The 72,089-nt window shown below is 46.4% G+C and overlaps 1 protein-coding gene and 1 pseudogene across 2 annotated transcripts; both read left to right on the top strand.

Moving 5' to 3' along the window:
- Positions 1-44,977: 44,977 nt before the first annotated feature.
- Izumo1r (IZUMO1 receptor, JUNO) lies at positions 44,978-48,626 on the top strand. Its single transcript, XM_032910794.1, has 5 exons — positions 44,978-45,106; positions 46,320-46,476; positions 47,031-47,219; positions 47,948-48,086; positions 48,195-48,626. The coding sequence occupies exons 2-5, from the start codon at positions 46,339-46,341 to the stop codon at positions 48,461-48,463; spliced, it is 735 nt and encodes a 244-aa protein (XP_032766685.1). The 5' UTR covers positions 44,978-45,106; positions 46,320-46,338; the 3' UTR covers positions 48,464-48,626.
- Positions 48,627-55,307: 6,681 nt separating this feature from the next.
- On the top strand, positions 55,308-57,513 carry LOC116906850 (annotated as a pseudogene). The gene has a single exon (XR_004388777.1). The product of XR_004388777.1 is annotated as a dipeptidyl peptidase 3-like (transcript).
- The last annotated feature ends 14,576 nt before the right edge of the window (positions 57,514-72,089 follow it).

Genomic DNA, 72,089 nt, shown 5'->3' with positions numbered 1-72,089 from the left:
CTTCCATACTAAAACTTTCCACATTCCTCCCACAAACCAGCTCTAAAGGCTTAAGAGCGTCTTCAGGTTAATCACAGTCACAGCCACACTTCCGAGCACCAAGGTTCTGTCTTAGTCATTTTTCCCATTGCTGTGATTAGACATCCTGACAAAGGTAACTTAAGAGAGGAGGGTTCAGACTTACAGTTCCAGAAGAATACTGTGCATCAATCTGGGGAAGGCATGGTGGTGGGGGCAGAGGCTGGCACCAGGAAGGACAGAGTGAGCAGGGAGCCAAGTTGAACTATTGAGTCTCAAGGCCCACCCCTAAAGCCCCTCCTACAGTGAGTCAACTCCCTCTACTGGTTCCACAACCTTCCCAAACAGCGCCACCAGCTGAAGACCAAGTGTTCAGAGAGTTGAGCCCAGGGTGTGAGGAAGGGCAGGAACTTAAAGGGAAAATCCCACTGTATAATATGTTTGATAAACTGTGGAAGTCAATTGATAAAATTCTATTTAGCATTGCTTCTCCTTCTCCCCCTCCCCTCCCCCCTCCCCCCTCCCCTCCCCCCTCCCCCTCCTCCTCCTCCTCCTCCTCCTCCTCCTCCTCCTCCTCCTCCTTCTTTTTCTAGTTTTCAAGACAAGGTTTCAGGGTTGGGATTTAGCTCATGGTAGAGCACTTGCCTAGCAAGCACAAGGCCCTGGGTTCGGGTCCCCAGCTCCGAAAAAAAAAAAAAAGAAAAGAAAAGAAAAAAAAAAAAAAGATAAGGTTTCTCTGTGGCTGTCCTAGAACTTGCTCCTAGACCAGGCTGGTCTCAAACTCTCAGAGATCTGTCTGTCTCTGCCTCTTGGGTACTGGGATTAAAGACATGTGCCAACACCACCCAGCTTGTTTTAATTTGTTTTTATACAGTAGGAATAATTTTACTCTTAATGCACAGAACTTGATGGAAAAAATACATACAATTTATAACATGTCCTTTGATGACTATTAATACAAATGCAACATAAGATCCCGCAAATGAATACCAGCCTGAGTAGTAGTTTATATACAGCAATAGCTTGAGACAACTCATTAAGTGTGCTTGGACACCATGTCACTTAATAAAGGAGCAACCTTCTTACCTCAGATGCCAGAAATACAAAACATCACTAACATCTCCGAAGAGCAAGAATCCTGTGTATAACAGGCAAGATCTACTTTGGGGGGGAAGTCCCATTCAGGGTTTTCCACAGGGAAATGGTGTGAATTGTTACGGTGTAGCTGTCCCTGAGCCTCCAGGTGACCATAGAACTGTTAATCCTTCAGACACCGAATCTTTGCTTTCATTCATTTGATTAATCAAAGCATGCTGGGCTCTCTTACCCACTGGGAAGCACATTACTGTGAAATTCATGACCACACAATTAATTTAATCTCAGGTGAATTCACAGGAATGAAACACTTTTCTTAAATATCAATTTCTCGCTGACATGAGTTTTGTTTACACACAGTGTGCTCACAGCGGTGTAGCTCACTTCCCATCTGCATTATTTTAACACAAGTGTCGGTGCTGGGATGAACGCTATGTATATACACCCTGCCCCAACGCACTTGGCTTTGCCAATTTTACCTCCCAGATAAAGAATTCCTCCTAAAATATGACCAGGGGAGGTAAAGTGCTGGTCAATATGGCTTCTAGAACAAGAATCTTCCAGAATCAAATGTAGGATGTTTAGCATTAGGGGTGGGGAACGGGTAGAGTTTAGTAATACTTCATCCTCTTTCCATTTTGTTTTTGTTTTGTTTAAAATCTAGCATAGGCTCTTAGGTTCTTTTAAAAGATTCACAGTTTTGCTTTCATATCGCTGTTATTTCTTTTGGGTTTTCCAGAACATCTCCTGTCTTCACCACCTAGAGCAGTCTATGTGCTTCTTCCCTGGCATCTGTCTCCCCACATCGCATGGAGGCAACATCCAATGAGTCACTTCTGGGAGTCAATTCTGGAACTCTCATTCAGTATGCAAAGAAACGATTTAGACAACCACATAGGTGAATGGCTTGACCCTGTCACTCAGGTTTGTTCTTTTTTCTTTCTTTCTTTCTCTCTCTCTTTCTTTCTTTCTTCCTTTCTTTCTTTCTTTCTTTCTTTCTTTCTTTCTTCTTTCTTTCTCTTTTTTTTACAATTGAGAAGTATTCAGTGGTGTGCAAATATCAGTTTGCACATAGCTTCACGTAGGAGTGGTTCTAGGCTTTTGCTATCATAAAGCTACTCTGAGGACCTGTAGCAGATCTTCCTGTGTTCATGACTACTTATTTCTCTGGCTATTAGAATTTCTCATTCGTATCATAAGTGTGTTTAATTTTATAAGAAACATTATATATAATATAATATGTATTTCTTATAATATATGTATGAAAGAAGGTGTATAGAAATTAGCTTTCATCAGTATTGACTTCTGCACATTGACAGGGACTGTAACATTTCGAGGTAAGTGTCCAGGTTGAGAAGAAAAATTCCCAATACAGAATCCTTCAATAGCAGAATTACGTTGTGATTATGTTATTCTTACAACCTAACAGCAAGAAAAGAGCACATAAATATGAACAAAATTATAATTTAGATTATATTTTACATTCTTTTTTAGATTCACATTTTCACTTTCATGTTGATCTTATTTCTCTTGTGTTTTTCCAAAACTCCTCCTGTCTTCACCACCTGGAACAGTCTATGCATTTCTTCTCTTGGCATCTCTGATTATAATTCAGATCATACTATAATTGTGTGTTATAAATAAAATAAATTATATAGAAAAATTTATATTCAAAGTTGTTCTATTATCTTAAATCCTTGCTAGTAATGAGACTTGCAGTTTTTCCACCTCCTGAACAACCCTTAGTGTTGATCATACATTTTTAAGACGGGGTATCATTATAGAGACTATGCTGGTCTCAAACTTGCAGAGATCCTCCTGCCTCTGCCACGCAAGTGCTGAGATTAAAAGCATGTGCCACCACACCAAGCTTGCTCACTGGCTGGCATGATGTGACTTCTCAGTACAGTTTTAATTTCATTTTCTGCTGATTAATCCTGAGCGCTTTCCCACATGGGTATTGGGCATTCATGCGTCTTTTCTTCACAGAAGGCTAAAAGCCCCTGCACTCCTCCATTTGACGACATTTCTATTCAAGTAGCTTGTCCACATTTATGCACCATTTTCTTACTGTTGAGTTGTAAGAATAACATAACCACGATCGAGGTACTTCTTCTATTGAAAGATTCTGTACTAGAATTTTTTTTTCTCAATCTGCTTTGAAATGTTACAGTACCTGTCAATGTGCAGAAAACAATTTTGACGAAGGCTAACTTCTGCCTCCTTTCTTGTTTATGCTACATAGAAAACATTCTCATATACAAGGCAGTACAGGTTTTCTCCTCTATTTTCTTCTGGACGTTTTATAACACAAGCTTTTGGATTTGGAATCATCAGTCATTCCCATGTAACCTTTTAATTTTCAAATTAAATATTTTTTTGAGTTTCATACATGAGTGCTATATTCATATTATTTTCACCCTTTTCCCCTAGCCAACTAGGATCCTTTGATGCCTTTCAAATTCTTTAGTTATTCTTGTAGGGTGTGTGTATGCGTGTCTGTGTGTGTGTGTGTGTGTGTAAGTGTATGTATGCGTGTGTATGTATGTGTGTGTATGTGTGTGTGTTTGTGTATGTATGTGTGTGTATTTGTGTATGTATGTGTGTGTATGTGTATATGTATATGTGTGTGTGGATGTGTGTGTGGATTTTGTGTATTATGTGTGTATGTGTGTATGTATACATATGTGTGGATGTATAACCTGCTGAGTACCTTCAGTTGTTGGTCCCGTGTGTGTGTGTGTGTGTGTGTGTGTGTGTGTGTGTGTGTGTGTGTGTGTGTGTTTAGTGCTGACTACTCCAGGGACTCATCCCTGGAGAAGACTTCCTCTCCCTCTCTTAGCACCATTAACTGCCTGCTGCTTTTCGTCTGGGGGCAGGTAGCCTATGAGGGATCCCCATCTGTGTTGACATGTCATGCATAGATGTCATTATGCACGTCTTCTTTAGGTGACCACATTCTTGAGGTTTCATGGGGGCAACGTCTCTGTCAGATACAGAAGATGCTGTTTCAAAGCAGTCTCTGGCTCCTATAATCTTTCTGCCCACTTCCATGGTAGCCCCCGAGCCTTACACACAGAGAGTGCACTGTAGGTCTACCCACTAGTCGCAGGTGTTCCAGTCTGCCGTTCTCTACATTTTGACAGTAGCTGTCTGCGTCTGCTGCAGAAAGAAGCTCTCTTTGTTTTTTCTCCAAAAATACTTTTCTCCAAAAGTCTAATTTTTCTGTAGCCTAAAAGACATGAGAAATAACAAAACTGGTAAATATAATTCCTGCCCTTGGTAACGCACTGTAGCTGAAGTATTTTAAAAGGGAACACTTAGATGATGAACATCGCCCATAAAAAAAATGTATATTTTAAAATACAAAACTAAGTGGTACCTGCCACCTAGAAGTTAAGGGGGAAATATCAGCCACTTCAGAGACCCAGGCAGACTGAATTAGGGAGGCAAGCAGGCTCCTATGTACAGTTGAGACCTGTGCTTGCTTTATGTAGCTTTTGCGACTCTAAAATGTAGATTTAAAATAAAACACTGCCTCTGTGTTCATCTTTACCTGGCTCTACAGTGCGCTCAGTGGGGCGAGTTCAACTTACTCCCTGTGATGTCAGTGCCCCGTCTCCATGGGGACTAGAGGTTCCAGTTTTAGGGAGTCTTAGATGACTGACAGCAGCTGTCCACACCCAGAACTCTGCTGCCACTGTTGACCAGGGTCCTTACCTCAGACCCCTTTCTGTATAGCCAATGTGGTTAGACTGGGCCTTTCTTTCTTGGAGACCGTATGTTTCTCTGAAGGACCACTGAATTTAGATTTTAGCTAATGGTACCTGAAACACTTCAAAAGAGCCCTGATGGAGCTCCTCACCTCAGCTCAGACATCACTCCCTACACACCACACTGATCTCTCAAGCTCGATGTTCACAAACTCAGCATCTCAGCTCAGAATCTCATCCATTTTTAGGTTTGTCCACCCTGCTTTATAACCTGCTGAAGCCCAACTCCTGTGAGTGCTTCATTCAATCCTTCATAAGCTAAGTACCCACAAGCCCATTTAACCAAATCAAATTTGATCCCCAGACTCCTGGTTCCCACGAATGTCATGTTTGGAAACAGTCTTTGCAGATATGATCAGTTAAAGATAATGTTATAAGTGTGTGCCTTAATATGATATGATTGGCAGCCTTATCAAAGGAGAAGATCTCACAATAAGATCTCTCAAATGCAGAGAGAATACCCATGTGACAACAGGGACGGAGATTCAGTCACACCATTGCAAGCCAAGGACCACTAAGTTCTGATGGCTGCTTCCAAACACCAGGGACGAACAAGGATTCTCTCCTACAGGTTTCAGAGGGAACTAAGACCTGGCAACGCCTTGGCTTTGAACATCAAAGACTGAGAAATTATGGATTTCTGATATTTCTAAGCAATTAGTTTCTGGTACTATTAAGGCAGCTCTAGGAACATGATTAATTTCTATTTGAACTCCAGTGAATCTTCCTTCTGGCCTTCATCCTCCATAAATGCTGCCTTGCCACTTCTAACTTGCTCTTTAACATACCACAATCATTTTTTTAAAAACCTAAACCCAACCTCTTTGTGTCTGATTAATAACATTCACTGTTGCCTCCTGTATGAAGGATGGACTCTGAGTTCCTTGACCTGACCTTTGACACTTCAGAAGCTCTCCAGCTACATCCTGCCTGTGTGAGTTCCTGTGTGGGGCCATCTGCACTCACCCTTTGCAGTCTATGTCCAGCATGAGATGCACGATGTACCTTGTCTCCCTGGTGAGCCACAGCCTTTCCATAGCAACAGTCAGGTGAGAGGTGCAGCCCAGGAAGGATGCCATATTTCTTCCTGCATTGTGTCCACACAGCATCTACCATGTATTGGCTTGGTTGGCAGGAGACTGTGGGATGATGTCACAGGTGAGGCAGGTACAAGATACAATGAGGCCTGTCATTGGACAAGAAGGAAGGATGGGCGTGAGAAAAGTTTGAAGGAAGGGGAAGAGACGGGAATGGAAAGGAAGAAGAAAGGAGGAGAATGTGGGTAGCTGCGGAGAGAACATGGAGGCTGACGTTAAGATTCCATGCTGTACCTTTACAGGTTGTTATGAATGTTCTTAAGGCATGGATGTGTACAAAGCTTTGTGTGTTTAGGTGGGCAATTATATCTTACCAATTGGATCAGAGGTCATTGTGTTGTGTGTTCTTTCATGTGGCAATTTAAGTTTAAGAGAGTAGGTGGCAGCTGGTACACTGAGATGCCACGGAATTAGGATGTATATTTCTGCCATGGTAGCAGCCTGCCTTGGCAGAACTGGATGGGTAGAGAGACTGCTGCCAGGCTCAGAGAGAGGCCTTCGGCAGTGTGATAGGGGATGGAGCAAAGTGGGTGAGAGGCTTTGCTGACTGAGATTAAGATATCTACCAGAGCATATACCCAAAAGATGCCCCAACATATAGCAAAGACACATACTCCACTATGTTCATAGCAGCCTTATTTATAATAGCCAGAAGCTGGAAAGAACCCAGATGCCCTCCAACAGAGGAATGGATACAGAAAATGTGGTACATCTACACAATGGAATATTACTCAGCTATCAAAAACAATGACTTTATGAAATTCATAGGCAAATGGTTGGAACTGGAAAATATCATCCTGAGTGAGCTAACCCAATCACAGAAAGACATACATGGTATGCACTCATTGATAAGTGGCTATTAGCCCAAATGCTTGAATTACCCTAGATGCCTAGAACAAATGAAACTCAAGACGGATGATCAAAATGTGAATGCTTCACTCCTTCTTTAAAAGGGGAACAAGAACACCCTTGGCAGGGAAGAGAGAGGCAAAGATTAAAACAGAGACTGAAGGAACACCCATTCAGAGCCTGCCCCACATGTGGCCCATACATATACAGCCACCCAATTAGACAAGATGGATGAAGCAAAGAAGTGCAGGCAGACAGGAACTGGATGTAGATCTCTCCTGAGAGACACAGCCAGAATACAGCAAATACAGAGGTGAATGCCAGCAGCAAACCACTGAAGTGAGAATAAGACCCCCGTTGAAGGAATCAGAGAAAGAACTGGAAGAGCTTGAAGGGGCTCGAGACCCCATATGTACAACAATGCCAAGCAACCAGAGCTTCCAGGGACTAAGCCACTACCTAAAGACTATACATGGACTGACCGTGGACTCTGACCTCATAGGTAGCAATGAATATCCTAGTAAGAGCACCAGTGGAAGGAAGCCCTGGGTCCTGCTAAGACTGAACCCCAGTGAACTAGACTGTTGGGGGAGGGGGCGGCAATGGGGGGGGGTTGGGAGGGGAACACCCATAAGGAAGGGAGGGGGAGGGGATGTTTGCCCGGAAACCGGAAAGGGAATAACACTCGAAATGTATATAAGAAATACTCAAGTTAATTAAAAAAAAAAAGATATCTACCAGATATCTTGGGGTATTGCAGTGCCAGACCTAGCGGGGTAAAAGAAAGGTATTTGTTATAATTATACAGCAACAGGAGACAGCCAATGAGACAGCAGAGAATGTCACAATCCACATTGAATACTCAAGTGATTTAAAAGCTTTTATCCCACTAAGGTTCTGTAATCCTTTGTACATAGACATGTTGCAAAAAAATAAATAAATCAGTATTTGTCATTGAAATAAGCAAGGTAATAAAAAAAAAAGGCATGGTTTCAACCATAAATCCTGACATTTTAGCCATATGATGAATGATGCCTGCTTACCTGAGATATCCCTGAAACATTCTTACGTTGACACATAATATGTTTGGGAATTTCTAGAACAAAGGGACAGAGACCATCTCTTCATTCAAGCAACACCACCGGGTGAATCAGACTTGACTCTGCCTTCACACAAGGAAGCAGCTTTCTTTGTGTAACATCTAGAAGATGTCTGTGTTAACATGTGGATGGTAAGGTGGTTCTCCAGTACCAAACAGAACAGAATTAATTCCAGACAAACACTAGGGGGTGTTCTGTTGGGTTTCTTTTTAAATTTTGGAAACAGCTCTGAGCCAGCCTTGTGCACGGGGGCACGCACCCTGCTGGAGAAATAGTGGGGGACAAATGTACCAATTATTTCTCAAATAAGCTTCTCCATTCTTTCCTTAGTACACAAGGATCCTAAGCATTTTGAAGGACCACGGTAAGAAAACAGAGAATAAACTGAAGGAGCTGGAGAGGTGGCTGCAGGCATCAGGCCCTGAGGCTGATACTCAGAACCCAGGCCAAAAATAGACAGGCATGGTGACACAGAGACAGGCAGAGCCCTGGGGTTTGCAGGCCAACCTTCACGGTCTACATGAGGGTTGGGTCAGCAAGAGACCTTTTTCAAAGCTAAGGTGGATGAGAAATGACATCTGAAGTTGTCTTCTAATTTCTATGTGTACCCATAGATGGCAAATGCACACATGTACACACACACACACACACACACACACTCACACACAGGCGTGCACACACCAAAACAAAACAACTATTCGAAGTTTGAAACAAAATTTTAAAAAGAAAATCTAGTATCAGAAGAAACAGAGCTAGGATGAGAGGGGAAAACTTAAAACCATTCTTATTAATGACTCAGAAATCTGAAGTGAGATTTTTGTCTCTGGAACGTAAGCAGGCTGCTTTAAAAATAGGATATTCAGAAAGTAATTACTTGGGAATTAGAAGTGTAATTTCTGCTATAAAATTTAATAGCTACACTAGATAATAGCATTAAGGAAAACTGTCAAGAGCATATGTAAAAGAAAGTAGCATAGAGAGAAGACGTAACAGGCCAAATAGGGTCTCAGCCTCTGCCCCAGGAAAGTGCTCTACTTAACAAAAAGAGCCTACAATAAAGGTGACTTTAAAAAAAGAAAGAAAGAAAAAGAAAGAAAGAGAGAAAAGAAAAGAGGATTCATATCTTTGGTGTAAAATATCTTTTTCAGAAGCTAAACAAACGGGGGCTCAGTGAGTACACCGTTTGCTTTACAAGCGTGTGGGCAGGGTGGTGACTCACTGGCAAGCCAATCTAGCCAAAGTGATACAATCCCAGTTCAGTGAGAGGCCACGTGTAAAACATAAGATAAATAGTAATTGAGAGAGACACTCATCAGTAACCTCTGACCTTCCCATGCATATCCATGCACACTTGAGTTTAACTCTCCCACATGTATATAGCACATATGTGCACATACACATCTATAAAATAAATAAAAATACACATACAGATGCAGCTATGTAAAATTTCATTATTCTACTCTTTTCACAAGAAAAAAAATAAGAGATTCCATTTTAGAAAAAGACTCATAGACAATGAACCAATCCCCAAAGAGCATGCTCTAGACTAGTGAGGCACTGTAGAACAGTAACAGAGCCTAGGTACAGACAGCTAAAGCACAGCTACAGACAGCACAGCTACAGACAGCTACAGACAGCTACAAACAGCTAAAGCACAGCTACAGACAGTACAACTACAACACAGCTACAGACAGCACAGCACAGCACAGCACAGCACAGCACAGCACAGCACAGCTACAGACAGCTACAGACAGCACAACACAGCTACAGACAGCACAACACAGCACAGCACAGCACAGCACAGCACAGCACAGCACAGCACAGCACAGCACAGCACAGCACAGCTACAGACAGCTATAGACAGCACAGCACAGCAGTCCCTCGGAAGTGCTGAGAGAAGACTGTCCTGACACGTGCTTACAGATATGAAGGAGACGGCAGAGCATCTAAGCCCCTCCACATAGATGAAAGCTATAACTGACCGAATAATGAAGGTCAAATGGAGCCAAGGAAAGCCTGCATCGCACTCAGGTGGAACACAGATCCCAGATCTTCCTAGTCTCCCAAAGCAACTGTTGTACCTGTTCAGGTGAGCACTCCATTCAAGAGGCTCTTCTGACGGCTTTTTCCTTCCTCCTCTAGCGTCTTTCTCAGAAGCCCACTCAGAACAAAGGAGTGGTTATAAGTACATCATTTTCCAGAATGTTCCCTGAAGAGTTAGGTGAACCTGCGCTTAGGCTCCCATGTGTACTGACTCTTCAACATGTGCATAGCTTCTTCCCTGAAGATCCACAACAAGCCAGTAAGACAGGGGCTTGTTTGAGGACATTGAGGAGTCAGGGCTGAGCTCCCAAAGTCTTCACAAAACAAAACAAAATGAATCAAGGATTTACTCGGAAATTGAAAAACGAATGTAGAAAGGAATCTAAGGAAAAAAATAGAATTGTTCCAGGAAAGCAATGAGAAGGCCAATTGGAAACAGTTGCATAGGAAGCTTTTGAAGAACTGGCCCAAGCTAGAACTGAAATCAGAAGACTCGAGAAATGAGTGGTTTTTATTCAACAAGAAGTACTGGAGCCTTGAACGCATCTAGTCATTTAATAAGGAGGTCAAATGTTTAACTCAACAAGATAAAGACAGAATGTTTAAAAACCAAAGAAAGCAAAGATGAGGAAGACCTATGCCAAGGAGAACAGCATGGTTTTGAGCAGCCAGAACTCCAGAGGGTGCATTTGGCGGGCTTGAGTGGGAAGTCTGTGACCCACACAAGGCTAATGGCATATGATTTCCTAAGTATTTGACCTATAATAAGCTTCACACAACTATAACGTTGTTTCTTGAATCACCCTATAGACAAAACAAGAGAGACTTAGTTCTAAGTGTAGAAAGGGTTAAGGAGATGGCTCAGCAGGTAAAGCGCCTGCTTCCCAAGTTGAGAATCAGAAAGTCAGGGAGGGTGTGGTAGCCTAACCCAGTGGTTGGGGTAGAGACAAGGAATTACCCAGAGCAAGGAAGCTAATCAGACCGCTCAAAGGAAGAGCTGAGTGAGAGACCCTGCCTCAATTCCTAATGTGAAGAATAACAAGGAAATACCCAAGGTCATCCTCAGGGCACACACACGCACACATGCCACATGCACATGCACACACACATGCATGTGCATACACTATACACAGAGATAAAAAACTAGTGATAAAAGCACTTATAAAACAAAAACTCTCATAAGAATGATTAATTATAATTGACAAGAGGAGAGATGGGACACTGGTCAGTCAACCCCTTACCCGGAGACAGTGGTCTGGAGTGAATCAGTGCAGAAGTAAAATCTGCATACACTAGTTCGCTCTGCAGCATGCATTAAGTGCATTCCATACTCTCACCTCTGAGCCAGGACCTGAGAAAATTGTGAGTCAGACAAATAGGCCTCCCACCCTGAGCAACCTCATAGGATCTGGGTGGGAGCAAAAAGAAACGAGAATCCTTACTGTAGCTACAGCAAGAATTAAGACAAGAGGTGGAATGAGAAATGGGGGAGAGTTCTTGCTACCAGGAAGTTCCTCTGATCAAGCAGGATATTTTCAGTCTAGTCCCTCATCTATATCACTCCCCACCCACACCCAAAGGCTCGGGGACCATTGCCAGAGAGGGGACTATGAATTGTAAGAGTCAGAGGTCAGGGAACATCACAACAAGACAGTACCTACTGGACAGAACAGGACCTCTCCACTCACGAGCTGCAGCCAGTTGACGGTCCAGCATGGGCTACGGAGGAGCTCAAGAGCCTCCACTCCATCTGAATAGCTATTGACAGCTGATGGCTTCTGGGAAAGGAAGGCTCAGATTTCTTCATGGGTGTGGCCCCTGATCTCCTTGAGATGGGCCACACTCTAGGGAATGGTCCCATACTCATGAGTATATGCACCAAGCACAAATTGGTTTCGGTGAAATTAAAAAAAATTTTTTTTTACTGATCTTTGTGAAGAATCCCTTCATGAACCCCAATCCCACTCATCTTCCCATCCTTCCATATTCACCCTCCACCTTGCAACCTCTCCCTCAAAAGAAAACAAAACAAAAAATTAATTAATTAATTAATTAAAACAAATAAGACAAACAAAATCTGCAGAAACTGTGGTGTGTCATGGTGTGTACATCCTTCTGCCCAAACAGCTTTACTTGCAAATGTTTATTACAATGAGTCATTGGTCTGGTTCAAGAACTCTGGGTTCTGCTACACTGGACCCTCACTGGGACTCCTCTTGTATATCCTGTGTTGCTCTGTGTCATGGAGATCTTGTAGCCCCTTCACACACTCCAGCAGTTCATGGATGGTGGAGATGTTGGGAGAGGTCAACTCAAGTCCTGGATCTGGGCCTGGGTAGAAGCTAAATTGGTTAGCTCACCAGTTCTCCAGCTCTCGTGCCCTTGGGGCCAGCCTGTACTGTCCAGTCAAGGGGTGGGACCAGCTCACCTGCGGCCTGCAGCTGGTGAGAGCAGGGTGATTCTGCACAGCCTTAGGACATCAACATGGGTCCAGGTAGCGGCGCAGACTAGGGACTGCCACATGGTCTTTGGTAGTAGCATGGGCCACGGACATCAGCACAGATCTCTGCTGCTGCAGGGTCAAGGACCCAGACATGGCTTTGGGCAGCAGCACAGGCCAAAACCTCACCCTGGCCTCAGGTGGCTCTGCAGGCTTCTCCCATCTGGATGCTCCTCACCTCTCTCCCTAGTGCACACTCCTTCGCTTCTCTTTCATCTCTCCACCACAGATTGCTCGTCTCAGTGGTACCCAGACCTCGGGGTGTCTTGCATTCTGCCCTCAGTGCCGTGGTGTCTCGTGGAACCCCTCCCCCGGCCCATGCTCTGCCTAGCCCATGCAGCATAGCAGTGGGCTGGGGTCATCTTGGGTATGCTTCACCCTACCCATGCTGTGTGATGTGGGGAGAGTGGGGAGCCTCTTGGCATCTTGTTGTATTTTTTTAAAAGAGAGGAGAGCTGGAAAGATGGCTCGACTGTTTAGAAGACTGAACCCCTTTCCAGAGACTCAGGTTCAGTTCCAAGCACCCACACAGTGGTTTACGGCCATCTGTAACTACAGCTTCAGGGGATCTGATATCCACTTTTGGGTTCTGTGGGCACCAGGTATTCAGGTGGTTCATATACATACATACAGACAATGGAATATACATAAAATGGAAAAATATTTTAAAGAAGATATGAAGTTGGGAGAGGGTTGGGATGGGTCTGAGAGTTAGGAAGAGTAATAGAAGGTGAATGTGATCAAAATATATTGAATTAAAAAATTTAATTAAAATAAAATATTCTATGAGGATTGAAATCCTCACAGAATAAACTAGTATATTTTAAAAAGAACCTAGTTCTAACTTAGTTCAATTTATACTATTAGGAACTTTTCCATGGGGCCAAGCAGAGAGGAAGGCTTGAAAGAGTCAGTTTTGAGAAGAGTCAGTGCTGAGGGGCCTAGGGGCTCAGAGGTAGGGTTAGCTCTGGGATAGAAAGGGACTCCACAGACAGGACAAGTAAAGTCAGTGAACACTGAGAGTCAGGTGAGTGTAGTGGATCTTGTGATGGTCAATTTCAATCACCAACTGACTGCAATGTAGAATTACCTGGGAAGGGAATTTCAATGAGGGATTCGTTTTAGTTAGATTGGTCCCTGGGCATATCTGTGAGGGGTTTTCTTACTTGGTTCGATTGAGTTAGGGAGGCCCTCTCTGAATACAGTCAGCACCTTTCATGAGCTGGGTCCTGGGAGGAACAAAAAGGAAGCCAGACGAACCCCAGTATACACTCACGAGTGCGCTGTAAAGCCAATAAGGGCCAGCATCCACACATGAATGCATTGTTCTCTGCTCTTGACTATGGATGGAATGTGGCCTGTCTCTCCTGCCATCGTGACTTCCTGCCATGATGGGCTATAGCTGGAATTGCAAGCTAAGAGAAGCCCTTCTCTTCTAGGTTGCTTTGTTCAGGTATTTACTATAGCGATAAGATCCCCAAACAAGAAAGGGAACTGAGAGCCATGGGCTGGATGTTTCAGACAATGAGGCTGCAGTGCAGTAAGGGCAGCTGTTATGGTGGCACCACAGGGAGGTCTGGCAAGCAGAGGCTTGTGGCCAGGGACTGGCTACAGAAGGAAGTGGAGATACAAAGTAATTTGTAGTATGTAGTTTTTGCTACCCTGCTTTAAGCTCCAGGAGGACCACGTTACCAGGCCCACCTAGGTTCCTTTGTATTATGGATAACACACACACACACACACACACACACACACACACACACACACACACACACACTTAATTTCAACCTGCCTCATAGGCTCAATTGCTGGGCGCCTCAACTCTCCCATAGCTAGTGTGCCCTTCCCAATGCTCTTAGCTCAGCACCATAAATCTTCCCTCAATTTTAGTTGCTCAGTTACCTTCTCTTTGTTCTCGTTAAACTGCCTTTACCTTAGTTCCTAATCTCCTGCCTGGGGATGTGGCCTAGGGCTGCTCTGCCTGAGATCTCACATGGCTGGCCACCTTTCCGCCCTCTGAAGCATGGTGACGTCTCCCTCTATCTTCCTGTTTCCCTTAGCCTGCTGTGGTGACCCAGAAGTCCAACCTCTTTCTCTCTACACAGCAATTGACTCTTGGCATCTTTATTGATTGATCAAGAACCAATTGAGGAACAGGACCTTAGCATCAGAACCACCTCCTGCATCTCACCTTTCTGTCCAATTTAACCCTCTTCTTCTAGACATAAATTTAACAAAACCATAACCATCATGTAAATTATAAAATATGATATACAATTAAAATCTAGTCTATCATATTTGTTAATTAGATAAAGTACTCTACCATCATTCCTAATTTAAAGAATTATGACTCTATCCCTAGGTTGTGTTTATAGTTTAGCTTGTAACACTGTCTGAAAACCATGTCTTCCATTCTGTAACCTCTCTCTCAATGTTAAACAATTTAGGTTTGATTATAGACTATAACTAGTCTTCAACCCTGTCAGAAATCTGAAATGAATTAAATATTGCCTGAGTATACAGGAAGCACCAAACATAGCTTCCAAAACTTAAGCAATTATAGAGACAGCTGACTACCTTAACAGCCCCTAATTTCTAATAATGTTGGGTCTTCTATCTTCAGCCTTCTGGCCCAGAATCATCTGGCAAACTTTTCATGAAGTAGGAAATATGAAGGATCAGCTTACCCTGTATTGGCAGAGCTAATAAATGACTATCCTACCTTTTATTTGTCTCTTTTGCATGGTATTTGCCTGTAGATGATAATCATTTTTTTGTCCAGTGGCGACCTTGCCATGATAAGCAACCTCACCTGAACATAAAGATGCTCAGTTTTTCTTTGAAGGAGAGTGGAAAACTGTCCAGAGCAGACATGTCCCATTGTCAACTGATTCTTAATAATGAAATAACATTAAATGTCACATTCTGTGGGTTTCTGACGATCTTGAAAACTAAGTAAAGTATCTTTGAACTAGTAAACCTTAACTAGTGTTAGCCATTCCTATTTGAAACTGAAAATACTTTATAATAATTAAATCATAATCTAACATAACCAGGAGTTTGCTATCTGGCCCTTAATTTGCATTACTTAATCATCCTAAACAGTTTGTAAAGCAGCTGTAGAAGGATGGGGTCTAAGCCTCATATTCTTAAATGAGTTGCATAGGCACAATGCCTATCTAAGAGTAACAATATTAATCTCAAATTTTGTATCAATATAAGAATTTCAGACCCTTAAATCTGTATCAATATCAATTCTGTACCAATGTAAAGTATTATAACCTCAATTTGTATCAATTATAAAGTTTTCTATCAATTAAAATTTTGGCTACACAATGCTTTGTTCAAGAATAAAATTTAGTTATCTACCCTTTTTCCTTAGTGTTCAAAATTATGACCATTTCCATATTATTCCTCAAAATGACAACCTATTTATAATTTGTAAAACAACAATTACCAGACACCCAAGCCCAGGGAATTGGTCTGACAACTCTCCATAGCTACTTCCTGCTGCATAGGGGTGATGAGAAATTCTCTAAAGAGGTTGGGAGGGGTAGAAAAATTAGAAAAACTGGTTAGACTTAAGAAAGCTAGCTTTAGCATCTGTTATCCAGTCTCTGCATATTTGGAAGGTTCAGAGTTTGACTGACGTGCTAGCCAGATCTGCCTGAAAGTTTGGATGAGGTGAGGTGACCTGGAATCAGCAACAATCCTACAGCTGTTCTGGAAGTAAGTCTCTGGCATCTTTATTGATCGATCAAGAACCAAGTGGGGAACATGATCTTAGCGTCAGCACCACCTGCTACAGTAATTGGCATGACCTGGTTAGTCTGGGGAGGCTGTGGTCTATTCTGACACACACACACACACACACACACACACACACACACACACACACACACACACACACACACGGAATCAAAGAGAGAAAGGAGTTCTGCTCGGTGGTTCATGAAGCATACAGACTCTTACCTTTGAGCAAGAAGCCAGAAAGCACTCCACTAAACCTACAACACTAGATTTCTTCTTGGAAATCTCTGTTGTCTGTCATTTTCCCACTGTAACACAGCAGGGCTCAGTTCTGCCCTTAAAGGCAGCTCTGGTTCACAACTCCTGCAAACTGAAGGGAAAGTGTTTTCCAGATGCATCCCTGTAAAGCAGAAACCTTCCTACTACCCCCACCCCAAAAGGGCCTGAGCTATCATGGTGGTCACACCTGCAATCTTGGTTGACCCTTAGGAGGTAGAGGCAGGAGAATTGGGAGTTCAAGAGCTACATAGTTAGTTCAAAGCCATCCTAGACCACATGAGATTGAAGAAAATAAAACACAAAGGAGCCTAGCTGCCTTCTAGGACTGGCGTCTCTCCCCTGCCTCCACTCGGTCGGTAGATTGTTTGCCTGGCATGAATGAAGCCCTAGGTTCATTCCTAGCACCACATGAACCAAGTGTGTTTCCTGTAAAATGGGGAGACAATAATTAACAAGAACGTTAACAAGCGTCTCAGTGTGAGGTAATGAGAAATTATGATGCGTGAAGTGACTGACTCAGTGTCGGGCCCATGTCACAGAAATATATCGCTGGTGGTTCCCAGTAGAGACACAGTTGTAGTTGGATGAAACACAGTCTTGCTTTTGTTTCCCAGTAGAAAAAATGTTCAAACTCCAAAAACTAGCTGTCTCCACAGTCTTTAGTCCAGCCCAGTGTCTCATCACCAGCTGTGTGTGTTTGCTGGGCAATGGCTCGGACAGGCAAGCCTCCTTTCTATTCCATGTTAGTTTGCTGCAAGAACAGAGTCCTTGGGGTTCCTCCTACACCCTCTCCCTGCCCCCAGCTCTGTGCAACCAGAGGTCTACAGGTCACTAGGTCCACTTTATAGTGGTTTCCAGTCAAACTGCAGGCTAGCTCCTCACATTACTCCCCACAAACCCAGCAAAACCTGCACCACCGCCCCAACACACAAACATACATGGCTGCTTTCTGGCCTGTATACCCATCTGCCTCTCCAGGCTTGTGGAGAGGCTTCCCAGGGTGAGAGTAGAGAAGGCCTCACCAGGAGCAGCATCTCAGCCTTTGGACTCCCGAGACGCCTGGAATAGAAGACACTGCAGGAAGCCTGCTTCTTTGTCGCTCTCTATTCTTGTGGCAGTCTATTTTTAGAGATCCCAGGAGTTCAAAGACATGCTTTGGCTAATAATGCTAACAGTTTAAACACTGCATAGTGCTTAAAGCAAGATTTGAATTTAGATAGAACTTGGCGTTAATTTCATTTTACAATTTATCTATTATGTGACCGTGGCTACTTAAATCTGTCTCATCTAATGTTTGTCAATTAAGTTACATCTAAAGATAGGTAGTTAAGGTTGTTGGCATAGGTGTATTAACTATTAAATGTAATAATATTTGTGATGTTTCTAGCAAAATACTAGACTTTAAAATTAGTGTTTAATAAACTATAAGGGTGTCCCTGCATGTGTCCAACAGGAAAGCGAACCCTGAAAGAGATAAGAATGAAAACTCAGTGCAGATTGACTTTGTCAACCCTAATAAGAGGTGGTTTATTCCTAATGTATTTAAAATCAGTACATCCTGGGGCAGGGGGGAGTTCTAGGCACAATACAACCCCTAGTGCACAAGGAAGCATAATTACATTGGAATTCAACTCAGGGCAGTGCCATTTCTTCCAAGTGATAGTTACCAGAGAGACACTACCTGTACTAGCTTAAGCACCTAAGGACTGTCCTGGGTCATACAGATAGCACAGAGTCATTTGGGCTATTAGTCGTCTCTGGTCCTGGTTGTAGAAGCTTGATATGGCCTGGCCCAACAGATAGCACAGACCACCAGGCAGTTAATCATTTCCAGTTCTCAGCTTTCTGAATGGAAGAACAGGTTTTTCATCTTTCCCATTGGAAAGAGAGTCCCGTGTCCATAGCATTTCTGGATTCTCTGGAGCTCTGTGGGCTCACGGAACCTTGTGCCATGCTCCCGATTATTAGCAGTGAAATGTATACATTTCCAAGTTGCTTGTCCGTGTCTAATGTGAAATTACTTCTAATGCAATGCTTTCAAAATTATAAAGTTGATAGAATGCAGCTACTCATATTTTGAGAGCATAGCCCATTTCCACTAGCCCAGGACTTCTATAGCACAAATGTTCTTTTAGTACCAACTTTGTACCAAGGCACAAGAGATAAACCTCTTTCCTGGCCATAGGGGGATCTCAGAACTCAGAAATTCCACTTACGGTCATGTTCATCCTGAAGGATCCCCCCAACCCAACCTTACAGAGCCATAGAAATGTGGGTACGCAGAAGCCAAGAGGATGGTTTATAACTTGCTGAGAATTCAGCAATGAACTATACTGAGGCTACCAGCCTCATTTAGTAGTTTTGAAATCATCCAACTGGGAAGCAAATAAAAAGCTCAGAAGAGCTTCTAGAGAGCTCTGAGCAAAGTTTGCACCTCCTGGGAGGCAGCAAACCAAGAGATGATAGCAGGATGTGGGCGGATGCAGGCTGGCCTGCCCTGCTGACCCAAGGACACCAAGCATTAGAAGTGCCAGGCACAGCTCCATTATGAGCAGCACCACACTGGCCCTGGAGCCAGGCATAGACCTGGATGTGTTCCTATAGAGCTGCGGAGGAGCTTCCTAAAGAAAGCTACACAAAAATTAGCAAGTGAAAGAGACCAGAGGACTGGAAGCCATAGGAGGAAAGCCCTCCATATGAGATCACAGGAGAGGCAGGTACCAGGTACGGGTTCCATTAAGAGCTGTGTTCTCTGCGTGGCTGAATGCTTCTATGCTCTTCCCTCAGCTCTCAATCCCACTCTCACTCTCAGGCATGCTTTCCTATCATTAGTAAACTTTCTCTATTCTTGTTTCCATGTTACAGTCTTTGTCATTTAACACAAGAGTCAAGAATGGGGTGCTCTTGAATGTGGTCTTCAGCTCCACATTAAGCTGGTTTCCCTTTACTTTATCTTTTTTGGATACTGGCTATAAGTCAAAGCATGGTCCCTTAGACACACTGGGCTCCCTCAGTGTCTCTCTGCTTTTCATGCCTAACCTAAAGGCGTTTTCCTCCATCTCCATGCCTCTAGCAGCGTCAGGAACTTTCAGCTTGGCTTTACTACTGTCTTTCTCTCAAACTTCGATAAAATTGCTTTGGGGTTTCCATCTGAGTCTGTTTTTGAATTCTTTTATTAATGAGAAAGAGGTCTGTCTACAGCACCAAGCAAAGCCCAGAAGGGTTATCTGTCAATGGTTGGACACTCAAGGACAAGTCTACAGCTAGAACTTAAACACATAACTTCTGACTCCACATGCTTCCCCCCTGGCTGGCTAGCCCATCACTACCTGGATTCTTTGAGATAATCCAACAGTGATGAGTGTTTTTAGGCACTCTGAACACACATATTATAGAGGAAGAGACCATATAGAGTAAAATTGTCTGCCCAGTCCCTGATGCTTGTAGTTTTTATAACTGCATGGGGAGAAGTCATCAAAGTGCTTCATTCTGACTGCAATTACACATGCATTCCTTTCTCATCCGCACACCAACTCTCATCCTATGACCTATCATTGACATTTTGTGCTGCCTTTTGCCAAGGAAGAGGAAGTCATTACAGATGATGATGAGAGAATGTTACAGAGAATCACCAAATCTGCAGGGCTGACTTCCTCATTCAACTTTCTTCACCAGGACAGATTATAAAAACGCTAAAGATATCAGGAAGAATATTCTGGTGGAGGGGGGAGTAAAGAATGAGAATGGGGTCTGTGTGTGTCTGGGGGGGTGGGTCCCTGCAAGTCATGCAGCCAGCAGTGAAATGATCCATGTGAGGTTCAGCAAGACTTAGCTGGGGCTAGCCCAAAACATCTGGAATCCAATTGACACCAAACTATTTCTTACACATTTAAGCAGTAAAACTTTGGAGATAAGTTTCCTCGTGACAATTATCACAACAAAGCTTCAAGCATGGCTGCATCGAAACTCCCTTGCAAAGCACATTTCTCTAGTAAAACACCCGTGACCTTTTCCACAAGAATGGGTTCTGTTGACTGAGAACAGTGTTTGGGATTTTGGGGGATTCAATGGCTTTACAGAAGAACAAAGATTATCAGGTGTTAATACATCCATTTCCAGGCTTCTAGATGGAAAACAGATGTTAATTTCTTCTGTTGAAGAAAAAAAGCCTGTGTGTCTAACAAATCTGGTTTCTCTGGCACTATCTGCAAGCTCGTGCCCTCTACAGGAAACTGTAACTAACAGTCAGCATCCTAAATCACACACAAAAGGAATCAAGACTAGAACAGATGGCACGTAGATGTGTTTCTCTTCCCCCATTCACCTTTTCAGAGTGATCATGAAACAAGAGTGTCCTCCTCTTTAGACGCCCCCCCACCCAGAGAAGCTGTGAGAAGTTGGAAAAATGACTTATAGGAGGAGGAGGGGGGAATGAAGAAGGGGGAGAAGAAGGGGAGGAAGAGGAGGAGGAGAAGAAGAAGAAGAAGAAGAAGAAGAAGAAGAAGAAGAAGAAGAAAAGAGGGAGGAGGAGGGGGAGGAAGAAGAAGAGGAAGACGAAGTCATTGTTTACTAAAATTCCAGGCCCACAATAAGCATTAATTCATACAAGCCTTAAATGATCTTTTTGAAATTATAAGTGTGTCTGTGTGTGTTTGTGCATGTCTGTGTGTATGTCTGTATGTAAGCCTGTGTCTCGATGTATGTGTCTATGTGTGTGTGAGCCTGTGTGTGTATCTATATCTATGTGTCTGTCTGTCTGCTTGTGTGTCTATATGTCTTTGTCAGTGTGCTTGTGTGAGTCTGTGTGTGTGTGTATGTCTGTGTGCTTGTGTATTTGTGTGTGTCTGTGTCTCTGTGTGTCTCTGTGTCTGTATGTGGGTGTATATCTGTATTTATCTATGTCTATGTCTGAATATGTGTGTATGTGTGTCTGTGGAGGGGGTTCCCATGTTTATGTGTGTGCATAACTATCTATATGCCTGTTTGAGTGTATATCTGTGTGTGCATATGTGTCTTTGAGTGTGCATCTCTGTGTATATCTTTGAGTACATGTCTGTGTGTGTCTATATGCTTATCTGTGTGTGTGTGTGTGTGTGTGTGTGTGTGTGCTTGTGTGTGTGTGAGGACATGCATACTACAGTATGTATGTGGAAGTCCGAGGGTAACCTTCAGACTGTATCTGTTAGCTGATCCCTTCTCCCTCCTCTTCACATGAGCCCTGGGGATCCAACTCAGGTCGTCAAGACTGATGGCAAATGTCTTTGCTTACTAAACCAACTCCTATGCCCTTAAGGTTATTAAGTGAACTTTTAAGGCCTGTGTAATTAACTGATTATTATAGGTGAGGACACTAAGCTCAGAGAGATCTAATAAACTTCCCATTTTCACATGTGTCAGAAGTAGAATTCAAATTCAGTCTGTGGTACCAACACAGCTCAGATTGGCATCTCTCTGAACTGAAATGTGAACTGAAGGTCGGACTTTACACTGGTCCAGTATTGATTTCCTTTAATTAGCGTCAGTGCATCAGACTGGACTTGTCAGTCATGCTGGTAATTCTCCATTCTATATCTTACCATGTGTAGAGTCATTCAAGGGCCATTGAAGTCACACAACAGCAAAGCACTTGGTGGCCAACACCACACATCCATGTTTAGTCCTTGACACTCCCTTTATGGTTGTCCTGGGCAGGTTGTCACTTCCTCCCTGGTAGCTGACAAGTTAATGAGAAAAGACATTGAGTGTAGTGATAACTTGCTATAGCTGTTCCAACTAAAATTCACAGTGTTCTCAGCCCAGTGTACCCGTGCCTTCCTGCTGCAGGCTGTCACATTGGGTCATGGCTTCCTTCCACTGTTGGTCCATCAGAGAGGCAGACTGTGTATCACTGTCACTCTCGATGAGTGTGTCACAACAGACAGAGCTTATGTCAGGGAAAGCCAATAGCAGAACCCAGAGGTCTTCCCACACTCTGTCCTCACTGGAGATGATCTACCACTTGCAACACAATTCCCAGAGTGTCCACCAAAAAATCCAAGCCCTCAATCCATGGACATTCTACTTCACGACAATCCTCCGAGTTTTCTTGGAAGCAGAACCAAGCACTGCTTATTCCTAGGGGAGCGCCAGGGTCTGCTTCTCTATGTTGAGAAGGTGGGATGCCTGCTATGCCTTCCTGGGAATCTGAGGCCAGCTATGGAGCAAGACTTGTGGACATGTGGTTTTAGTGAAAAACCACAGAGCATCCCTGAAAGCACAGTGCAGATGAAGAACCACATTTTGGGTATGTGGGGCAAAGAAGCCCAAAGGTTGGTACAGTGACCAATAGACCTTCGTGGTGCATCTTTGGGTGAAGTAAGACGAAACTGTGGAAAGGGATGTGACTGCTTAGCTTGTCCCGGCACCGTAGTCTGTCTCATTATTCATTCACTCACACATCCCTTCTTTTGTGAGCCCCTCCATCCATCTATCCTCTCCTTGGCTCTACAGTCAGCATTACTGTCTCTAGAGAGAAGCTGGGAAAGGCCCAACGATGTGCCTATAATCTGTTCCTGGTGAGAGCTAAGGGATTCACAAAGGCTGTATCTGTTAGCTGATCCCTTCTCCCGCCTACATAAACCTGACAAGTATTCAGTTTATAATTCCCTGAGCTTCATTCATCCATATTCAGAGTTCCACTAGAAATGATGAAGGTCATTGATAACACTAAGCCTTTTCATGTGTTAAGTGGTGCCTTATTGTACATCATTTTGCTTCCATATTATAAGACTCTGGGCAGACAGGCCCTGTTCATGCATTATTTTTTGGCTAGGAAAGCATAGGCATAGGGGCTTCTGCCTGCTTCCTGACATGCCATGGCTGCTGTGAGTAAGGGCTGAGACTTGGATACAGGTCGGTGGATTCAAAGCCCCCATTCTTAGCCACTGTGCTATCTACATAATGAGGGAGCATTGGCCACAGAGAACATGTAAGTGTGGACAATGCTCTTTGCTGGCTCTAATGACAGGATTCAAACCCCCTAGAGCGGTCTCTAATGGAAACTGTTGAAGTCATTCATTCCTTCCCATACTCATTAGCAGCCATTCTTGAAGTCAGCTATGCCCAGCCTCTGTTGGCAGGGAAGAAACCAATTTTGCCCAGAAGAGATAAAGGTGGAATCCTATGAGAACTATGAGAAATTGGATGTTCTTGGAACAAAATCCTTTTATTTTCTGTCTCTGGGAGTAGCTTTTGTAAGGAGAGGGAGAGTTGAGCCAGTGTTAAGGGAGAAGCTGGAGTTTGCAGAAATGAAGGCGATGCTGACTGAGAGAGCTGAGTAAAGACAGGCAGAGAAACACGAAGAAAGAAAACTGGCAAGAGGTGGGGCAGAGTGGGGGCTGCTGCATGCACAGCCGTGAGAGGAAACGAGAGAAGGTGAACAGCTAAGGCTGACAGGAAATGAGAAGCAAGACTTCAATACATGGGCTTGGAAGAAAAAGACGAGCTCAGAGTTGTCCAAATCCTCCCCCCTACTTTCCTCCTCTTTCTTTTTTTCTCAGCTTCCCGCACTCTCTGACCCCTCCTTTCTGTCCTTCTTCCCCTCTGTGAACTAAACAGGTTTTTAAAATATAGCTCTACTCTAAAGTATGCTGTAGTTTGAAGATTAGCATGAGAAATAAAGGAATAAATGTAGGCCCACTGAAAACCCTCGTGGAGGACCAAGAGCCTCTGGATGCCATAAATACATCCCCTATCATGACCTGGAGGCTTATGAATGTACATATATATATTTATATATATATATATATATATATATATATCCATCCAGGCAGAGCAACTGAACACAGGGTAAAGAGAGGAAAGGAAGAAAAAGGGGGGGGGGTTAAATATCTTAGTCACAGTTCTAGTGCTGTGATGAGACAGCATAACCAAGGCAAATATTATAAGAAAAAGCATTTAATTGAGGCTTCTTAGAGTTAGAGGTTTAGATCATTGTTCTCGTGTCAGGAAGCATGGTGGCATGCAGGCAGGCACTGGAGCAGTACCTGAGAATGACATCTGATCTATAAACAGAGAGGGGGGTGAGGGAGAGAGAGAGAGAGAGAGAGAGAGAGAGAGAGAGAGAGAGAGAGAGAGAGAGAGAGACTGTAGAGGCTTGGCATGGGCTTTTAAACCTCAAACCCCACCCCCAGTGGCATACTTCCTTCCAGGCCACACCACGTAACCTTTCTAATCTTTCAGAACATGGCACCCTTCGGTGACTAACTATTGAAACACACAAGCCACTGGAGGACATTCTTCTTCAAACCATCACAGTAAAGAAGAGGGTCTGGAGGGAAAGGGAATTAAAATGCTACAGATGATAAACCACTGAGGCCAATTTTAAATACAGCAGACAGCACACTCTCCTGAAAAGTATGCATACATAAGTCACTCAGTAAATATAATGAAGCCACCACAAATCAGGCAGGAATGCCTGTATAACCCAAAAGTTCCTGCCACGCCCTGTGTACTATCGATTAAGCCGTGTGCTACTGCGGTGTTGGGTAATGTAAGGGGGGAAGCCACGTTGCTGCCAGGAGGAGTAGAGCCCGGGGATTTCCACCCTGACCCATCCAGAGCAACTCTGTTTATAGTAAGCTTAGGGCTTCTTCTGGGATTTCACGTAAAAATAGAGTCATTCCTAGAGAGTGGCAAGCCCCAATTAAATGCTTTCTCTCCTAACAAGTGCATCCTGCCCTTCTTGTTACTGTGTTGTCCCCTAGGTCTCTGTAACATTTACAGTCCCAGGATCAGTGCACACACCCTAGAAATCTACAGTGCTCTATGTTGGCGAAGGTTGGGGTAATGCAGCAGACTGTGCTCTCACACGTCTCCCTCTTCCACACAGTGTGGGGTTCCACATCCAGTCTGTAAGAATGAGTTCAGTCCTAGATGCACTGTTTTCTTTATCCTGGGCTCTTTGCTCATGTCAGAGTGGCAACCCCAGTTTGCATATGTGAGAATTCCCTGCACTCAACATGTGTGGATTCCCTGCAGTCATCTGGATGACTCAGTGAGGCCCTTATCACTTCCCTTCGCTTCTTATGGGATGTTTGCTGGGTTACTCGGCCAGCTCCTGCTTCATAACCCTGGGGGAGAACAACGCCGGGTCGCTGTCCACGGTCCTGAATCTCCAAAGCTCCACAGAGGGCTTTGATCACAAATGAAACAAAAACTGTCTTAAAATTCAAATATCTGATCATGATATGACCATGGGCCTCTGTGGTCCTTTGCTGATTCTGAGAAAGGTACCCAGGGATCCTCAAAATAGAGAAATTTAGACAAGTCATGACCCTGCCCAACCCATTTGCTTGCTGCATTTGCGTCTCCTCTGTATGTCTCTTCCCCTCCCTCTCTAGCGTGTGTATGCAGGTGCATGTTTCACATGTGTGCACATGCATATAGCTGTCATAAGACAACCTCAGGTGTCATTCCTCAAGAGCCTTCCCATTCTACCTTTTTGTTTGGGGCAGGATTCCTCATTGGCCAGAGGAAGCAGGGGCTAGTTGGCCAGTGAGCTTCAGGGGTGTTTCCGTTTCCAGCTCACACTTTGCCATTGCTGATCACAAGGGCAAGCTGCCACGCAGATTTTAGAGATCCAAACTGGAGTCCTTACACAGGTAACTTACAACTAAGCCATCTCTCCACCCTGTGCATCTCTCTTACCTCTGATTCCCTTACAGTGTTCACAATGACTTCTAATCAGGGATTGTCCTTTGTCTGTCCTGCCAAGCTTTCTGATCTTTAATATGCTGGGTTTTGTACCTAGTAGATCCTGGAATGACATTCTCTTAAATCAACACAGGATTGCACCCTGTTGTTCATTAACTGTAAATGTCTCCTTCCCAGAGATATCTTTTAAGCCCCAGATGGAATTAGCAGCAATATAAGGGAGTTATCGTGACATCAACCATTTAATTCTTTATTTCAGTGCTGGGTGTTGAACTCAGAGCCTGGTGCATGCAAGGCAAACTCTATTCCACTGAGCCACACCCCAGCCTTTCAACTGCTTAACATTCTACTACTACATACCATTATTTTCCCAGGTATCGCCACTCTCTGGCTTACTTGAAACTCTTCCAGCAGAATGCACATGCAGGGGTCATAAAGAAGGTCTGGGGTTCTGAGCTACCCCTCTCACTGGCTCAGCTGGGAAGGTCAGTCTGTAAACTGTGAAGGGGAGTTTCTAAAGAAATCGCGTCCCTGGAAGTGATGGAGCAGGAGCATGCTTCCAATACCTGAGATCAGATGGAGACCTGGACCAGGCAAAGTGGCTGCGATGCCCACAGAGCACAACAATGACTCAGTGGCCTCTCTATCTGCCACACCCGGGAGGGTTGCTTGCCACTGGATCCTATTACTATTCAGATGAGGGAGACAGATGCTGAGAATAACCAAAGAAACTGGACGCGTCTGCTGCCTTTAACTTAGAACTGGCAAAAAAATTATTTTGAAAAGTAAGCAGGGGAGAAAAAAAAGAAATAGAAAACAAAAAATCTACTAGGGTTGTATCTCTTAGTCTTGGGGTCTTCAGAATGGAGAGAAGATTTAAAGAAGCTTCTTACAAAAGGAAGGGGGGCTGGAGGGGAGGGAGAGGAGAGGCCAGCAACTGTTTTCTTAAGCATTTGCTTCACTGAAACATGGAACAAAGCCTTCAGCCATTTTATTTTGCAACGAAGACAGCAGCCTTGCAGAGTTTTGTCTCCTTGAGTGTGATTCCAGAGCTAAAGGAGGCAGTGGATCCTCAGGAATGCTGCGGAGAAGAAAGACTGTGGGCAGAGCTCAGTGTATGGTGATGAGCTCAACAAACACGAAAGAAAATCTTTCTCCAGCTAGAAATCCTGCCTTGGGTTCAGACAAGTGCCATCCCTTTCTCCTCTTCATCCTGATTCTCTCTCTTGATTTCCTTATCTCTACAGAGCAACAGATTCAGCCAACAGCTGTTCTGCCCCTCTGGGTGCAAATGATTTCCTGCTGGGCCACTTAGACAGACACTTAAATGGAGCTCTCAGTCCTCTCACCAGTGGTGTCCTGCACTCCAAATTCCACAGACAACTGTACTGCCAGGGAGAGAAAGAAAATCAAGGAAAGTTTGCCTATTGGTAAGCCTTTGAATACAAATGGCAAAAATCCAACTTGGAATATAGTAGGGAAAGAACCCAACAACATCATCAACAACAAATCAAATCAAATCAAAACAAAACAGCAGCAGCAAAGTCACTTGAAGTAGTGGATGTCTGAGAAAGGGTTGGGAGACCTGAGGTGCTGCTGGGTGTTGAGAAGTGGCACCCAGGAGCCAAATGTTGTCAGACTCACTTTTCCTGTCCGATATCAGAGATGATTTTTCTCGTTGCATTCTCCCTCCTGCATAGTTCCTTTTAATACTTGGCAGACACAAACATAGTTTTACAAAAGATAATGTCAGCCAGGCAGTCATTGTCAGTCAGTGACAGTCAGTCAGTCAGTGTCAGTCAGCATCAGTTAGTGTCACTAGGCAGTTGGTGTTAGTTATTGTCAGTCAGTCAGTGACAGTGTCAGTGAGTGCTAGTCAGCATCATTAGTGTCAGTAGGCAGTCAGTGTTACTGTCAGTCAGTCAGTGACAGTCAGGCAGTCAGTCAGTGTGAGTCAGTCAGTGACAGTCAGTCAGTGTTGTTAGTCAGTTATTGTCAGTCAGACAGGCAGTTGGTGTTAGTCACTGTCAGCCATAGTCAGTCACTGTCAATCAGACAGTTGCTGTTAGTTACTGTCAGTCAGCATCAGTTAGTGTCAGTCATTGTCAGTCTGCATCAGTTGGTCAGTAGGCATACAGTATTATTCAGTTGTTATCAGTCATTGTCAGTCAGTCAGTGTCAGTCAGTCAATGTCAGTCATTGTCAGTCAGTCATCAGTGTTAGTCATAGTCAGTCAGTCAGTGTCAGGGAGTTGGTGTCAGTCATTGTCAGTCATCATCAGTCAGGCAGTCACTGTCAGACAGGTACTTGTTGTTAGTCATGTTGAGTTAGGGTCAATCAGCGTCAGTCAGTGTCAGTCAGACAGTCAGTGTCAGTAAGTCAGTGTCTATAGTCAGTGTCAGGCAGTGCCAGGCAGTGTCAGTCAGGCAGTGTCACTCATTGTCAGTCAGTCAGTACCAGGCAGTACTGGATAATGTCAAACATTGTCAAACAGTGTCATCAGTTTGTGATGCTATATAATGTCAGAGCCTGGCTGTCTGCAGCTAGAGACAACCATTTCTTATAATTTGGAGCAGAAGGACCTGATAAAGATGTGGCATAGTCAGATTCGGGTGAGGACTTCCTAGTTTACCATCTTCTCACTGCATCCGGCAGAACAGAATCAACACTCAACGTTTCTTCTCGGAAGGGCACAGGTTCTGTTCCCGGGGGCTCTGCTTCATGACATGCTCTAAGCTGCATCAGTGGGGACTCAGGCTCAACTGATTGCATTTTAGGTGCACATAAGCAATCTGTCTACAGGAGACTGAATAGAAACAGAGCCAACTTTTCCGATCTCATGTCTGAAGATCCATGGCAGGCTCCCATTGTTCTTCACTCATAGCTCATCCCTATAGTCACACAATCACAGCAAGGGGTAGGATCTGAAAGAATAGATCAGTTCTTCTGGGGCTGGAGAGATGGCTCAATGGTTAAGAGCACTGACTACTCTTTCAGAGGTCCTGAGTTCAAATCCAAGCGACCACATGGTGGCTCACAACCAACTGTAATGGGATCTGATGTGGTGTGTCTTCTGGTGTGTCTGAAGACAGCTACAGTGTATATAATAAATAAATAAGTCTTTTCTTCTTCTTTTTTTTTTTAAAGAGAGATGCTTTTAAAAAAAAAAAAAAGCACTTCTTCTACATGAAGGGCACTGAGGAGAAGCCTCTGAAGAAGGACTTCACTAAGCCTAAAGCAGGGAGCAGGTAGATGGGTAAAGCAACCGGAACTCATCAGAGAAGACAGGAAGACAAAAGAAGGAGGGGACACCTGGCTAGCCTACTTTCCTATATTGCAGTCTGAGAATTAAAGGTCAAAGGAAGTGAAGAGGGCCTTTTTACCAAGGGAACATGTATCTTGATGGACTATTAAAATACTAGATCATTTTTTCAAACACTTAAGAGAGCATCCATTGGGAGGAGGTGGCTAACGGATGCAGATTATAACAATTGGATCAGAGCCTGAGGAGCAGAGCCCGTGAATCTGATTCTTAATAAGGGCTCCCTACAGGCAAGAGAAACTCTGTAGACAAGGTACCCCCTTCTCCTGAGAGCTGGCTTTTATGGTGGCAGAATTTTAAATCAATTTATGTGTCACACAAGCAATTAAAGAATCAAAGGATAGAAAATTGCACAGACTTACAGAGAAGCAGGTAAGGGAAAGTCTAGTTTTGAAGAATAAACAAAATATGTGACTAATTTACAAAGTAGCAACAAAAAGGATTGCATTAAGAGTTAATATATTATCTTAGTCACTGTTCTATTGCTTTGAAGAGACATATGACCACAGCCTCTCGTTTTAAAGGAAGCATTAAATTAGGACTTGTTTAAAGTTTAGTCTTTTATCATCATAGTGGGACACAAGCAAACATGATGCTAGAGTGGTAGCTGAGAGTTTCACATCCAGACACACAAGTAGCAGGAACAGAGAGAGACTCTGGGCTTGGCTTGGAAATTTCAAAGCCCACTTCTAGTGACACACTTCCTCCAACAGGACTTCACCTACCTCAACAAGGCTGCACCTAATCCTTCTCAAGAAATGCCACGCCCTGGTAACTAAGCATATATGGTTTATTTTATGCTTTTTGGAGTAGTTTTCATACACTCAAACATTAAATGGTTCATAAAATCTTTCCATAGACTTCAAGGACCTTTGCACAAACTGAATGTGAAGAATAATGTGAAAAATACAACCATGGACTCCAGACTCTTGAGGCCTGTGAAGAATGGACATCATGGGAAGTGTCAGAGTGGGACACCCCCAGGACCCATTATTGCTGAGAAACAAGCCTTGGGCTCACAAGCATGTTCACAATAAGCCATTTGGAGACATCCAATTTTAAAGACAACAAACAACAAAGGGGATGCTTACTGAGAAGCTGCTAGTGTTGGCCCGAGAGCGCGCAGCCTACGTGTGCTTAGCCTCTTCCATTTCCAGCTCCTCCAGCTTGGTGATGGTTTCTGTTCCTTGGCTTCCTGCTAGCCAGTCACGGCAATATTGTTGTCTGTGAATTAGGCTCATGTGCTTTGAAGCAGGTCCCTGATGATTGTTTGTTTGTTTGTTTGCTTTGTTGTCTGATTTTCCTTTGTTTTATCACACTTTAATTCTTTCTGGGCTGAGGATTCTTGGGAAGTATTTGACAGCAGGAATTATGGTACTGGTAGTCTCCTGGGTAAGGGGTAGAGAGACAGGTGAGCAGCAGACACAACAAAAAAAGCTAAGGGGGAAGCTCCAGGAGGAATAGGAACCCTGAATGATTTCTGGGAATACCAGGAATTGCAAGAGCTCCGTGTCCGTTGAGCTTCAGCCCATTCTCTCAAAGACCAGAGATGGGGCTGGGGGGACAGCTCAGCTGTTAGGCATGCTTGATTTTCTTCTAGAGGACCAAAATCCAGTTTCTAGTATCCCATGCCCTCATCTGAATGATGCAGACACACACACACACACACACACACACTAAATTAAATTAAATTTTAATTAAATAAATATAAAAGAAAGAGCAGGGAAGAGCCAGTGACCGTATTCTGGCTTACCTGTGACTTTTGTATGGAGGTAGGGTAAGGACAAAATTACAGATGGCTAGTCTAAACACCGAATGTTTCAGCTTAGACTGAAGGTCAGCAAAGACTGAAAATTCCACAGAGTCTGTTTTGATTTATTTTCAGTTGGAGGCATTTAAGGAAGTGTCTCTCAGGTTGCTGCACAGCTGACAAGATAATGGGAGGGAGACACGCAGGGTTCCACACAGCAAGGAGTCTGACAAGGGACGCTTGCAATATCGTTTGGAAAAGTCAAAAAGCAAATACAAGCCAGCAGTCTGCAGAGAGCAACAGTGAACCATGAAGGGAGAGGGGGCAGTCGGACAGAGATATGTATGGGAAAATTCTTATGAGCGTGAGAGCATGCTCAGAGAAAAATGTGATTCATTCGAATGACATAAAACAATGAAGCTGCAGAACGTCCCGGGGCAGCACAGACACTGGGCTCTCAGGCAGCAGCTTCAATGATTCTGCTCAAATGTGCTTGAATGACTCAAGTAAACTATAGAAGAGTAAGACAAAGGACACTGACAGTCCTAGGTGAGGATCAGCGAGCACTGGACCATTGAAGGGAGCTAAAGTTAACACGTTCAGCAGGTTTCAGAGGGAAGTCGGTGCCTTGAAAAAAGTTTTATTAAAATTGTTCAGTAGAAAATATAATAATAAATGCAACTGCACAAAGCCTTGGGTATCCACTGGACTTCAACAAGCTTTCTAGAAAGAGAGAGAAAGAGGAAGAGAAATATTTGTGAGGAAATCACAATTCAGATTTCACACATATGGTTGAAAAGAGGAAACCACACATCCAAGTTCAGTTCACTGTAGGATGTCCAATGCCCTCAACATGGAGACGCTCTACAGTCAGTGTCAGAGAACAAAAAGACAGTCTTATAAGTTGCTGCGGAGAGCCACTGGTCATATACAAACTGTACTCAATAAAATTAGCAATAATTTCTCATCGGAAGTTGTGGGTGTCAGACAGTGAACAGTGCACTTAAAGCATTAAAAGATAAGAGAAAGATAAGAACCATAGAGATGACCCTAGCATTGATGGGTGGAGATAGGAGGATCCTGGGGCTGACCTCCAAATACAGTGAGAGACATCAAGCCTTAAAAACTGTAATGGAGAGCAAAAGAGGGAGCTCTCCAAAGTCAATCCCTGGCCTCCACAAATACATGCATCAAACAGTGTACATGTGCATGAACACTAACATGCACACACATAGACACACCCACATGCACACACATAGACACACCCACATGCACACACATAGACACACCCACATGCACACACATAGACACACCCACATGCACGCACATAGACACACACCCACATGCACACACATAAACACACCCACATGTATACAATGCGCAAGCAGCAATTCATTCTTCAAAAAGCATTCTTCAAAACTTAAAGAAAAATTAAGGGACTTCCAGAAAGACAAAACCCCAGAGTTCATCTCTAGTAGATCTGACTTACTAGAGATGCTGAAGAGTGTCTACCAGGATGAACGGAAAGAAAAGTAGAGAATAACATGGATTATGGCAGCTGGGCAGACAAATATGAGAGCTGGGGTTATCGTATCTGGGGTTTGTAGTTTCTCTTTCCTAGATGATTCAAGATGCAAAAGAAAACCTAGAGATGTACGCCACAGGGCATACACCATGTGAAGATGTGATTCATGACAACAGGAAGGCAGAGGCAGTGTTGAACAGGGAGTTTGTTGCTTTTCATTTTGTTCTGAGATGGACTTCATGTGTCCTATGCTGGCCTTGAACTTGCTACATAACGAAGACCACTCTTGAGCTCCTTCTCCGTCTCCCGAATGCTGGGATTTACTATATACTACCACACTCAGTTCACATGCTGCGGGGATGGAACTCAGGGTTCCTGTGTGCCGAATAACTGCTCTACCAGCAGACATCTACCATTCACCAGCACCCAGCTATCGCCTCAACTAAATTATTAGAAATATAAGATATTAACTTGAACCACTAGAATAACTACTAAACTCTACCCTCAAAAAACAGCTTAAAAATCAACGGGACAGGGGATAAGGAGAGGGTAAAAATTTTAATGTTTAATTTTAATTGAAAAATATTCAGATTGATTGAAAGGTTGGCTGTTCTGAAAATCGATCAGGAAACGCTTTCCACTGAAAACTGTCATGGAGCCTACAGACAAAGCAAGGCCCCTCTGAGCAGAATGTCGGCCTGCATATGACTTACATGAAAAATATAATTTTTGGATGAGGAACTGGTTCAGTGATTAAAGAGCTTGTCACGTAAGCATGAGAACCAGAATCCGGATCCCCAGGATCCACAAAAATGCATGTAGGTGCGGGAGCCAAGCTCGCTCTGTCTCAGGAATTTTCTCAGGGATGCTTCAGGCGTACTGTTACAGCCTTTGTCTCCCGGGGAAACCTAGCCAGTTATCTGTTCCTATCACTTTATAGCCTCTGGCTCTGGGAAACCTAGCCAGTTGTCTGTTCTTATCAGTTATACCTGCAGTTTACGGTTTATGGCTACAGGGAGGGTGGTGACAGTGATGAATGATGAAGGCCCTGTGTGGCCTTCCTGCTTGCTTGTCCTTTTAAGCCGCAGCCCTGAAATAAAGTTTGAGAGCTTGATCAGACAGTCGACTTGCTCTCCTTCTTTGAGCCTCTTGTTTCCCATTCTTTCGACTCCTCCTTAGGTCTCCACTAAACTCCCCACAGGTCGGGCATCTAGGTCTGTTTGCAAATCCAGCCTCAGAAGGAGGAGACAGGGGATCTCCAGGGCACTGCCTAGAAAGGCTTGCCCTATCAGTGAGCTCTGGGTTTGATTGAGAGGCCTGGCTTAAGTGGACGAACAATCAAGGATGATTTCCAACATCAGATATCAACCTTCTTTCCCACAGGAACCTTGAGAGTCTGTGAACATCAAGGGTCACACTCTGGATCCTCAGGAGATAGTGAGGGCAGGAGTTTCCTAAACTCTTGAGTCATGGAAAGGAACTAATACTTTGCTGACTTGATCCTCAGTAAATATTCTCCAGTGAGCAGAGCCAGACCACATGCATTTCAAAGCCAAGTTTCCTTTTGACCATATTCAGGTGGTGGCTTCTGGAGCTAGGGTATGACAGCCTATATGACAGCCATAGCCCATAACAGTAATTAGTTCTTGGTAGATTTATAAGACTTTTATAAGCACGAACCCAGGACCTCCTGTATTCTGCCACTGAACTAGGAGATGCTCAACCCAAGGTTTAATAAGCTTTATGAGCTCGCCATCAGAAAATGGCACCCTGGGTCTGGTGCCAGCATTAGCAACCAGTTTCTGAAAGAACATGGCAAGTTATACCTGTCGGAGGGTGGCATAGGGATGGTGTGGGCCTGCGTACGACATACATCAGGTACTTAGTCTCCCACAGTAAAGCAGAACTCTTGCACCACACACCTCAACAGGTATGTACAAGAACTTTCTTCAAACTGACCGTACTCTTAGTAGAAAACAGAAAAGACTATTCAAAGAGAAGAATTATAGGATAGTCAGTGCAGGAAATGCATGATGCAGTAGCAGGGATGAGCCACCCCATTCCACTCCTTGCTGCAAAGTATCAGACACAATATCAAGGAGAGCCAGATATCATAGACGTGATCAGAAACTGGGTTTCCTCTCGGTCAGGAGCCATATGCATCAATAGTAAACTTGGTAAAACTGCGTTTGGGGATCTTGTACCAATGCAAACCCTTTCAATCATTTGGACACTGTTTGGTGGATCATTCCAGGTCTTCCTGGCTATCCGAGAACATCTCTACCTTGGATTTTTAAAGTTTATTTTAAATTCTGCTTACTTGTGAATTCTCAGCTTGCTACATTGCTGTTTGATGAGTTTAGAAAACTGCTAGGTTCTGGTGGTGGTGGAAATAAATACAGAAGAGGGGAAGGGGATGAAATAATTGTAAGGAAATCTGAGAAAGTCCCAAGAAATCATACCATTAACTATCTGCCTAAAATACCTATAATACATGTACATTGGTGTATAAATACACATACATAGAGTAAATAAAACTTTTGCATCTGAACTAACAATGTTTTCTCCAAGAGGTAAGAACCATCCTAAAAAATCCTAACACCAGACATGAGAACATCTCTTTTGAGTTGCTCAGGGTAGTCCAAGGGACTCCACAAACATGGCAGGCTATTGCTGCTGTCCCTAGTGGCTTCCTCGAGGTAGAAGAGAAGTCCCTCTTGATGATGACAATGTATACTTCAGACACAGTGCCAAGAAGCCCTCAGCCAGAAATTACCTGAAAACCTCCTCCCTGAGGGCTAATTTTCAAGGTATCAAAAGTTGCCATGCAAGATTACAAAGGAGGGAAGAAACCAACAGTCCTGTATAGATAGCTATCACACTCGTGAGCCACAACAATGATCACCTGGCGTGATACCCCTAAGGGTGCAGCGGTGGCACACGGACCTTGGCAGTAACCAACAGCTCTCTAATTGGACTTAAGAACCACTCAACAGGAAGGAAGCTTTGTCTGCTACTAGGAAGCTTGCCAACTACCGAGGGCTGGGGAAGTCATGAATCCTAGATGAGAATCTACAATTTCCATTTTCACTAAACCAGTGTAATCCCTAACTACATTAGGGAGAACTACATTAGGAATATTTGTCCTTATAACCACAGGTCAGTGCAATGTCATCCCGCATCAAAGAAACTTCTCTTCACAACGGAGACCATTACAGAAAACCACAACCAATCAAAATGCAGAGTCGTGGAGCCCAGTCACAGTGGCTGAATTTATACTCTAACTGCTACACCTAAGGCTTAGGGATCATTATAGAAGGTGAAGCAGGAACCCAAGGAGTTTGCTGTGAGACTGTGTCTCAGGAAAGAGCATACCAATGGTTATCTAACACCAAATGGTCAACCCTAAAAACATACATACTGGCAACATTATATAGACGGATCGGGTTATACTTATGTATGTAGGAATACCTATAGTTATCTATACATACAGATGTGTATAAATATATATGTATATAACAATTATAATGATAATGAAAAAAGAGACTGAATTTTAAGAGCAAGTAGGTATTATGGAAGGGTTTGGAGGAAGTAAGAAGATGAGAATGATGTAGTTATCTCAAAATAAAAGAATACTCATAAGTTTTAAATGCTAAGGGAGATTTTAATGCACTTTGCCCTGCCTCACTTAATGCAAAATTTGGAGAACATGAATTTTACCAAATCGTCGTTCCATTGTTCATGATTTAACAACACACAAAATGTCTCACTGTAGCTCTACGGTACTGTTTTATTTTAAAATGGAGCAAAACTCTAGACAAATAGAATCATAAATCATCAGAGCATAATTTTCCTTAAGCCAATTTAATCTCCAAATAAAAATAACCACAAAATATTTTCAGTTACCAGGTGCACATCTGGAAAGACACTGACCCCTTCCTGGGAAGGAGATACAGACCTTTGAGTGGTCATCACTGTTTCCTCTGACATCTGATGGATTAAACACTATGATAACACAAAGTTATCTAAAGTTTGATGATAAAGACACAAGACTAATAGACTTGTTTCACTTCTCCAAGGCCACTAACAAAACGGGCTTACAATTCCTGTGCGAGGTTGCTTACACACCCATTCGTCCATCAGTCGTGCTGCTGATCAATACTACATTGTACACATCATACATCTTTCACGTATGACCTTGTCTTTATCTCCAGCAAGTAAATGGGCAAGGACATGAGACACGGCCAAGGTTTGGTATAGAACTGGACAGACACTTGGGACAGCTCAGTCATCTCCCTTTTGGGCCTGACTTGGGTAAGGCAAAGGTCTTTGGACAACCACAGCCCTATTCCTTCTGAAAATGCACTCGCCCATTTATAGAGATGGTTTCATTAGACAAATTCCAGATTAAAAGCCTGGGAATTTGGAGGGTGAACGACTTCCCACATAGCTACAGATATGCGCCATGCTTTGTCTTCAAGAACAGTTTGGCAAGATGACTCAGTGGATCCTCTTATGCCCAGTATCCTTGGTAACCAGACATCCCACTGGCGTGAGCAGAAACATAAAATCCTCAACTCAAATAGAAGGGGCCACTCGGCAAGTGAGAAGTCTAGCTCTGCAAACTGGAGTCATTGAATATTCATTACTGTTCATATCTCATGGCACTGTAAGTCTCATAAAAACAAGAAGCCAGCCAAGAGTTTGGGGGCTTGAAAGAGGCCACTGCAGGACTGAGGATCGCAAGACTCATTGTTCTAGGATGGAAACTACTTAATGATCACACTACAGGGTCATTTACCCACGTCTCTGAGGGAGTTCATCTCCGGCTAGCCATCAGCTCTGCTTCCCTGATGAGCTGAGTCTAATCCCTGGAACCTACATGACGGAAAGCAAGAGCCAGCTCTCGGCAGTTTGCTCTCTGGCCTCCACACTCAGGCAGCAGCACATGTGCATATGCACAACAAACAAACAAACAAACAAACAAACGAGTGCAAAGTTAGCAATTGTTCTTTACCATTTTATTCCTTTAAACTGCAAAATACGTTGTGAAATCTCCCAGTCATTTTCAGTGTATAGCAGAGACGTGAGGAATAAGACAAATCTGGAAGTTTGTATACTTACTCCTTCTTATCCATGGAATATAAATTTCATTCTTTGAAATTAAAATCATGAAGGAGACACAAATTGCATTTGATGAGCTGTCAGGGAGATGAGCCTGAGAGCTCCTTCCAGGGATGCAGAGAGGGCAGGGACAGACGGGAAAGCACTAACTCAAAAAAACATACACAAAAAACAAAAGGCATGGTGTCTGCAGGCTTTTCTCAACACACATCACAAACAAAAAACATTGATTAAATCCTTTTTTCTTAACTCTTTCCTCTCCCTAACAGTCCTCAATCTCTCTTGGATCTCCTGTCTCCATCGCATCCGGAAGTTAGCCCGTACTTGGGGTCCCTGTTCGGGTGCACAAACACTCATACCACTTACCATTGCCGAATGCAAAGATGTGACTTTCTGAGAATTTTCGCTGGATAACTTCTTGGCTAAAAAAAAAAAAAAAAAAGAATCATAGGATCCTTTTGTACAAAAATAATCGTTTGTTCAGTTAACAAATGCCCACTGTGTTACCACATGTGACGCTGACAGGCAACTGTCTAGAAGAGACCATGCTCATCTGTGCCTATACAAGAGCAGCGTGGTTCACGATAAAGACAGCACTGTGCACAGGACCCCGGGAGGGACATCTAACTCAGATGTGGGTCTTCTGATGAGGAATCCACTGAAACGATGGCTGTGGGTATATCCATGACAAGGGTGGAATTTCCCATGTGAAAGGGAATCACACAAGTGAAGAGGGACTGTAAGCAAAGGGGACACCCAAGACAATCCACTTAGCTGGAGTGTGGGATCCTTCATTCTGACAGCAGAAGGACATGGCCGTGGCTTTGGTCCTAAAGCTAACACCAAGAGCAGCTCAGGTCCCTTGGGAGAGTGAGTAGAGAGAGGGTATGGGAGTGCTAAGGGTTAGGCTCTGGAGGCCAGGCCTAAATGGGGCTGCATATGTTGCAAACATCTGGAATCCTCCCAGTCTAACTTTACATGTTTAGGAAAGTTTGAAGGTCTTTGGAGAAAGGCTCAAGGGTGGAACTTGGGAAAATGTTTCAACGGGTTACTGCCTTGTCCAAAGACGCTTCGGTTTTGAGTATACTAGGCTGCCAGAGCAGAACCTTTGCCGAGCATTAACCTCTGAGGAAAGAACACTGGCCACAGACTCAGGCCGAAGCCCTGTGGACTGCCACGCCGAGCACTTCATTAACTCATGTGTTGAAACATTTAAAGGCACCACACACTGTGCTAGAGGCTGGAAACAGGCGGACAGAACAAGTACTCCCGCCCAAGGGACTCAGAGGACAAAGAACAGCACCATAAATATGCTGAAGGCACAGTGTTGTGTAACAAGTACAATGTTAAAACAAAGTTCCAAACGTTCCGGGGTGGCCGTGGAGGAGGTCTGTACCAGGGAAGAACAAAGACAGGTTTTCTGGAGGGAATGGCACCAGAATGGAGCCCTGCAGGGCAAACAGCTGGTGAAGAAGCAGGGTCAGTCTTCCAGACAGACAGCCCTGCAGATGCAAAGGCAGAGAATGGTGGTTCATTCAGAGAGCAGCGTGACAAGTGCATAGGATGAAGATGGGAAGGGAGGGGAGGTTTCCATAGTAACCGGTGGCTGGACCATGAAGAGCCTTGTATGTTATGTTAAAGCACTTGCATACAGTGGGAGAAGGGGAGGAGTCTATAGCAACTATAGACTTCTGACCTGGACACTAGAAGGAAGGGGGTCCCATTAATCAGCATGAGAGAGAACTGAGCAGGGATTGAGGGCAGCGGGCATGAGAAGCTGGGAGAAGAGTGAAGTGTCACGGAGGTCTAGGAACTCGAGGTACCACAGGCCAGGAATGGAGAGTGTTCTTTAGGGACCCACACACAGACAATCAAGGAAACCATGCTGGAGGTCAGAAGGCCCAGAGACAAAGGGAAAGGCCCTGGGGTAGGGCTCAAGGGCAGGTTCATTGTAGAAATAGAGCAACTCAAGGAATGAAAAACACTGAGATTCCGACAGAAGACAAGAAGAACGGACAGTCCATGAGAATCAGATGGAAGCAGGGGCATTACCTTAGTCACAGCTACTGAAAGGCCAAGTGAGCATTCAGGCCTCACCCATTAGCTCTAACACGTGGAGGCGGCTGGCAAATTTGACAGGACTGGGTCACATGGAAGAGTCTGAGAGGCCCTGGTAGAGGAACATGGTGAACAGACACAAGGCTTTAGAAGCATGGCTGTGAGAGAAAACTAGTCCAGGGACAAGTGAGGGATGTAAGGTCAAGGGGTAGTTCCAGAGCAGGACGCAGGGGCAGACTGCACACTGCCACATCGTATAAGCCTTACTGCCATACTCTGTGGAGAACCAGCATGGCTGGCTGTAAATGGGAGGAAGAGAGAGCCCACGTGTCTAATTTTCAGTCCGTCTTTCAATTAGAACTTTGATGTTTTCTATCTGTCGGCCCTGTACTTGGATGCTCTCCAGTACCTGGTAGGCTTCACACTCATTTCCGTTTTGTGATTAGGCCTAAAAAGCAGGCCTTTTTCAAGTGTCGATGAGAGGCCCAGCATTGACACCCAGAAATCTAGCCGCCATCAGAGAATGAGCTTGTGGGGGCGAGGGAGGAAAATTGCCAGAGGGAAATGGGAGGGGAGGAGGAGAGGGAGGAGGGTGGAGAGGGGAGGGGAGGAGGGGGAAGAGAGTGAGTGAGAGGCATCAGTTGTGATGAATTAGAGGGGTGAGGGGGAAGGAAGAGCAGGAGCAGAGAAGAAGGGGGGGAAGAGAGATCGAGAGCAGAGAAGCAAGAGGGAGGACAAAGAAAAGAGGCCAGGGAGCAGCTCAGCGTGGGAGCCCATGCAAGGCTCCCAAATTGATCCTTGGTACTGCAAAACATGTTTGCCTTTAAGTAAATTCGAGGGTCTGAAAATCACTGAAGGAAGACCCAGGCTCAGACAGTACACAAGGACAAAGGACATTTATTCTGCAGAAACGACCAGCATGCGGGGGCCAACCATTTCCTGAAATGGTGACCTCAGACAAAGGCACGAAGGCCTTCTTATAGGGAACCGGGGAGCTAAGGATTGGGTAATCTAAAATCTCATTGGTGGGTGCTAGGGGGTCACAGGTAATCAGTGGTCACATTCCTGTACTCTGGACATTTAACCACAGGATGAGACAGGGCTGCCCAGCATAGCTGACCCAGCCTGGGATATTTTCCCGTCCTTGTGGACGTCCCCAGGTTGTTCTCTGGGAGGGTGTGTGTGTGTGTGTGTGTGTGTGTGTGTGTGTGTGTGTGTGTGTGTGTGTGTGAGTGTGTGTGAGTATGTAGTGTGTGTGTGTGTGTCTGTGTGTGAGTGCGTGTGTGTGTGTGTGTGTCTGTGTGTGTGTGTGTTTGTGTGTGTGTGTGTGTGTGTGAGTGTGTGTGTGTGTGTGAGTGTGTGTGTGTGAGTGTGTGTGTGAGTGTGTGTGTCTGTGTGTGTGTGTCTGTGTGTGAGTGTATGTGTGAGTGTGTGTCTGTGTGTGAGTGTGTCTGTGTGTGAGTGTGTGTGTGTGAGTGTGTGTGTCTGTGTGTGTGTGATCTTATTCTGGATTCTATGGTCTGTTCCTAGAGCTGGTACCTATGGCCTTCTTTTTGAAATCAGGCCTGGTCCTTAAATGGAGACAAATGGGGTTTATGTTGTCCTTTCAAAATAAGTTCTCTCCTGGTTTGAATTAAATAAGAAAAAAGAAAGAGGATGGGAGAAGACAGGAGATAATTTGAAAGGCAGGAGAAGGATGTCTGAGAGGAGGAGGATGGGAAAGAAAGGGAGAGAGTAGAAGACATGGGGCTGGGTCATAGTAAACCAGGGAGCTGTCTGGACCAGTGCTCCTGCTCTCTAAAGGCACGTCACCATGGACTGTCCACTCTTGGTCAGGCTTGTGTCTGTCTGAACCGTGGACAGAGGGAGGCTGGGGGAGGCTGACAGGTGCTCCTTGGGGCAGAAGGCAGCTGTGGGAACAAAGCTATAGCAGGAGACATCAGACCCAAGAGAGCGTCTCCCCAAACCACAGAGACCGCAGAGCGTCTTCCCTGGTGAGCAGAGGCAAGCGGTCCCTTCTGGGAACCAGAACTGTGTAGGAGTCTCTAGACGCTGAGGCTGAGGGTGAGTGGGCTGTGAGAGAGTGAGCCTTGCCAGGGAGACACCCTCTGGGAGCAGGGCAGCATCAGATTTACAAGAGTCAGACAAAAGAAAGGGGCTGAGTTCAGCCTGTGAAACCAAGGGAGGGTGAAGGGAGAGAAGCGATTTCCTAAAGTTGTCCCCTGACCTGGGCACACTCCCTATGGCTCATATGCCTACCCCATCCAGGTCACACACACAGACCAATAATTAACTCAAATAAGGAAAAAAATGGACCTTGGATTAAAATAGAAAAATAAATGGGGACTAGATTAAACAGGGCCCGTGAGGAGGGTCAGTGGTTAAGAGCACTGGCTGTTCTTCCAGAGGACCTGGGTTCAATTGCCGGCATCAACATGACCGCTCACAACCATCTGTAACTCCTGTTCCAGGAGATCTGACACCCTCATACAGACATGCAAAACAGCAACGTACATGAAATTTTAAAAATATAAATATTAAAAAGGGAGCCCACGAACCACGAACACTTACCCTAATGGATACACAGATTTTAAATGCGAGTGTTTGGCAACCATCTTTATGTTTTTAAAGGGTCATTCTAGCATTTTTTTGTTTAGAAAAAAAAGTGACAAATATTGGAATCTGGCTGAGGATGTGCTTGAATGGCTTGGAGGTACCTCAGTTCCTGCTTCCAGGTGCTCGTGGGACAGATCCCTCAAGAAGGAGATGGATGGTTGGCTCAAACGAACGCCCTCCCTCTTAAAGAGGAAAACAGAGCGTATAAAATCACACTGGAGATGAGTATCCACTGTGAAATTCTCTCAACTTTCCCCCAGTTTGGAAGAGTTTACAGTAACGCCCTGGGGGCGGGGGTTATCATCCTGACGGTTGCGTGGATATTGCGGTGGAGGGAACCTGTTTGCAGTATCTGAGCATGGCCCCAGCTGCAAAAAGAAACAAGCGGGTTAAGTCAACAACACCTCACGTTTCCTGGAACCACCCAAGAGCGCTGCCCCTCTGCAGGAGCTACAAACTTGCAAAGAAGCTTTAATTATGTAGGGTAAAGAGGAGGCTTCAGAATTAGAGCCGCTAGGGGGCCTCCTCACTGGCATCCGACTTCAGAGGCCCTGGGGAGCTATTTTGTCTTCAGAGGCACTGCTTTGGATGGCCTGGTAACCCGAATGGTGGGACAGGACAGTCACCATCCTCCAGCATCCCTGTGACTTCAGGTCACTCCACCCCCACCCCCTTCAGACTCCCTTAAACTGGCTGCACCTCTTCCTCCCGTCTTTAATCTGTTGTTGTTTGCAGCTGTTTCGAGTGGCTCCATCTACAGCCAGTCCTGATTTAGCAGCCTTCAGTCAGGAAACAGATTTCTCTGGAACACACTCGGACACAATACGGCAAAATGAGCCCTGCTCAAGGGCCTCAAGCTGCTTCTCCAGGGACAGATGCCTGGCCTGGAGGCTCTCCGAAAGGCAGCCTCTGCGATCGCCCCTCCTCCACTCCACCTGCGTCCATGCTGGCCGCGACTTTGACTCATTTCCTACAATTCTGTCCTGGAGGTGGCTAACGCTGCCATCCTCCTTGTCCCTCTCCCTCCTTGCGAAGGACGTTTTTCCATTCCAGTAATGAGTGTGACTCATTTCTGGATTCTTGCTCTTGCCACATCCACAGTCATTTTAAACTTAATGTTCAATTCCAAATCGCTTACTTGTCAAGACTCGTTGCGCCCTGGGTGTCTCTTCAGAACAAGCGTGAGTCCCCGTCTCTGCTGTCCCTGTGGACACCGATACAAGGAGACCCTTGAGGCAGAAATGCCTTCCCATTTGGCCTCCGATTTCCAGAAGGGAGTCTCAGCTCTGTGGGAGACAGCACATGGAAGTTGGGCTGATAAACATCACCGCTCTGTCTCCAAGCCCCAAAGCCAGCGCATGCCCCCCCTGATCCCAGTCTGACTGTGATGTTTAACTTTTTAAAAAAGACCTGGACAGTTCCTATCCCTCAGTCCTGGAGGTGTACCACCCCCCCACCCCCGTCACCTGGTCCATAAGCATTAAATATGGAGTCAATCAAGCCTGGTCAGATTCCAGCTCTATGGACCTCTATCTGAGCCTCGGTTTCCCCTACATCTGAAAGAGAGTGCTCATTTGGGGGAATTCTTGCAGGCAGTAAGCCAGACCGGGTACCAGTGCCGTAGGCTCCAGCCCCATGACTAGTCCTTGTGGATGTTCAATACTTTGTACCCGCGTGTGGAAACTGCCATTTTCCCTGCGCATAATTAATATGCTTTGTACACTGACTGGCAGCCGAACATCGTGTGCTGTATTTTGTCTTCCTCAGTGGAAAACTCGGGAGTGTTATTTATTTATTTACTATTTTCCTGTATGAAATTTCAGTGATTTTTGGCTACTTCTCCTTTGGAGACAGAACATAAATGACAAGTAAAGTTGCAGGCATCACCTCCTACAGAACCTTGGGAGCAGCGGTCAGACCCCGCCCCGGGTACAAATGCAGACGGTCCCTGCCCGGGCTGAGGGGCGGCTTTTGTTTCAGCTTTGATTGGTGCTTAAATCCTTGGCGCTCCAAGCTGCCTGTCCGTGCACCTGTGCGCTGCTAAGCTGGCTCCGGATGCTGTGGGAGGATGCTGTTACCCAGGGGCCCCAGGGAGCTGAGCAGAGGGCCCCGTGGAACACTGGAGAGGAAGAGCGCGCTTCCGAGAACAGAAGATGAAGGAACTGTTAAGACATCCCTGTGCCGCGACCTTTTCGTGATCTCTTTCCTGACAGTCCCTGCCAACTGCTCTCATTACAGAGCCCTAGACTGACAGAATCTAAGCTATTCCCAAGTTCTCGCAGGTTAGCAGCAGCGCTGAGAGTTGAACTTGTCCACTGCAGGGATCTCTGGTACCGAAACGTCTTGTTTTTCTATCTGGGAGGCATGGAGGATGCTCAGGTCTGGCTACTTGCTGCTCTCCGCACCTGTAGCTCATAGAAGCTGAAGGGCGATAAAAGGCCAGTGGGTGGAGTGCCCTGAGCCTGCTCACCTCTCTGGGCCCAGGAAGAGCAACCAGAGGGCCCTGCCTTGAGGGTAAGTCTGAAGACAACGCTGAGAGGGCTGACATCTTTCCTCTCTCGTCTATCTTACCTTCCTGGTCTTTGAGAAGAGTTGTTCTTTGTGCAAACTTGGAGCTCTGTGGGAGAACAGCCTTAGGTTTCGAGGTCAGGGTGGGTTCTGCAGTAGAATCTGCGTCTCTGTCTAATCCACATCTCAGACGTCCTGAGGTAGACATAGGCTAAACTGCCTATGTGTAGGGCATGCTCCCAGCAGGCCTAGGAGCCATAGGAGCCATGAAGACCTGGCAGTGAGGACTGACTGGATCCCTCCTGGAGCAGGGTGCACCCTTGCTCTAGCCGGGGGTGGGAGGGTGCATCTCTCTGTCCATCCTCTCCACCCCCACCCATTGCCAGTACAAACCAGAAGAGAACTGGAAATGTATCAGCAAACACCAAGGTATAAGCCAGCCTCCATGTTCCCGTGCTAGGGTTAAAGATGGAAGGTTCCTCAGCTCCTCATGCCTGACTGTGCTCCCAGCCCTGAGAGGCCAGCAGGGTTCTTAGCGTTGTCTATTACGGCCTGACACTTGGGGTGTCTCTGAGATAGACCGGGGTGGGTTGAAATGAGCTAAAGAGAGCTCATCGGTTGCAGGGACAGAGTGGGGATGAACTACTCCGAGGAGCTCCATAGCCTGGTGCAGACCCTTTCTAGGGACTAGAATTAGGGTTGGTATGTGACGGATAAAGCTAAGGCCAGCCTCGGTCACCCCATCCCACCATGTCCTTTGGCCATAAGGAGAATCTGCTTACTAGGATTGGTCACTTGGCCAAGAGGCTGTCTGCGGGCTGGGTCCAAAGCTCTAAACTCCCAGTCCATATATTACTGAGCTGGCAAAACCGCATCTAAGTGAACACAGCTTGAAAACATTCCCCACCTGCCCTCCTCTTCAGAGCTGTTTGTTGTTGTTTGTCTGTCTGTTTTTCCTTTTTCTTTTTTCTCTCTTTCCCCTTATTGCTCAGTTTGGTTTCTACATTTCTACCATGGTTTGTACTAGGGTGTCAGATCCAAGTCATACTCTACGTTCTGTGATGCTGCTCTACACAGAAGGGTCTAGGAGCAGCCAGAGTGTTTCAGGTTCCTAAGGGAGCCCTGGAGCCCCTACTCCCTCTCCAATGCCTGAAGGTTGGCAGGAGCAGGGTGGGTCTTACCTTCTTGGTCTTTGAGAATAATGTTCTCTCTACCTTAGGCTCCCCTCTCAGCAGGTCATGGCACAATGGTGGCCGATCCTCCTGGGCTTGTGGACAGTCCTGCCCACCTTGGCCGGGGGCAAGCTGCTCAATGTCTGCATGAATTCCAAGCACCACAAGCAAGAGCCTGGCCCAGAAGACGAGCTCTACTTTGAGGTACAGAGGAGCTGGCCCGGGGCTGAGGAGGCTTCTTAGAATTATTAGAGAAGGATTACAGGCAAGATGGTCTCTGCACCCCACCACCCCTGATCTCTCAGTTCCTTAGTTTGGGGTTCATCCAGGGCTTTGCTGCTGAGCTGCTCTGGCTGCTTGGGAAACAGGTCATGTGGTGATCCCGGAGGCTATGTTAGCTAACCATGGATCAGATCAAGCCTTCCTGTCACCATGGCGAGTCATAGACCTTGATTTGTGTCCTTTCCAGTCTCCTAAATTCCAACTGTAAGTCCCTCCCACCCATCATACTGACCCAGGTTCCTGAATCTATTTTCTTTCATGGATTTATTACCTCCCTGGAGCTGATAGCAGGAAGCTATATTTGTGGCAGGAAGACAAGGAGGAGGGAGGTCAGTGGTCAGGTGCACCCCATTCTTCAGATGCTAGCGTCCCGCCTCTACAGAGGTACTCTCACGTCCCCTCTCCTGATACCCTTCTGCCCAAGCCACCTAACCCAGCCACTTACCCAGCGTCTGTTGCCTCTGCCCCCGCCTCAGTGCATGCCCTGGAAGGACAATGCCTGCTGCACACGCGCCACAAGCTGGGAAGCCCACCTTGATGAGCCCTTGCTCTTTAACTTCAGCATGACGCACTGTGGACTGCTGACCCCGCTCTGCCATAAGCACTTCATCCAGGCCATCTGCTTCTATGAGTGTTCCCCCAACCTGGGGCCTTGGATCCAGCCGGTGAGGAGACAGGAGGCAGACCCATGCAACACCCTTCCATTAAGTCCTAGGCTGGCATCTACAGGAGGCAAGTAGGACCAGGAGATGCTGTCCCTCTAGGGATAGGAGCAGAGCCAGAGGCCTCTGCTGGAGAAAGGGATGAAGAGGAAGCAAACTGCCTCTGTCCCTGGAGGATAGCATGGCAGACACTACTGAAGAGGGCAAGTAGGACAAGGCAGGGTGGATGAGATGAATCTGATCCATTTGTACTTACTGTGAGGCCTGGGACCGATAGCCATTCTGCCTCACAGTTCTTTTATCTGATGGTGGTGGTGGTGGTGGTGATACCCAGGGCTGAGAGATGGCTCAGTCAGTAAAGTGCTCACCACACAAGTGTGAAGACCTGAGTTCAATCCTCAGAACCCACACAAAAGAGCCAGGGGTAGAGATATGCGGCTGTAATCCCAGCACTGCAGAGGCGGAGAAAGGAGGGTCCCTGGAACTTGCTAGCCGACGAGCCTAGCCTGCTTAGTCAACTCTAGGCCAATGAGAGAATCTAAACCAGTGTAGACGAGGCCTGAAGAACAATAGTTGTTCTCTGGACGCTGCAGACGCACGGGTGCGCGCGCTTGCTGGCACGCATGCGTGCATAGTCACCTGCATTTACAGACTATGAACACACGGACACATAGAAGAAATAATACAGACATTGTAAAGAGTTAAATTCTGCCCCTCTCTTCTGCACCCAGGTGGTGCCAAGCAGGCAGGAAGAGCAGCGGCTTTGGGACGTGCCACTGTGCCTGGAGGATTGTGAGGAATGGTGGAAAGACTGCCGCACATCTCACACTTGTAAAGCCGACTGGCTCCACGGCTGGGTCTGGGATCAGGGTGAGTGGCCTAACTGGGTCCCGTGGGCCCTCAGCCTGGGTAAGGATGCATGGGGCTCAGAAGGGAAGGGACGATGGGAAGTTAGGAGCCCATTCTCGATGCCCACAGGGAAGAACGGGTGCCCAGCACACGCACCCTGTCTCCGGTTCTCGGATTACTTCCCCACGCCCGCGGACCTGTGTGAGAAGATCTGGAACAACACCTTCAAGGCCAGTCCTGAGCGCAGGAATAGTGGGCGGTGTCTGCAGAAGTGGTTTGAGCCCACCCACGGCAACCCTAACGTGGAAGTGGCCCTCCACTTTGCGGGCTCTGCCTCAGCCCCGCAGCTCTCTTACACCATCACAGCCTTCTCTCTGTGCCTGTTGCTCCATGCCTGAGCCCCATTCCCTCGCCTACCCACACTTCCTGATCTCTGGGCCATGGCCATCTCTTCCCTCGGGCTATTCATGTTGGGGGCAGGCTGGTGTCTGACTTTGCCAAGCTGCCCAGGGTCCCCTCCACTGCTTGGCTCCATCTCCACTGGTCTGGATGCCAGCTGGTACCCAGCAGACTACGGTGCCTCATTATTTCTCCTACCTTCAGGAACGGGCACTACTACAGCACTCCGGCACTTCTGTTCACCGCCATCTCTTTCGTGACATAGACAATGTTGACAGCCAATGGACCTGTCCTATCATGGTACCTTCAATAAATGGCCAGGAACTCTCCTCTCTGTGTGTCAGTCTGCTCTAGTCCCATGGGCACCAACCCAAGATGCATCAAAAGACAGCTGTCTGTCCTCATTAAGATATCGATTTCCTTGATTACTAAGGGGTATGAGAATTGTTAATATTTACTGGCCGTTTGGAATGTTTTTCTCTTACACTCTCTGTGTGTGTGTGTGTGTGTGTGTGTGTGTGTGTGTGTGTGTATCTTCCTTCTCTTCTTTTCTCCCCTTCTCTTTTCTTGAGAAAGGCTTTCCTGTATTCCAGGTTGGCCCTGGAACTCAAGGATGGTCTTAAACTTCTCATTTTCTTTTGTGCACCTCCCAGCTGCTGGGGTTATACACATAGGCCACCACCCCTGGGTTCAGTGCCACCACCCCTGGTTTCAAGCTGTGCTAGGGAACTAGCATGCTAGGCCAGCACCCTAACAACTGAACCATATCCCAGGCCCCTCTTCCTCTTCCTCCAAAGGCATGATGTGCTCGTCTTGAATTTTGGACCCTTGACTTCTAAGCTGGTTTTCTACTTCCTGATATGCCCCCCGCCAATCCTCCCCCCGTGTTTTGAGCACTGGACCTAGAGTCTTATGCTTGATAGGCACATGCGTAACCACTGAGCTAAAACCCAAGGCCCTTCCGCTTGCTCTGTGGTTCTTGACAATTCTTTTGATCTTCATGTAAGACTGCTTTGATTTTTCTTTCCCACTGAGAGGAATGAGGTGTTGGACCAGATGATTTAATTTACAAACAAAGAAAGGAGGGAGATCCAGGGGTCCCACTTGCTCAACCCAGAGGGAGTCACAGAATGGGACAGAATGGGACAGAAGCGCAGCATTGGGTGTAGAAGGGCCACTGACTTCAAGGATGTCTTCTGTGCAGACTCACAGCAGTGATCTGTGTGCTGGAACCTTCCAGAACCAGAAGCTGACCCCTCCCAATGCTAGATGGTGACTTCCCTGTCACATTGTTTTTTTTATTTTTATTTATTTATTTATTTATTTTGTCACACAAAAAAGGGACACAGCAGGTACTTTTCTCAAGAATGCCAATTCTGATTCTCGCTGGACACAAATTCTGTTCACCAATGAGCTCAGCATGTATTCCTCTTGTATTTGCTTATTCACAAAACAAACCTATCCCCAGGAGAGCACTAGAATCACAAAACCAAGTGTGGAGCTCAAAATCTGGAGTAAGGCACAGCGGTCAACAATAAGAGGGACAAACTCATGTATAGGATACTTAGAAGAAAAGGGCCAGCCAGATGGGTCCTGAAGGGTCTCACAGAAGCCAGGCTTGAATTTCAGTGGAGAACAGAAAAAGAATGTTCTCAAAGCCCACTGAGATGCAGAGACAACAAAGAACAGAGCCGCCCATGGCATATAAATGAATCAATACATACACCTCCAAAATTACCTCCAGGAAGCCAGACATGCTGTCCCACACCATGGAGTGAGCCTGAGGCAGAAGGCTTGCTGTAAGTTTGAAGCTCGCCAACATGTAATACAAGAACACTCCCACCCCATCTTTCTCTCCAGAGTAGAGGACCCCGGGGGATCTGAGGGTGTGTTGCTCATACGATCAGGAGCCTAATGATTTAAAGTGTCTCTAAAGTATAAAACTCACCAAAGTAGAGTTAGAACGGACATGAAGAAAACAGGACGAGTTCTGTTAAATAGTGCAACCACTGGATGCACAGGAAGGGCGCTAAGGATGCAACATGTCAGGTTTCCCATTTGAAAGCCCTGCTGCTTGGCCTTTATCTTTACTTTTCTGACTAGAACACGACCAAGACATGTTTGAAAACAGCCAAATCTAGCTCCCAGCTCCAGAAGTTCCACCTGGCTCCATCAACCTTGGCCTACACAGTCTTAGGCACCCCCCATCTCCAGCTGAACCCCCATCTCCAGCTGACCCCCCAAACCCCAGCTGACCCCATCTCCAGCTGAACCTCCAGCCCCAGCTGACCCCCATCTCCAGCTGACCCCCATCTCCAGGTGACCCCCATCTCCAGCTGACCCCCATCTCCAGGTGACCCCCATCTCCAGGTGACCCCCATCTCTAGCTGACCCCCCGAGCTCCAGTGTTTGCACTGAACAGCCTGGCCCAGAGTGGAATGAGACAGAACCACGGTCAATAAAGAAGTAAGGGCAGAGGTGAGGCTGTCGAGCTGAGAGAGCTGGTGTGGCCAGAGAGACATCCTGCCCCTTTTCACTTTGGGATAGATAAGTGGGAGGTTTTCTGAAAGAGAAGGGAACTGTTGAGTCTCAGGTGGTTTTGATAAGCACTAACGCACGTGGGCCCAGGGACCTCTGACACATAGCTCAAAGCTCCAGCCAGCACCACCTTCTACTCCAAGACCATGGCTGAAAGGTGCCCACCCCTGTCCGTTTATCCACACAAAGTTAAGTTTTAACCTGGATTCTCTCTTCTGCTATACGGACTATCTTTTTACACTGAGTTCTGATAGTTTCTTGAGTTCGTCTTCCAATCTTTTTAATTTCAGCAATCCATTTTTAATTATTTCCAGGAAATGTTTCCCATTCCCTCCTTTTTTTTCACAGCCTGCTGCTCTGGGTTTTGTGGCTGCAATATCTTCTCAAGTCTCACTGAAGATCTAATTAAAAATTTTTTCAAAAGCTTGTCCCTAGTCTCTGAAAGATGCACGTCCCCCAAGGTTGCTCTGTTCTGTTCTCTGATGTTTTCTGTGCACAGCTGGTTTTTCCAAGTCTGGTGACTTTGGCTACCCATCTACATTTAAGAATGAGGGCTGGATGCATTTTGTATAGCTGGTTTGATCTCGTGAGTGATTGTTTATATGATGCTGGAAGGTTCTGGATGTGGGGCAGGGCTGTCCACTGGAATACTTTGCCTAATGTGTAGAGGTAAACAACAGTCACTCAAATGAGTCCCAGGAAAGGCCGATTACTCAGAACATGCTGTGTACAAAGGCTGCAGCTATTATAACTTGCATTTTGGCAGAGAATCAAAGGCAGAGAAGGAAGGCTTTCAGTCTGCCCTGAAATCTGTGCTATTGGCAGGGCATGCTGGAAAAGAGGTAGTTTGGGTCCTGTATGACTGGGTAGAATAATGTTTGGGTTTTTTGTTGTTGTTGTTGTTTTTTGGTTTGTTTGGTTTTGTTTGTTTGTTTGTTTGGTTGGTTGGTTGGTTTTTACCACTCAGTCCCATTTGGAATCATAGATTTAAAAACTAGGGTAGGGCTGGAGAGATGACCCAATGGTCAAGAACACTCTTTGCACTATCCTGGTGACCAGTGTTCATATTCTATCAGCTACACAGCAAGCCAGGAGCTCTACAAGCACCGTCGGCCCTACTCAGAGGAATCCAAAACCCCTTTCTGGCGTCCCTATTTTCTCACATGTATACATACCCACATACCTGTGTTCATCACCCAGTCCCATCCACACAAATCATTCAAAACTAAGGAGGTTTACAGCTCCTCTTCTAGCTCCTGCTACGTGTGTGTCAGGAATGAAGACATTCTAAAGAAACACTGTGCCTATCTTTGTCTCTCAGACTACTTGATAAGATGAAGTTTCCCTAGGAGTATCAAGCTGGGAGAGGAACAGGCTGGACCTGGGACCAGCCAGAGGAGGAATACGTTGCTTTCTAGAAAGAGAAGTCATACAGTTTTGACACCTTAGCTGACCGCCTTCAGGGAAGACTGCAGCTGAGACAATATGGGGGGACTCCTTGAACGTGACTCTGTGGTATTGCACACTTCTAGCTCTCTGTTAAACTTAGACTTCAAGTCAGGACTCCAAGGGAGGTATTAGTGGACCCTCCGCTCTTCTTCCAACACAGGCACAATTCACTGTGGTTTTCACTACAGCTCGTCTCCTCAAATGGCCTATTGTGGAAGCAGACAGGATTCTTGTCCTTGAAAGTTGATATTTTAATAAAAATAGTGTAACCGTGTAAGGAAACAATAAAAAAAGAAACTTCAAGAACTGTAGACAAGACAGCTGTTAGGAAAGGAAGCACAAGGAACTCTGGGAGGGAGAAGAGGAGCCGCTGTAGAGGAAATAGATATGGTAGAGACACCTGGAGAGACTACTTCGTGTCCCAGCTGTGTTCTTGGGGCAGATGAGGAGTCCTAGAGGAGACGAAGCAAGGGAACAGAGGACGAACAGAAGAGTCAGCACAGGGTAGTGGGGTCATCATGTTTTCTCTATGGAGACAAAGACAGAAGCTATTTAAATGCAGACACGGAACGAACTGCTTCACATATAAACTGCTGGCTCGATTAGCACCAAGCTTTGGCCATCTGCTGAGATTAGATGCTTAAACGGCTGGGACCTCAGGGACTTTCTGGCCACACTGGAGGGTCTGGGCAGCTAGTTTCCCAAGTCCACAGCCCAGACCACTTATCTTTCCTCAGCCATATGGGAGATAATATTCCAGAGGAACGAACTCCACCCAAGGCTGTGGTCGAGAAGCCCAAGAGGATTCTTTTCTGGGTACGAACACGTTATACAGACCCTAAAAGTTGGCACGAACAAAGGGGAAGCGAAGAAGCCTTATTGCCTCTCCTCTGAGCTCTGCGTCTGCTCACAGCAATGAAGGCTGTGTCAGAACATTCTGGAACAGCTGCTGATTGCGAAGCCGATGGGCTCAGGCCCTCTGACTGCTTCATGCAGGAAGCGCTAATACTTAGCAGGCTGTGATTACTTCCATTCAGAGTCGGGCTTTGGGAGGAAGGAGCAATTTCTCCTAAGCTAGAATCCGGTGCTATAGCAAAAAACTGCAGGAAGCCGGGTCTCTGAAGGGGCTCATTGCTCAAATAGCTTAGTTCAGCTAATCCTTTGTGGGCATAAATCATGTGTGGCCCCCTTCCCCCCCCAGCCCCTCAGCATCACAACAGCACAGGAAGTTGTGGGGTGCAGTGGGTTCGCTAACTCATTAGTAAGCGATCGCTAAGTTCGAAACCCATTTCCCAGCTCGGGGAAGCTGAGATTATCTCCCAGCATATCTGTTTTTAGTGTCACAGTTTTAATCAGCGGTCTTTCAGTAGCGAAGAGCATGCAACACGAATTGTTATCAGACACAGCTCTGGACGCTGAAAAGCTGAATCTGATCAAGTCCAAAGAAAATGGAGGCGTCTGGTGGTTGGTTAGATGTCAGCAGGCTCGGGGTACTGGGGTGGGTCACAGCCTTAAGGATTGGAGCAGAAAAATCATAATTGCTAGTCAGAGGAATGGACCTTGAGTTTTTATCTCTGGTCCTAGAAAGAGGTATGACACCCTGAATGGTCCTAAAAGTCACTAATGGAGAACCCTCTAAAGCTGTGGCCAATCACCTACAAAGTTCACGCTCAGGCCGAATGCCCGAGTTTGGTTCCCAGCATCACCTCAGGCAACTTCCAGCAATGCCCTCTTCTGGCTGTCTCAGGTACTGCACTCACATGTAGAAAACCACATAAATATGCACACAGTTAAAAATAAAAACAAAATATTTTCAAAAAGCCACACAACCAAGTTACAAAATTACTAACCAACATAATGTTCTAAGTAGGTTTAAGAGTTTGTGTTGAGCCACATTCATACTGTCTCTGGGTATATGAGGCCCATGAAGTACAGGTTGGACGTGCCTGCTAGCAGGAGACTTTCTTATCAAGAACAAGCAAGATACAGTGTTTCTTTAGATAAGACTCCATCTAGACTGTCAGCCACTGGGACAAAGCCCTTCAGGAGAACTGTGGGAACAGGAAGTCAAGCGGAATACAGAGACGCTGGTGACAGATCATGGGTCCCTACTGCAAAGATGTGGGGACGAAGATGTTCACCGCGCCCCTCTATCTGCTCTCAAAACGCTAGCAGCAAGAGGCATCTTCTACACCACTGAGCTTCACCAACAGTCTCAGAGCCCTGCTAAGGAAACGTAGCCATTTCTTCCCACACTGTCTTGGATTCTGCGTCCTGAGCCTACCACAGTTTGTGGTGAGTCTACTCCATGCTGGGAATTCTCGTGCTTAGCATTTCTGCTGCTTGCTGCACCTTCTACTTAAGAAAATGTCACCCATTCTGTCAAGACTGCAGGAGAGGACGAGCAAACCAGACCATGCACAAGTCAGAGCCACTGGCCCACGGATGACAGGTGATCTTTTTTATCCCACAAATAATGTTGATAGCAGGTCAGGAAGAGGGGCCATCATGCTTCTTCCTCTTTAACTCGACCACTGTTCCAAGAACACACCCTCCTCACCATCTTGCCTGAAGTCAGGTCACTTCATCAGGCAGGTAGATGAAAACTCTGCTACACACCTTGCTCCTGCCTTCTTGCCTCCCCTGGGTGGTGATGGAGAACTAAGTTCATCTTTTCTCCTTGTGATGGTTAATATTGATCATCGACTTGACAGTATCTAGAATCACTCAATAGACACATCCCTCTCTGGGCCCTCCTGTGAGCCACCCTGAATGCCCACGTTATCATCCAAGGAATGGTCCCGAACTAAAGAATCAAAAGGGGAAATGGAAGTGAGTTTGCGAATGGAACAGCTGCAGCAGGGCTCATGGCAGATACCCAGTACATCCTGCCCAATGACATCGGTGTGTCTAGCCTGGACTGCCGGGAGGCATTCCGTCTGCTGGCACCCGCAGAGCGCCTCTAGGCCCATCACCTGTCTAGAGCCGCTTGGTATGGAAGCCTGGCTGTGCTGCTCCAGACATCCCCTGAAGCCCCCTACATCTATGCTCTGCTTAACCGCCTCTTCCGTGCCCAGGATCCTGACCGGCTGAGGGCCTGACGGAAGAAGAGTATCAGGCATTCCTGGTCTACACTGCAGTTGTCTACTTCAACACGGGCAACTATAAGTCCTTCGGTGACACCAAGTTTGTTCCTAACCTGGCCAAGGAAAAGCTGGAGCATGTGATCCTGGGGAGTAAGGCTGTCCAACAGCAGCCAGAAGAAGTCAGGAACCTTTGGCAGACCTGCGGGGAGCTTATGTTCTCCCTGGAACCAAGGCTTCGACATCTTGGGCTGGGGAAGGAGGGAGTCACCACCTATTTCTCTGGGGATTGTACCATGGAAGAGGCCAAGCTGGCCCAGGACTCTGGACTCTCAGAACCTCAGTGCATACAACACCCAGCTCTTCAAGGTGGTCGGCCAGGGAGGGAAGTATCACCATGAGGTGCGACTGGCTTCAGTACTCAACACAGAACCTGCTCTCGACTCTGAATTGACTTCCAAGCTGAACAGCTACGTTCCAGGGGAACTATTTCCGGGTCACCCGTGGGGACTATACCCCCATCCTCCAGTAGGTGGTAGAACACTTGGAGAAAACTAAGGCTTACGCAGTCAATAGCCACCAGGAGCAAATGCTGGCCCAGTGTGTGGAGAGCTTCACCCAGGGCTCCACTGAGGTCCATAAGAGGGGCTCCCGCTTCTGGATTCAGGACAAAGGTCCCATTGTAGAGAGTTACATTGGCTTCATTGAGAGCTACCATGACCCCTTCGGCTCCCGAGGAGAGTTTGAAGGCTTCGTGGCCATGGTAAACAAAGACATGAGTGCAAAGTTCGAGCGGCTGGTTGCAAGTGCTGAGCAGCTGCTGAAGGGGCTGCCCTGGTCTCCTGCCTTGGAGAAGGACAAGTTCCTCACGCCTGACTTCACTTCCCTGGACGTCCTTACCTTTGCCGGCTCTGGCATCCCTGCGGGCATCAAAATCCTCAACTATAATGACCTGAGACAGACAGAGCGCTTTAAGAATGTGTCTCTGGGGAATGTGCTGGCTGTGGCCTATGCTACAAAGCGGGAGAAACTCACCTTCATGGAGGAAAAAGACAAGGACCTGTACATTGGCTGGAAGAGGCCATCTTTTAATGTGCAGGTGGGGTTACATGAGCTGTTGGGCCACGGCAGCGGCAAGCTCTTTGTACAGGATGAGAAAGGTGCTTTCAACTTTGACCAGGGGACAGTGATCAACCCAGAGACTGGGGAGCAGATCCAGAGCTGGTACCGGAGTGGAGAGACATGGGATAGCAAATTTAGCACCGTTGCCTCCAGCTACGAAGAGTGCCGGGCCCGAGAGTGTGGGCCTCTACCTCTGTCTCAACCCCCAAGTGCTGCAGATCTTTGGCTTTGAGGGAACTGATGCAGAAGATGTAGTCCATGTGAACTGGCTCAACATGGTCCGGGCTGGACTGTTGGCTTTGGAGTTCTACACCCCAGAGACGGCCAACTGGCGACAGGCCCACATGCAGGCCCGGTTTGTGATCCTGAGGGTTTTGCTGGAAGCTGGCGAAGGACTCGTTACCGTCACCCTCACCACAGGCTCTGATGGGCGCCCAGATGCCCGTGTCCACCTGGACCGCAGCGAGATCCGGTCAATGGGCCAACCTGCCTTGGAGCGGTTCCTCCGGAGACTCCAGGTGCTGAAGTCCACAGGGGATGTGGTTGCAGGGCGCGCCCTGTACGAGGGCTATGCGGTGGTCACTGACGCACCCCCAGAGTGCTTCCTCTCTCTAAGGGATACAGTACTGCTGCGCAAGGAATCCCGGAAGCTTATTGTCCAGCCCAACACTCGCTTGGAAGGCTCAGAAGTGCAGCTTGTAGAGTATGAGGCCTCAGCCGCTGGTCTCATCCAATCCTTCTGTGAGCGATTTCCAGAGGATGGGCCTGAGTTGGAGGAGATTCGTACCCAGCTGGCCGCAGCAGATGCTCGATTCTGGAGGGACCAGGTCCAGGAAGCCCCATCTGGCCAGGCTTGAGAAGATCTGTGTGGTCTCTCCCCTTTAGTCAAACCGGGGCTGTCTGTGGCCCTGAATTGTGTTTAGGAGTCGGGGGAGGGGCAGGAGCGCGGACTTTGGTGCTACCTCAGCTGAGGGTGGTGACGCTAACCCCTTCCATTTGTCAGCACGTTCCAGTTTACCGTATGTCCCCATTTCCTGGATCTGCACTGCCATCTGTGGCAGGAGCTCAACCAGTGCCTAGTCTGGTTTTCCAAATGGGAAGGTGGCAGTTCTGAGAAGTAACTGTTCTCGATCCAGCAGGTGGCATGTGACAGAGCCAGGACTCAAAGCATTCTCCCCAAACCCAGCGCTCTTCGTGTATTACTTTTATAGCCAGAAAAATAAATATGACAACCACCATCTTTAAAAAAAAGGGGGGGGGCGGGGTTGGGGATTTAGCTCAGTGGTAGAGCGCGTGCCTAGCAATCGCAAGGCCCTGGGTTCAGTCCCCAGCTCCGAAAAAAAAAAAAAAAAAAAAAAAAAAAAAAAAAAAAAAAAAAAAAGGAAAAGAAAAAAAAAGGGGGGAGAATGGAGCCTCAGTCAACTCTCCTCTCCCTGACCGTGGTGTGACGTCACCATGCAGAGGCAAAGGCCCTGGTGTACACAGATAAACACTGAAGCTAGGAAGACGTAAACGTGCTACTTCTCTGTCCAAAGGGAGAAGATATTCGGCTGCTCTGAAATGCTGGGGGGGGTGGGGCTGTGGGAGGTGTGGCTTACAACCTGGAAATTCTTTGCTCCCTGTTGAGCCAGGCTCCACCCATATCCCCCAGAATACTAGGTGTGTTTATCTCGGACCTTTTCCTCCTAAATCTTGAGCATTGCTTCTAGGCGGTAGAACCCAACCCTATGGGTGGTGTCACTTGTGCTTTACAACAGTCTAAGTGACTTCTGTGATATCTTAGGGCCAGGCCCATCCTGACACCCACAGGCATTGTGTTTACCACAGCCATCCTCCCTGGACCTTTATTGTGCGCACTGTTTCTGAGTCAACAGAACCTATCTTTATGAGAGAATCCATACATACGTGGTCTGTAAAGAACTTCAACGGAACCATGTCTTAAGCTTTGCCCTACTCATGGGACTGAGTTATTAGAAAACTTTCTTCCAGAATTGTGCTGCGCTTAAATATGGCTGAAATAAACAGGTATCAGACCCTCAAAGATTTGGCACAGCACTAGTACCTAATTTGGGCTGAACTGAGTTTCATTTTCGTCCCTTCAGAAGCCCTCTGTGAGCAAGCACATCACTCCTACCCCATACTTTCCCCACCAGGATGGATTACACCCTTGAACCACGAGCCAACTTGATTCCTCCCTCCTTAAATTGCTTTTGTCAGATACTTTGTGTCAGCCACAGAAAAGTAACAGATGCATGCCCCGAAGTCACATCAGATGGGAGACAAGAGATGTTTATTAATTAACCAACCACTGATCTGGCTTCTCTGTGGAGTGAAGCTTATTATTTAGGCCTTGAGGTGTATGCCAACCCCTCTTCCTGAGCACTGATGCCCCTGCCTGGTCTCCCTTAGGGTAACCCGTCCCTCATCCCCTGGCTGGGCATTGTGGGGTCACACTTGTCATCTATGGCTTGACAACTGGCTTTACCACCTGTGGCTCTGCTGGGAAACATGATGAGAGCAAGAGCCCTGAGACAGCAGAATGCTGGGAGGAAATGGCAGATGGAGCAGGTTGCCCATGATGTCAGCAGCATCTGCAGTAGAACACACTTTCCCCCTGGAGGAGCTGAATCGTCCATATTTCACTGTGGGCGATCAGAGATGCTAACGTCTTCTCTGGGGTTAGAAAGGTGGTCATAGACAGCACTCTGCTTAGAGCCTACTGTTGTCTGTCACTGCCTGACCCGGGAGAGTGTCCACTTCACTCTGAACCAATGCCTCTCTTTTAAGAATCCAGGGTTCATTGAAAAGGACAGGTTACCTTATTCCACAGCCCTCTTCCCTTCTCCCCATGAAGGCTCACAGGGCTCTGTCCTTCTAAAATGACAGCACGAAGCTATCTCACTCTGTGTAGAAACAAAAGACATCCCCAACCCCGAGACAAATGAGAGCAGGCAGGCCATTCGCTCCCACCTCGTTGCCACGGCAAGGCCACCAGCATTGTGCTTTGCCAATCGGCAGAGGCGCAGAGGCAGGAAGAAGTGGAAAGACCTAAAGAAGCAGAGCTGTGGGGACCACTTCAGCGTGCTCAGATTGGAGCTTGCTGGGGAAGCCGGAGGCAGGGTGACGAACCGTGGGGTGTCTTCTGTGACTGATCTGGCTCACTGGGTGGGGACCTGAATGGGAACAAAGGGTAAAGAAGCCAGCATCACTGACAGAGTCGTCACCAACCTGGGAAGTGCAGAGCTGTGCTGGGCTTCCTGTTATGTTACTGCAGATCCGGGGTGAGAGGACACAGTCAGACCATAGACAACACTGGGTAACAAAGTATCAGCTACGGTTAGTGGCTTAAGGCCTTCATTGTTGTACTTCTTTTCTGGGTCGGAAAGCAGAATGTGGTTTAAATGATCTTTGGACTCAGGGTCTCTGACAAGAATGTAGGGTCACCAGACTCTGTAGTCATCGTAATGATGAAAACGGAGATTGAAATTAGCCAGGCAGGACCCCATGTCTTTGTTCTCCAGCCAGAGATGCTGAAAGGAAGCTCTGATTTCTCTCTTTCTGGATTCTTCTCTGACACTCTAGCCCAGACATCAAGCCCTTCTGGATCTCTAGACTCTCCCAGTTATGGCCCATTTCCTAAATGATTTTAGAGTTACTTCTTTGTTACCATAGCAGTAGAGGCTCACCAAGGAAGCTATGGTGGCCACTCGACTACCGTAACAGTGGAGACTCATCGAGGGAGAACTATGGCGGACTCTCAATGGTGGGGGTGGGCCCTTCCTTCCTTCCATATTGTCTATGATTCCTTGACCATAAAATAACCTCTTTGCTCCTCCAGTAATCCCTGACTCATTGGCACTTACTGTGTTTTAAATTCAACCTGTCGGACAAGGCAAATGGTGTCCTATCTGGAGGTCCATACATTAAGAGACAACAAGGAGAGTAACAAAGCAAGTTAATTACATAAGCAGCATTAAGAGCTGTTTGGCCTTGGGTGGAATGTAACTCACTTGCTCTGCAAAAATTACTCAGTGGAGCGAGAGGTGAGTCGAGAAAGGGTATAACTCGCTTTCCTATTGCAAGGCCAGCTGTGCTCAGAAGCAGATTTATGTAAATTAACCCATCTGCAAAACATCAAGACACATTAGCAAGCATTTTAACCACAGCCCTCAAGGATTGGTATTCCTGTCCCCATTAGCGAATGGAGAGTTACCAATCTAAAGTGATTGGGAAACTAGTTCCCCAACTTCAGAGAGTGTGCACGGTGCTTCTCTTCCCCAGAGGCGGGGGAGGTGTTTAATGGTTAGAATAGTAGACTTGCAGAAAGTACCAGTCAGCCTAGGTTCAGACGAACAGCAGCAAATCACTCAACGGTAGCTCTGAGAGACTGAAGGCTTAGATTCCCAGGTCAGCCCTGCTTCTCTGGGTTTTCTCATTCTCTCAGAACAATTATTATACTACTTAGTAAGCAGTGTTGGCCATTGGCTTCCAGGTCTCAGTTCTTCAGTCTATAGATAAGAAATCACAGTCCAGAATGGTTGAGTGGCCTGACAAAAGTGTCTCAGGTAGGTAGTCATGGAATTGTGAACCAAGAATCCCAATTTACGGCCTTTTCTGCTCCTGACTGACCGTCCTCCAGTCGGCTCTGTGCCAGCGCTGACTGGGTCTGTAATGAGTCTTCACTTAGCCACCTCCTCACTGACTCAATAGGTTCATTTCAACTAGCCTGGGTTTTTAATGGCCTTGATGATAGAAAGACACTGAAAGGAAAATTATACAGATTTAAGGTTTAAAAATATGAAGTTAAAAGAAAATTCAGACTCAGGACTAAACACTGTGAAAAGCAAGTCCAGGCAGCCCCGCCCTGCCGCTAGGACTAACAGACCATAAAGATAAAGAAAAGGAATGCAGGAACCAGCCCGAGTTATCAGGACTGACCCAAACCATCTGGCAGAGGGCACCTCCCCAGCTTACTCAGTCACACCCAACCAGATGTCCTTCAAATAGCTCCTAAAATTGCTCCAGTCATACGTACTCTCCTGCTGTGCTGTAATCTCACTGCCATGTTTAAATGAGCCAATCACCTATAGGCAGAAATTAGCCAATTGTGTGTAACCAAACGCGCCAAACCCCTAACCTCCCTATATAAACCCCGAGTTTGAGGCTCGGGGTGATTCCTCTGTCTCCTGTGTGAGAATTTCAACCGGGATCCCGCTTAAGACCTGGGATCTCGTTAATAAAAGCTACCTCATGCTTTACATCAAGAATGGCTACTCGTGATTCCTGGGGGCACCCCACCCCGCGATCGGAGCGAGAGACACGTCCCCCGTTTTGGGGTACGCTCTTTCAGACACTTCCTGCACTGTACAGAGAAAGAAAAAAAATGGTTCAAATCAGAGTTAACAGAGCCTCCCAAAGTCACATGGAAAGCTGGCGATTGGCATGGATGTCTAACTTCCAAAATGCAGGCTGATATTTTAAGTCAAGATGTGCTGACTGAAATGTTTCCTCCTTAGCCTGGAGCCTGCCATAGAGGTCCTAAAGAATCTTGGCGTTTCCTGATGAATGCTTTCTTCACACTAGTAAAGTGATTATTGGAAGCTCCCAAGCTAGTGTTCCGATGGGGCTTGAGAAGGTCCAGCCAGGGGCTCTAAGGAAGAAGGGGCCTGCAGGAACTCAATGGTGAATCAGTGGTTTAAACCATCGTGCCTACTGAACAGGCAGACTGAAGTCCTAATGGCTGGTTTGCAGACTGCAGCTCAGTGGAGCTTTGCAGCCTGTGAGCAGGTCGATGTGCCAGGAGGGTGACAACCTGACTCCCCAAGGGAAGGACACTGAAGGTATGTGTCTTTCTTCAACCTCGTACTGTGAATGCATGTTATAAGGAAGCCATAGAACAGGCCAGGGAGATAACTCAGTCAGTAAAACGTTTACCTTGCAAGCCTGAGACCCTGAGTTTAACCTCCAGAACCCACATTTTAAAGGCTGGGCACGGTAGTGCACAATGGTAATCCCAACACTGGGGAAGCCAACAGGTGGATCCCTGTGGTGTGATGAGTCTATCCAAGAAAGAAAGTTCCAGGCCAGTAAGACCCTGTCTCAAACAAACAATGAAAAGAGAGAGCAAGGTGGATGACTTCTGAGGAACAATACTGAAGTTGTCCTCTGACCTACACACACACACACACACACACACACACACACACACACACAATCCACTCACATACCAACCACACATATGCAAACACAAGGGAACACATACATGTGGACACAAGTGTGCTCACACACTTGCACATACAAAAGCATATCTAGTAACTGGAGGCCCTTCTTAAGTTCTCTGTGATTTTTTTACTGAGTTGTCTGACCCTGAAACTGTGGACAGGCAGGCATTCATGGGTGCAGGCAGACTAGGGGGTCACTGGAACTGGCATCTAGGGTCTGGAATTAGGGGTGATCCCCTCAAGGCAGTTCAGTTGCAGTAAGCTGACCTGAGGCTTTACAGAAAGGTGCAAGGTGTCAAACCAGGCTACAGGCATCAGAGGTCTTCCACTACCAGGACAGGATAACCCTCTCTCTTCTCTGTGCTACACACACACACACACACACACACACACACACACACACACACACACACACAGAGCAAGCACTCATATCTCTTAACTTCCCAGAACTGAATTATCAGCTCTTTGAGGAAAGCGATTGTACCTTATCAGTTTTACTACCTTTTCCTGCCCCCGTTCTCAGCAGTGTGAGTGCCTGTGTTTAATGAATTAATAGCTGAATGGCTGACTACCACGTGCTCAGCACTCAAACTGCGATTTCTGCCCGGTGCCTTCTGCCTTCCCTATTTCCTGCACAAACAGGGTAATTGCTCCACACAAGCACCACTCTCTCCCAGGTGCACTCTGTGCTCTGCTGAAGAACAGAGGCTGCCCGCTGCACGCAAGGGAGAGTAACTTGTTCACTCCCCTCAACCCTGTTCCTAAGGAGAAACTATGTATCGCACGGGGCTGGGCCAGCTGAATGGCTGAACTTCATAGGCTGGGGCATGTCTCAGGAAGGGACTGTTCCCTGCACGAGTCTTCCTGTGCTTTGTGTCTGCTTTCCAGAAAATGGACCAATGCATCAATGACTTGACTCTCTAGATGCGTCTTTGTGGGTGTTTGCAGATGGAAGACCTATCTCAAATGTGGGCAGCACCGTGTCATATGACATGGGATCTTGGAATGAATAAAAATGAGCAGAAGGCACTGGGTGTGTGGCCCTGCTGCAGCAAGGCACTGTGCCGATGTCCATGGCCCGTATTACCACCGAAGACCACGTGGACATCCCTGGTCCACCCCAGGTGGCACCTGGGGCCATGCTGGCCTCTGAGAGCTGCCCGCACCCCTTGCCAGCTGCAGTTCTCTGGAGAGCCGGCCTGCACCTTACCTGAGCAGGCCTGAGCTGGCCCTGGTGGCAGGGATGCATGTGAACTGGTCCAGAGGGCATGAGTATGGAGGAGTTGGCCCTGACTATCGCCTGGGCAATGTGCAAGAGTAGGCCCTGAGGGTACGGGAGTGGGAGACCTGGCCCAGACGGTGTGAGCACAGGAGAGCCACTTGCCAGCTGCTGCAGACAGAAGAGCTAGCCTCGCCTCTTGCCTCGGTCAAGTGGGAGAGCTGGACCTGGTGGCACAGGCACAGGAAAACTGGCAGGCTGCCCACTCAGCTACCACGCGGGCCAGATTCAGCTGGCCCACCCAGCATCTACCCCATGTATGAACGGCTGGAGCATGTGAAGGGCTGCTCCCACAGAACCAATGCTGCAGGCCCCCTGTGACACAGGACAGCAGCAGATAACAGAGGAATCCTGGTGAGGACCCAGCATTGATGGTGTCATGAAGCCAGAGGCCCCAAACCAGGCCAATGACTTGCAGCTGAAGCTGTTTGGGCAAAAGGTCTACTGTGGGACACACCGTGACACACTGCAGTTTCCACAGTTAGATTTTGTTTGTTTCTATATTTTGTTCTCTTTTGAGGGATAGTTGCAAGGGCAGAGGGTGGTTATGGAGGAGGAGTGGGATTGGGATACACAATGTGAAATTCACAAAGAATCAATACAAGGTTTTTAAAAGTGAGCAGAGAGTGGCATGAGAGACAGGTCGGTGAGTGAAAGCCCCTGACCACACATGCCTGACCAGCTGAGTCCCAGCCTTGGAGCCCACTGGAGAAGGGGAGAACTGACTCCTGAAAGCTGCCCTCTGACTGTAAGGAGCCATATTGGATTTGGGCCTGGCCGTTTTGTGACTATAGCTCAAAGTGGCTACGTGACTCTTGGCCACACATACTCCTCTAAGAGCCTCTCCCATGAATTTACGGCACAGGAAGAAAACATTCACGGGATGCTTCAGCCTAAGCAAAAATCAGTTATCTCCTGAGTCAACACCCGGTGTCTCTACCGCCTGACCTCTTTGCCTCCAGCTATCACTGCCTATATCCTCATCTCCCCCTCCTTCATGTTTCACAAAGGTCACTCCCCCTACCTGAAAGCCTTAAAAGCTGTAACGTTCATCCTAATAAATGAGACCTTGACAACAGAACTTTTGCTTGGTCTCCTTCTTCTCTTCACCCCCCTTTGGCCCACAGGTAGAAAGCCTCTTCGGGACCCTGAATAACTGGGTCCCCGCTGGCGGGGACATCTGACCTCTACACTCCTGCTGTGCATGTGCACAGTAAGAAGATATTTTTTAGCCAGGTTTGGTGCTGCACATCTTTAACCCAGTACCTGGGAGTCAGAGGCAGTCAGATCTCTGTGAGTTTGAAACCAGCCAAGTCTACAGAGTGAGTTCCAGGACAGCCATAGACAGGAGAGCTAGCCTTGCCTCTTGCCTGGGGGAAGTGGGAGAGAGCTGGACCTGGTGGCACAGGCACAAGAGTGTTGGCAGGCTGCCAACTCAGCGGCCACCCAGGCCCAGACCCAGGTGAGACCCTGCTTCAAAAAGCCAAACGCATATAATTAATGAGTGAAGAAGAAATCCAGATGACTCACTCCTCTAGGACTCTTGCCTGAGAAGTAACCCAGACTTGTGGAAAAAAAAACAACCTTGTGTTTTGAGTGTGAAATGGTTGCCTCCCAGCTGGTGCCGCTGTTTTAGAAAATTTATGGAACCTATTGGAGGTGGGGCCAAGTTGGAGAAAGGGTGGGGGGGGGCTTATAGCCACGCCCATTTTTTCCTGTCTGCTCTCTTCCTCCTGACTGTTGATACTATGTAACCAGCCATCTCAACCTTCTGCTGCTGTGGTATGACCATGCCTCCTTCACCAAGATGGACTCTGTTCTCTCAGGTCACGAGCCAAAATAAACCCTTTCTTCATTAAGCTGCTTCCTGTCTGGTGTTTGGTCACAAGAATGAAGCCAAATAACCAGTATCCAGTGGGGGTGGGGGTAGGGTGGAGCGGGGGAGTCTTGTAGCACAGTGCTAGCCACAGCGGACTTCTTTCCTGTTTGCACACTTTGTTTTCGGAACAAAGTCGAGAGTCTTCTATCAATAGGGCTACAGTTTACAGCACTTCATCTGCTCCATTTGATCCTTCAGCAACTCTGGTTGCAGATAATGGCACTGAGGCTCAGAGAACACCATTTGGTTGCAAACAGGCTGGAACAAGCTGAGACAGAGTTGAGCCTCCTATTACCCGGTCCTATCAGAGCCAGGATACCCATCCCTGCACCCTACTGTCTCTCCTGGCTCCTGAGACACAGGAAGAAATCAGCCTTCACCCCTCCACTGAGTCCTCCTTCCTAGAAGAGCATCTCCAAGGACAGAGTGCTCCTCCAAGGACACAGAGTGCCCAGCCTCCCCGAGGAAGCAGTCCCAGCCTTTTCTGGCACTGTTCTAAAAAGATCTCCTTTCTGAAGAACACAATTGCTTCTTGCTGTAATTTCAATTCATTGCTTCCTGTTGAGTTTAGTTGGAAAAAAATTAAAGAAATGAAATAAAGTGTTATTTTAAACATTTACATCTCCATCCTCATCAAAAGCAGCTTCCCCTTTCTCTCAACCCTTTGACAACAGAAATATACAATTGGTATAAATAAAGTATATTTTTGAATAAGAAAATTAAAATTATTCATTGCTCAAAAATCTTTTTTCCTCAGAGAGAATTCATGAAAAGTGGTATGTCATGCTTTCCTGGTGGCTGGCTCCCTGTGTGTATGATTCTTGTATCCCTGCATTTTTTTTCCCATATGCTAAAGTTTGAAGGTGACATCACATTCCATGTCCCTAATAATTTCTACTGCTGGGATGGATCTAGAGCCAACTATTCACAAATGAATTTTCATTATGAATGTTTCATCATTTTACCTTCAAAGGAAAGTAAAACAAATTGCTCTGTCTCTCTGACATGAGACAGTAGATCCTTGACATTTGTGAATGCCACTCCCAAGCCTTTGACAACCTCCACACGGCCTCCTGGTTGCCCTCCAAATCCTACTTCCTTAAAAGGCATATTTCCTGTATGCAACTTAATTTTTTAAATTTCTTTTCGATTATTTTATTTTCCCCTTGAAATGTGCATTGAAGCAGACTGACAATACAGTAGTGGTCCCATCAGATCTCTCATGACTTCTCATTTCTGCCTAGATTGAATGTCTTGTCAACATCACAAGTCAGAGATCTTAGTGGCATTCTCCATTTAAAGTCAGGCTCCTAATAACTGGCCAGCCATACACTGACTTCCTCTTGAAGTCAGCTAGAAGCCATTTGCACTGAACTTCAAAGCAGATGATGAAAATGTGCCGACAGAAGGGAAACATTCAACACATTGTTTATAAGCACATCGCTTTCAGCTGAGCTGTGACACAGCTTCGTTTGTTGGAGTCCTCACTTCCAGGATGACTGTTGGGTGGTGAGGTTTTAGGGACATAGTTATTTTGAATGAAGTCACGAGGTAAGCTGTAAATAGGAAGGGCCAGTGTCCTCATAGGAAGAGATGTCGTCTCAGTGTGCTGGTTAGTTTTGTTTGTCAACTTGACCCAAGCTGAAGTTATCACAGAGAAGGAGCCTCAGTTGTGGAAATGCCTTCATGAGACCCAGCTGTAGGGCATTTTCTCAACCGGTGAACAAGGTGGGAGGACCCAACCTACTATGGGTGGTACCGTCCCTGGGCTGGTGGTCCTGGGTTCTATAAGAGAGCAAGCTGAGCAAGTGAGGGGAAGCAAGCCAGTAAGAAACATCCCTCCAGGGGTTGGTGATTTAGCTCAGTGGTAGAGCGCTTGCCTAGGAAGCACAAGGCCCTGGGTTCGGTCCCCAGCTCCAAAAAAAAGGTGTGCACCATCACCACCTGGCAAAAATATAGGGGTTGAGGATTTAGCTCAATGGTAAGCGCAGTAAAAGGCCCTAGGTTGGTCCCCAGCTCCGGAAAAAAAAAAAAAGAACCAAAAAAAAAAAAAAAAAAAAAAAACATCCCTCCATGACCTCTGCATCAGCTCCTGCTTCCTGACCTGCTTGAGTTCCAGTCCTGACTTCCTTTGGTGAGGAACAGCAACGTGGAAGTGTAAGCTGAATAAACCCTTTCCTCCTCAACTTGCTTCTTGGTCATGATATTTGTGCAGGAATAGAAACCCTGACTAAGACACTCAATCAAGAAAGGTCACGTTAGGACGAAAATACCGAAAGACAGGAAGAGAGGTCTTCTCAGACGTCAGCTCTAACAGCTTCCACTGGGACGTCCGGCCTCCAAAACCATGAAACCAGAAGCCAGCTTGAGCTGTTCGGTGTTGTGTCAGCTGCAGCAGGCTACTCAAACATCACCAAATGACTTACAAAGACTATCCAACCAATGAAAGTGGGAAGTGAAGGAAGTTCGAGAAACAGGTTGAAAAACAAAAACAAAAACAGACAAAACCCCCAGGACATTGAGGTAGATCCATTAGCAAGCTTAGTCTAATAGGTTTTTAGATGTTCTTTTCCAGAGTAATTTTAGATTACAGCAAAATCGGGTGGAAAATATAAAGATCCTTCACGTACCAACTGTACCCACCACACACAGACCCCACACCATCAGCACCCCAGTCTGCACAGTTCTTGTGCTCTAATTGGTGAGCCTGCATAGACGTGTCACTCCCTCCGTAAGACCCCAGTTTTCATCACATTTCAGTCCTGTGTGTTCTGAGGGTTTGGACCAAAGGAGGTAATACATATTTAGTGTGATAATATCATGTGGAATAGTTTCACTGCCCTAAAATCCTGTCTCCTTCATACCTTCCCATCTATTGATGCGTTTAAACCACTGATCTTTTTACAGTCGCCATAGCTAGACCTACTTCAGACTGTCAAGTCACTGAAATCACACTGTTCAACCTTTTCAGGTTTCTTTCTTTCGTACAACGATAAGCTTTAACTTTTCTGCCATGTCTTTTCCTCTTTTAAAAAATCATTATTTTTTTATGTGTGGCCGGGGTGTATTTTTGAGCACTGTGTGTGTGCGTGCCCCATGACGATCACTATTCTCAGGGACTGCAGTTACTGGTTTTGAGCTGCCCCGTGGGTGCCGGAAACTGAACTCCGGTCCTGTGCAAGAGCAGCCAGTGTTCTCCAGCATTTGGGTCACCTCTCCAGCCCCATTTCATGGCTTTTTCTGGCTTAGCAACTCGTTTCTTTTCAGCATTGAGTAATATCCCACCATCACACATGGACGTGCCCCAGGTCTCCACTATTCACCTAGCAAGGGACCTCTTGGTTGCTTCCCATCATTGCCAATTATGAATAAATTTTCATAAACATTCATTTGCATGTTTCTGTAGAAACAAAATGTAAATCCCCTGGATAAATGCCAGGGAGTACAATTGCCGGACCAAGTGGTAAGAGGATGTTTGCTTCTACAGGAAGCTGTTAGAGCATCATGCTGTCCTGACAGCAGAGAGGGAGAGATCCCTGCTTAGGGCCACTCCCCTGATTTTGTAGTTAGGACTTCGGCCATTCCCATGTGTGGCCACCCTAAATATATTTAGCATTTATAAAGAGTTCCAAACACTCTCCTATCTCTCTCCATTGACACAGGAATAACTCCTCCCATCCTAGCATGACAGCATGCTCCCTTGGATGGGATTTGGAAGGCACCAGACCCCCTCCTTAGAACCTGAAGGGCTTTTACTTGTATTTTTCCACAGGACCAGCCTAGGCCTACTTGGATACTTGCTAGAAATGTCTGACACCACCCCACTGATCAAGAAGATGGCCTGCCTCTCGATGAGAGGTTGAGGACTGAGGAGACAGAAGAGACACCACCCTTAGCAGAATAACATGACCTCAGGGAAGGATGTCCTGACCTGGTGGCCACTGCCCAAGCCGTGTGCCCTCCACAGTCTTCCTTTTCCTCTGTGCACTCTACCTCTGTTACCACCTAGCTTCTTCCTAACCCTCCTCCGATCTCCCACCGCAGATTTCTTGGCTAGGGAGGAGCCCCGGACTGCCCACTCGCAGGATGCCAGGCTGGGAGTGAGATCTCTCTACACCCTGATTCCATCTCCACTGTCCCCAGCTCCTTCCTCTGCTTGCCTGATGGCAGCACCTGTGACTGCTCCCAGGAGGCCTCCATACATGGCGGTTGCAGTCGTTGGGAATGTTGAGTGGAATCCACCAGTCATGACACCGTGTTCGCCAACCTTAAAACTCATTTTCAACTTTCCGTCATCAATCCCTGGGATGAACAACGGGGAATGGGAGTTGTGGGTAAGCTCTACTCTGCCAAATGCCCGAGAGCCAGCCTACACATTTTCTGCCAGCTTGTCCCTGGCTCCAAGTCTGTCTTTACCCATGTAGACATTCTTCAAGAAGAGCATCGAACCCAGGAGGTTCAAGTCACCCTCTCCTGGCTACCATACATCCAATTTACAGTGATCCTCCTTTCCATATCCACCTACCCTAACTCTTCTCAATGCCTTTTCCACCACCTCTCCTGGCCACTGTTGACAGCTGTTCTGATTAACATCTCACTTCAGGAACCCTGTGGACCTTACCACATGAAAGCTACAAAACATTCCTCTCCCCAATCTATCCTTCACCTTTTGCCTCTTAGGACATTCTTCAAGGTTCCATCCTACATGCCACTGTCACCAAGCCGGTGTGTGTTGACCAATCCCCACCCCCCCCCCAACCATTCTCTGGTGCAATAACTTGGGTCCTACAATCTTTCCAAGGTTTCTGCACCCCCGTAATGATTGTACTCCAGGCTTATCTCTATAAGCTCAAAGAGCTTGCACTGCAGCTGGGAGGTGACCAAAAGGAAAAGGAAGTCTTCATCTCTCTGCTCCCTGGACTCATCTCACTGGGCACCATGGCAGCCACTGGAGCAGCCCTTGTCCAAACACTCCAGCTGGCCAGTGACTTCCAGGTTAAGCTTGCCCGGGCTATGGCTTCCACTACTGACACTCTTGAGTCTCTCTAATGACAAATCATCTCCCTAGCTGTGGATGGGGGTGTGTTTGTGTGTGTGTGTGAGGGCGTGGTTCTTGACTTAACAGCTGGACTTAACCGCTGAACAGGAAGGGACATGCATTGTGTTGGGGGAGGAGTGCTGTTTCTATGTCAATGAATCTGGGCTGGCAGAACAAAACATACAAATGCCCAAAGACCTCTGGTGAGATCTCCAGGTATGCTATGCTCCCAAGAGCCCTATCCCATGGCACTCAAACCTCTGGTAGCATGACTTCGTCCCCTCCTTGGGCTTATGCTGTCCACTGGGGCCATATTCCTCTTGGCACCCTGCCAATTGGGTTCTGGTTTAATACCAAGCCATTCCCAATATATAGAAGCTGATGACTGTGATGACATCTCATCCCTTTATAAAAACAAAACTGGAAGATGTAGGGCCAGAAAGCTGGGTCAAGAGGGAGTTTGGACACAAAAATTTCATCCTGAGACCTGTGGGCTTAAGAATGTTTTCCTCCTTGCTTTGGGCCTGCATGTTCCAGGTCTGGTTCTGAAATGACTTTAGTGTCTCATCTCCTCTAGAATTGTAAACACCAGCTTTGCTCCTTCTTAGGATGTAAATTGCACTCTGAAAAGGTATCTGGGTTTTGTTGAGGCCCATTAAGAGAACATGACTTCTTCCTGGTCAAAAAGTAGAATCTTAATTCTACCTCTGACCCTGGGTAGAGACCCCACATTCTAAGTTGCTAGAAACATGACATTCTATTGTCTCCTCCTTTTAAAATTTAATCTAGGAGTTAGAGAGATAGCTCTGTGGTTTAAGAGTGAGTGCTGCTCTTGCAGAGGACTTGGGTTCAGTTCTCAGCACCCAGACGAGTGGCTCACAACCATTGGTAACTCCAGTCATAGGGGATCCAATACCCGCTTCTGACCAGGCACACGCACAGCACACAGACATACATACATGCCAGCCAAATATTCATACACATAAAATGCAATGTCTTTAAACAGAAGGGTGTTG

Source organism: Rattus rattus, chromosome 8, assembly GCF_011064425.1.
Source record: "Rattus rattus isolate New Zealand chromosome 8, Rrattus_CSIRO_v1, whole genome shotgun sequence".
Classification (NCBI taxonomy): Eukaryota; Metazoa; Chordata; class Mammalia; order Rodentia; family Muridae; genus Rattus; species Rattus rattus.
Note: the sequence above shows the minus strand (reverse complement) of the source record. Positions and strands in the feature narration are given on the sequence as shown.

Bases quoted from the DNA above. Each gene is read 5' to 3' on its own strand.
- Izumo1r (XM_032910794.1), top strand. From the start codon at position 46,339: ATGGCACAATGGTGGCCGATCCTCCTGGGCTTGTGGACAGTCCTGCCC. The intron at 46,477-47,030 runs GTACAGAGGAGC...CCCCCGCCTCAG, and splicing joins AAGACGAGCTCTACTTTGAG to TGCATGCCCTGGAAGGACAA. The intron at 48,087-48,194 runs GTGAGTGGCCTA...CGATGCCCACAG, and splicing joins CGGCTGGGTCTGGGATCAGG to GGAAGAACGGGTGCCCAGCA.